Source organism: Haliotis cracherodii, unplaced genomic scaffold, assembly GCF_022045235.1.
Source record: "Haliotis cracherodii isolate W230 unplaced genomic scaffold, xgHalCrac1.p SCAF_4, whole genome shotgun sequence".
In the NCBI taxonomy this organism is placed as follows: domain Eukaryota; kingdom Metazoa; phylum Mollusca; class Gastropoda; order Lepetellida; family Haliotidae; genus Haliotis; species Haliotis cracherodii.
Genome location: NW_027266297.1, coordinates 27,340,020 through 27,412,108, shown reverse-complemented (window position 1 = coordinate 27,412,108; position 72,089 = coordinate 27,340,020). Strand labels below are relative to the sequence as shown.

The 72,089-nt window shown below is 40.2% G+C and overlaps 3 protein-coding genes across 3 annotated transcripts; 1 reads left to right on the top strand and 2 right to left on the bottom strand.

Annotated features, from left to right (window-relative positions):
* Nucleotides 1-14,969: 14,969 nt before the first annotated feature.
* On the bottom strand, nt 14,970-21,520 carry LOC139480386 (U6 snRNA-associated Sm-like protein LSm4). The gene is made up of 5 exons (XM_071263453.1): nt 21,447-21,520; nt 21,157-21,198; nt 18,858-18,956; nt 17,683-17,851; nt 14,970-17,221 (listed from the first exon to the last, which is right to left on the bottom strand). Exons 1-5 carry the CDS (start codon nt 21,447-21,449, stop codon nt 17,127-17,129), a joined length of 408 nt encoding a protein of 135 aa, XP_071119554.1. The 5' UTR covers nt 21,450-21,520; the 3' UTR covers nt 14,970-17,126.
* A 211-nt stretch (nt 21,521-21,731) lies between these two features.
* LOC139478923 (prolyl 3-hydroxylase OGFOD1-like) lies at nt 21,732-42,176 on the top strand. Its single transcript, XM_071261611.1, has 13 exons — nt 21,732-21,994; nt 23,558-23,709; nt 24,415-24,461; nt 26,246-26,346; nt 27,839-27,958; nt 29,263-29,354; nt 29,984-30,112; nt 30,928-31,041; nt 32,881-32,960; nt 33,594-33,784; nt 34,905-35,036; nt 37,441-37,499; nt 38,036-42,176. The coding sequence occupies exons 1-13, from the start codon at nt 21,841-21,843 to the stop codon at nt 38,180-38,182; spliced, it is 1,518 nt and encodes a 505-aa protein (XP_071117712.1). The 5' UTR covers nt 21,732-21,840; the 3' UTR covers nt 38,183-42,176.
* Nucleotides 42,177-43,758: 1,582 nt separating this feature from the next.
* LOC139478877 (transmembrane prolyl 4-hydroxylase-like) lies at nt 43,759-61,239 on the bottom strand. Its single transcript, XM_071261550.1, has 10 exons — nt 61,062-61,239; nt 57,327-57,405; nt 56,007-56,167; nt 54,847-54,908; nt 54,346-54,380; nt 53,357-53,522; nt 51,207-51,261; nt 49,842-49,954; nt 47,352-47,442; nt 43,759-46,407 (listed from the first exon to the last, which is right to left on the bottom strand). The coding sequence occupies exons 1-10, from the start codon at nt 61,218-61,220 to the stop codon at nt 46,144-46,146; spliced, it is 1,185 nt and encodes a 394-aa protein (XP_071117651.1). The 5' UTR covers nt 61,221-61,239; the 3' UTR covers nt 43,759-46,143.
* Between the last annotated feature and the right edge of the window lie 10,850 nt (nt 61,240-72,089).

Here is a 72,089-nt window from a genome sequence, read left to right as displayed (position 1 = left end):
GGTTAAAATGATGGTGACTCGCTTGTATTACTTTTCCCATTTCTATTAGATTGGAGACACGTATTTCAGAATATGATGAGCAAACTTGACTCTTGTCAGGTAATATTATCAATACACCAGGTAGGCACCTTGCACAAACATAACTTGAGAAAGACAGAGACGAGTTCAACAGAAAATACCACAACAAGGTAGTGCACATTAGCTCTGTTGTGAGGAAGATACTGATTTTACAACTAAAGTGGACACTTTCTAGCACATTTTACAAACATACATAACCTGAAGATACCGTATTAATTGTGTTACGACAAAGCATGTGCAGATAGTTGTGGGAACCTTGGTTTGTGTCTCTTACAAACTGATACAAACAGTCTGTATTCATAATAATCAATAAAAATAGCACATTATAATACTAGAGTATAAGATTATTTAAAAATTGAACTGTATAACTTTGTTTGTTTGTTGTTTAATGCTGTACTAAGCAATATTCGTGCTTTGACAGCTGCCTGTAAATAATCAAATCTGGACCTGACAATCCAGTAAATGACATCGTGGGCATCAATCCATGCCAATGGGATACGATGACATGCATCAACATGGTCTCTGAGCCTGACCCCTCAATCACGTTAGTCGCCTCTTATGACAAGGATAGTCGCCTCTTAAAGCAAGCATGGTTTGCTGAAGACCAATTCTGACCCTGATCTTCACTGGTAAATGTGTATAACTAAACATGCTGAAGTAGTGCCCATGATCATGTGGCACTTGCCACCAAGACAATAACAAGAACTACAGTAACAATATTCCCTCTATTTGGGTACAACACAAATTGTCTAAAACACTGAGAAATAGGCACATTTGCTCTTAGTCCTTATTAAAGTGTACTGGTACTGTACAGACAAATCTTATTTTGGAATGTATCAGAAATAACAGGAAAATGACAAGGACAAATGCAGGCCAGTAGACAAAGTGAAATGAAAAATATACAATATATAAAACACTGCCAAACAGATCACTATTTAAAAACAACACTATGTCATTTTTTGTATGTACAATGACATTATAATTGGGGATTCAATTATACTTACTAAAACAGGATGTTGCCAGCAGTGTTCACTACGGTTCATGATATGGTATTCTCAGTTCTGTCCATTGTTCATAAGCAGATGTAGTGTCTGCTACTGTCAACAAAAACATTCCAACATTACACCCTACACTAAATTGTATGAGTTAAATGGAGGTATATTCATCAATAAAATGGTATTTTGCCTTCAGACATTTAGTTATCAGAGGATTACAGTTAGTTAGATGCTGTAGGCCTAGTCATAATCTTAAAATATGACAACACAATTATTCAGGTATAAATGGATAAATTTGAGTTTGTTGACAGAGGTTGCAAAGAAACAATACAGATGTAGACTGACCAGTGTAATTAACTAACAGTTGGGGAATGTTGATCATGACTTGTTATAAAGTCTATCAATCAGCCTCTCTACTATCAACAAAAATTTAGGCCTACAAAACAAACACTTTCATCAGCACTTTGAGAATACCAGGGTCACGTGATGGTGTTTTGGAGCATTTTCAGTTGTTTGGGACTTCAGAGCTTGAATAAATTTCCTGCCTCCGATGCATACTGCTGAATTGTAAACAAAATACGACATATAATAGTATATATATGTAAGTACTAATTACTAGTAATTACTACCAGTTGGACTAGAAGAAACGAGCGATTCTGAAAAGGAACGTGACCCAATCGTCTTTGGATGCAAGTGATTCGCGTCAAAACATGGGCGCTTGATACCAGGCAACAACTCCAATACAATATACGATAGGTGGTACTGTAGGACATACTGTTTCGGTAAAGCACTCTTTCTTTTAGAATAAACGGCATTTATGATGCGTGACCTTGCTTGTGCACGTCGACGTTGTTTCTAGGGACGCAAAGAATGCAAGGCTACCTGTAGAAAACACGCACGACATTACGTTCCCATTTGTGGCAATGGTAGGAATATTGAAGAGTATTTATTGTTATGAAAACACCCACGTTTGTTGTGCTCTATTTAGAGAAAAGACACAATTAACTAGTCTAAACTTGGCCTAGGTTGAGTGGAACAAATGACGTGACCTTACACAAAATGGCGGCGGATGATGATGCATGACGAGGTCATGTGAAAAGCTGGTGATGTAATTGTCAATGGTTACTGTATAATTTTCTTCATGATAATGTAGATTCTATTTGTAATTCCTGGTGACTGGGAACATACTGGAATGGTGGTCGAAAGGTTTGCATGGCGCATTTCACCATTACGAAGCTACTTCTACATCTAGAAAGCTAGCTGGTTACAGGCTGAAGTTGCTCTGCGGTAATCTATTTATTTTTCTGTTGAGACAGAGCCTGGCCTGCATACCGTCGACGTAGACTCGTTGACCAATGAAAATCATTTTAGACATGCTCCTTTGCCGTTAGCTAGTACTGGCAGTAAATGTTAGTCTCCAGAGACGTAGAGACCGTCTTTGTACCTACTAGTAGCAGGTCATAGTTGCTAACAACTCTGTGCTAGTAGTAGGTAATATTTCCTGGATCGGGTGCGATACCAGTGTCACACATATCACCATTGAATAACCATTTCTTGTTTGTTTCATGTTTAACCACCATCAAACATGGGTGTATACACCGTGGAGGAAAAGAAATGGTACACGTCTCATTTGATTTTACCATAGGTTTGATTGCCAATTAAACTTAGAGACATCATATCCAAAAAATGAACAGTACTGGCGCTTTGTCGGCACTCAAAAATGCTTCTACGTGGATTTATTTAAAAGATATAATTTGATTTAGACTTTTCAAAACTAAAAAATATAATTTCTTATTATGCACAACTGCTTTTGGGAATCTGAGACATCTTATGTTTGAAAATCAATAAATTTGCTTTTTTTTTCAATTTACAAAATTTCAAACATGGTAGGAGTCATGTGTACTAATATGTTATTACACATCTGGAATATTCTATATAAGGGCTGTAAGATGAACATTTGTTCCTTCTTGTTCTGCGAAGACCGTCTCCGGGGTCTAGTGGAAGAGCGTCCGCCCGGAGAGCGGAAGGCCCGGGGTTCGATTCCCGACCGCGTCATACCAAAAGACGTTAAAAGATGGCACTTGTTGTTACCCTGTCTGGCGCTCGGCATTAAGGGGCTAAAACAAGGACTGGTCGGTTCGGAGTCAGTATACTGTGTCTGAGTGGGATATTCATGTTAAACTGCGGCATGGTATCTCAGTGAGCTAGCACTATAAATCGGCATCAGTCCGGTCTAGTACAAGCAGCCACACACACACACACACACACGTGCATGCACGTCGCTATATAAGTGCAATGATCTTGGACGCGACGTTAAACCCCATTTCACCTCACCTCTTGTTCTGCGCATGCCAAGTTTGGAAGGCTGCATGCGATCTGTGTTTTAGTTCTGCCGTTTCCATGTTTGCGGCAGCGTGCTCAGATTTATGATACTGTTTCTTAGTTTTCGGTTATGTTCTCATTGTTTTCTGTTGCTGATTCCTTGTGTATTGGAGACATATGGCGGGGATTTTTTTTGGCAGACTGTCAGTTTTCATGGTAGGTCTGATATGGTTGCAAATGCATTTCTTACCCCAGACTTCATTAAACCAATTTTTTTTTACGCAAAATTACCTGCCACAGATTATCTTTTACAAACGGGAATGACTGATGGATAATTAGACATAATAAGATTTAACAACAGTTCTTTCAATTTTCAATTATATACTAAAACACCAAATAGGTATACATTCTTTTGCCCGGCAGTTATGTTTTTAATCACGATACCGAACTATGGATAAATATGCCAAAGACGCCCTACAATACTTTTAACAATAGTTTCCTTCTAAGCGGGGCGGTCGGGTAGCCTAGCGGTTAAAGCGTTCGCTCGTCACGCCGAAGACCCGGGTTCGATTCCCCACTTGGGTACGTGTAAAGCCCCTTTCGGGTGTGATATTACTTGAATTCAACCTGGACGTCTATCACTTTCATATCTTAACTGATTCACTTCACCCATAAACATTTCCTACCACATTGAATAAGGCCCGTTCCCCTCAGCGTCTTTTATTAGTGTTTTGTATAAATCGCTGCCAACTCGGATGATTTAACATTGCTATGATATATCGAAGCGTTATCGCTTCATACAACGAGACTCGGTAGAGCATTGGGAGTATCAATGGGACTCCCAGTTGTTAATAATGTCCCAAGGATGGACTTCAGTGCCTTCACACATTGTAACCGTGCCAATACGAGCTTATGCTTTAACAAACAAACCACATCATTGAACAGAAAGTTTATCCCCCTGAGAGGATATGTAAGACCACATCATTCAAATATTGGGTCGAATGTGGAATAACTATGTGTTTTGAAGGTGTGGGCGAAATAAAATTCTTTTTTTAAATTCTGGAACATTTTAGATCATTTTAAAGGAATCCCAGGCCATGTACCAAGATAACAATTCGAAAGGTGTTTATTATAAGACAGCGATGCCGTCCCTTATATGTGCCAGGATCCGCAGTTGGTGTGTTTGAATCTGAGATGAACCTTGCATGGTTTGTCAGTAGCATACCCCTGCTTATAAGAGTCACCTGGGCACTTGGGTAACCTAGTGTTTAAAGCGTTCACCAGTCACGCTGAAGATCCGGGTTCGATTCATCACATGGGTACAATATACGAAGCCCATTTCTGGTGTCCCACCCCGTGATATTGCCGGAATATTACTAAAAGCGGGGTACAATCATAGTCACACTCATTCACTCAAGTGACCCGCAAGCGCCACTTCGAGCTTTCTAATCACAGGTCGTGGTTCAAGTAAACGCTTCATGTATGAGCATTAGAACAAAGGCCAACAAAAATGACCTTCTCCACACCTGCAAACCTGCGTTGTGTGTCGGCCGAGCGATGTTTGCCGTCAGAAAAAAACAGCTCCAGCAGTCCATGATCACGGAAAGTGGAGAGTCGAAAATATGTTAACTTCTCGAACGGACGCATAGAAAAATATTATTTTTTTTAATAATATTGGCCCATATACCTAGATGCAACCTCTATTATGGATTAATAACACAGTATGCGTGAGTGAATCTTGTTTTAGACCACAAGCAGCAATATTCACTCTTTCACGGCTTGTGTCAGCATTCTTGTCAGGACCATACAAACGAGAGCCTTTAACGCCAAGACAGGGGGCGTTATAGACTAACATTTAGTCTCTGAAATCTTATATCACACAATATCCTTCTTGACTCCATAAATAAAATAAATTCCCTATGCTGTTGAATAGAGCTACCTTGGGCTGGATAGACTTGCTTTTGTATGCATTTCTAGATTATTATTTTTTCCTTAAAAAAAAATATATTCCACGGTCATGGTGCAGGAGTAGGGGCGTTATTGGAAGCAACGTACAAGTACGAAATAACGAGGCCTTTTGTATTCTATCGTATGCGATTCTTATAAAGGAAATACCCAAATGTTTGAGAGGTGCACCCATGTACCTACGTGTCATATAGGCTACCATATCACTACATGTGGTTTCAGTTTGGTGTCGGTCATTACACTGAGTTCAAAGACCTCAGTCGTCCTTGCGTTCTTCCCCACCTTTGTTCTGATCCCGTGTATAGTGTTTGATCAGATAAATATGATACACGTTAAAGTAATTTCGACAATTTATGTACGAAATATAGCTAATCTTGTGATCTGCCACGAGGCTACATTAAATTATCGAGTGGAGAGTTAGATTCTACCCTAAACCTATTTTATCGAGTTTTATCCCAAAGCTCACTTTGGAATGACATTAAGAATGATCTGTCACTTGAATCTAATCAGACGCCATAAACACATTGCCAGTTCTCTAATTCCGTCCATAATCTCACCAACATGCCATCTCGGCATGTTTCTTGAAAGTCGTGATTTAAGCCCCGTTTGAGCATCACTGGATCTATCAGACACACTGCAACGAGATTTTAACGGCTTTCCCTTCGCGCGTGGCTTCGCGCCATTTCAACAGAGGTCAGGGCCTCTTCTCATTACACGGGAAATGACCTCTGTGGTTGGCGCCATATTTGAACCGAAGCCTGTTTTATCAAAAAACATGTTATCGGCCTCAGGTGCCCGATATGGTTAGATAGAGAGGGTACTTACATTAACCGCCCCACGCCCGCAAAAATAAAAATAAAAAGTAAAGAGGGAGTTAATTGAATTTTTAATCTTAACATGAAATAGGTGAAATCTAAGAGCATGAAATTGAGACTTTTAGTGTGTTCTGTGATCTTTATAGTATAAGTACAGTATAGCCTACAGGCTTATAGATCTTACACTATCTATTTGTGTTTATGCAAACATATTTTCTTTACAAGGCATGCTTTTAACCTTTCTGGAGCTTCTTTTCGTATATCAATAAAAGTTAGGAGAGTCAAGGAGCAACCTTTCATCCAACCAATCAAAGCGTCGCTTACCAGATCAGGAAAGTGACAGTCGGAATGTGTTTTCTAATCATGCAACCTCGGAAACGTTAAAAGGGGGTATTCCGAACGACAGTTACGGCCCGCACGACTGATTCCGTCAAAATTATCGTCTATCTCTCTCCTCCGTGGAATCAAAGACGTATATACGTCTTTGGTGGAATAAACATTTGAACGGAGGAGGCGTTGCACAGTACGTGGGAAGCACTGCCATACAATTGCAACCATATATTAGACATTCCGGAATGTTCGTTTGTTCAGTTTTCAAAATGTTAATCGAGAACTGTGTCAACATATCTTTTAAGCATAGTCTGAAATGGAAGTCGCCAGGTTGAAACGAATGCCGTAAAGCTCAAGAAAGCTGCTTTCTCATTGGCTGATATCGACTTCTTGTTATTCAGTGGTCGGTCAAAGTTCGCGACAGGTCGTTCTGACGTGACTCGTAATGGAATGTCCTCAGATCTTTGTTTAGCGGAAGCGAGAACTAAGATCTGATTTTAATGAGATTGGTCAAGGAGGGAACTGGAAAATACCCGTCTACGCGCGTCTACGGGTCGACTTGGCCAGGTTTGTTTTGCAAATGATATTTTTAAGTCTGTAGGAATGATTTGTGTATTATCCGTACGAAACCAAACGAAGCGTAATCAAATTTCCACCTTGACCCTGAGTTGGTTAGATACTAGACTAACGCTTAGTCTCTGAAAATATATAAATATATAATTTTGATAGAAGCAAATAACTACATTTAAGACGAAAAGGAGCCCAGTGACTGGGAGTTTCCATAACCTGTGAAAAATCTACACTTGCTTCGTTTAGGGCAACAGCATTACGGTAAGGGCAGGGCGGAAGGGGAAATAATACGGTTCAGGGACTGTGTAAACCGGTGCGCAGTGGTGTTAAGTGCAGGATGCGGGTAACAGACCACCCAGAGTTAGGCAAGTCTAATCAAAGGGCTGCGATAGCAGATGCAGCCAAACAAAGGCAAGCTTCAATGTGTCTGATAAACTGCATTTTAAACAGTAGTTTTATTTACCCTTCAGTCTCAAATTCAGCATCCCCAGTCATTGAGGAAGTGTTTAATGCGTTACCATACCTTTCCGTACGCGTGAAGACCTCCCTAAGGTATCCCGTCACGTGAATCCTGCGCCAATTGTGAATGAAAGATGCTTGGGTTCTTGGACCAATCAGATGTCAGCTTTCTAAACCGTTTCGGCTTCATTTCGTTCAACCTCGATTCTAAAATGTCGTTCTTAATTACAGTAAGCGCACGGAACAACCCGTTCAGGTTTTTTCTCCAGATACAGAACTCGGATATGCTGCTTCGAATTCTTTACTCGCTCTTACCGAGTATTAAGCATCCCCGGCGCCGACTTGCTGAGTTGAACGTTCTGTCACCCCGTGCAAACCATGTTTGTACCCATGTAAGAGTCGACTTAACGGATCGGGTGGTCAGACTGGGCGGGTTGACTGTGTGTCATCGTACCCCGATCGCAAGGGACGTTGTTCACAATATCAGTCACTGGTTTGTTTGTCCCAGAAAGAGTATAAACAGACCGCGGTCTTAGAGCTGCACTGACTGTTGCTGAGTGCAGCGTTAACTTCCAACAATGCTAGGTCTTCAGCAACCCATGCTTGCCGTAAAAGCCGACTATGCTTGTCCTAAGAGGCGTGTAACGGGATCGGGTGGACAGGCTCGCTGACTTGGTTGAGGCGTGTCAGCATTTCCCAATTGCGTGGATCAATGCTCATGTTGTCAATCACTGGATTGTCTGGTCCAGACTTGATTATTTACAGACCGCATCATATAGCTGGAATATTGCTGAGTGCCGGGTTAAACAACAAACAAACAAAACAAACAAAAATGATGACATGTCCTTTCGTGTCAGACATTCCATAAGCTCAGTACATTGTGTGGAAAGAGAACCTAGCGAGGCCGCGTTGTAACTTCGAGATATCCGGACATTCGTCATAACGAGGTTGTCATTAATTTACGTTTGATTGAAGTTCAAGCTAGTGATAGTCGAGTGAGGTATCGATGTTTACAGCTGATCTTTACAATTGCCATCGACGTGTTCACGTCGACTTATACACTGAGAGGCAAAAGAAACGTCATGTTGATGTATCATATAAATATCTTTATTTTCAAATGCTTATATATGTAAGTAAAGACATCGGAGAAAGTCAGTGTTTGACCCACATGAAATTAACAGTCTGGGGAATGTGTTTGCGAATTGTGAATTTGGGGAGGCACCAGAAGACATCACAGCTGGGGGGGGGGGGGGGGGGGGGGGTGTCAGAATCAGTACCAGGTGTGGCCACCACGGGCGTTGTCTACAGCCACACATCTCCTGTACATGGAGTGGACTAGCCTGTTGATGAAGGCCATTGGGATGTGGGCCCATATCCTTAGGAACGCTACACGCAGTTCTGCTGCAGTTGTCGGCCTTTGGCGTACGTCGTTGATTCGGCGTTGGATCTCACCCCACAAGTGTTCAATGGGATTCAAATCCGGACTGAGGGCAGATTTGGATGTTGTGCTGTTGGAGGGAGTCCCTGGTGACTCTGGCAATGTGGGAACGGGCGTTGTCTTGCTGAAAGGTGTGGTTTTGATGACGGGCAAAAAAAGGCACGATATTGGGTCTGAGGACTTGGTCAATGTAGCGGAGAGCTGTGATGCCATTACCCCTGCCTGGACCAATATTCTGAAAGACCACAGGTCCCACTCTCTGGTTCAGTCCGATTCCACCCCAAACCATGATGCTTGGGCCGCCCCACGGGTCTCGTTCCATAACACAAGCATCAGCATAACGTTCGCCCCTCCTTCGCCAGACCCTGACTCTGCCATCCACCGTTGAAACACAGTAGCGACTTTCATCAGTGAAGATGATTCTTCCCCATTGCTGTTGACGCCAATTTTGATGCTGCCTGGCCCACTGCAGTCGGGCCTGTCGGTGACGATCTCTCAGGATGGGAACACGAGCAGGACGGTGGCACGAGATGTTGTTGGCAGTTAGGCGACGTCGGACTGTACGATCACTGATGGCACGCTGGTGGTTGCCAATGGTTTGTCGAGCTGTTTCACTGGCCATTCGAAATCGGTTCTGCAGATGTTGGCGTATCATGAACCGATCTTGTCTGGGAGTAGTGACTCTAGGACGACCACTACGCGGTCGGTCGTCGGTGGTGTTGGTGGTGTTGTGGCGATGTTGCAAACGATATATCGTTCTGACGTTGACATCGAATGCATTTGAAACGACCTGTGCACTCTGGCCTGCTTGCAGTCTTCCGATCGTTGTTGTCTCTCATTCCCTGATAATCTTGGCATGGCTGATGAATCGAAATAACGAAAGCCAGCTTTACAGTTTTGGGTGTCTTTTATACCCATGCCATCCACGATATGCACGTGCATCATGTTTTTGAAAAGACTTTTCCGCAACTGAGTCCCATTGCACTTTTGTAGGCTGCGTTTGGGCAAAGCACTTCATTTTAAACTCAATTGTTAAATGGACTTTAAGGCAACAAAAAGAAGCAGTAGAACGATAAATGAGTTTACTGACCACAGAACATGTAACTGCCAGTGTCTGTTAAGTTTTATCAGTATTTTCAGAAGTGACGGTTTTTTTTGCCTTTCAGTGTATTAGCAATTCATCAAAACTTCAATCAGTCGTTACACTCTATCCAGAAACGCCCAGTGTTCGCGTGATCAACACGTCCTGTTACAAGAAGTGTTTTTTTTTCGAACAGTACACTTATTGAAAGAAAACTCGGAGGTGGAGGGGGAGGGGGCATGTTTATAAGAAGTCCGGGGTCCTTAATTCTAACAGTCAGAGACCATTCGTGACCAACTCCTGTTATTCCGGGACAAGCCGAATAGCGACTCGTGCCCCTCTCGTGGCCATTTTTGCGACCGGGTTCCGTCTTAGCGCAAACGGGCATACCTAAAACATATGTCAACTCGTTACGTAATGTTTCACATATATGTCCCCATATTTTATATATATTTCAGATGCAATTAAAAGCACATCGGGACATGCGAATTTATACAATATGATTGACCACATTTAACTGTGTCTTGGGTATATTTTTAGATGCAAAACATATGTAAAATCATAAATTGTTTCTGAGGGATTCTCTGACGAAGAACTTGAAATCATACGCGCATTCTGATTGGTTTGTCGTATTTTCGCACATAACATTCATCGATAGGGGGACGAGTCTTCTTGCAGGTTACGGAAAGGGGCGAGTGGTGACGAATGAGTCGGAGACCTGTAGTCAAACGACCACCCTCATCTACTGCCCACTACTTTAATATATGTCTCAAATGTATCTAACCGGTTCAGAGATTGATTACTCTACCCCTAAAAGAAAATGCGATATGTATGATGTTCTCAATGCGGTGGAACTACTTATTATATTATTCAAAGCTGGTGAATGCTAATTTACTGAATGTGTGGGGGAATTTAGAGATTTTACGAGCACCTCAGATGGTAGAGTTTGTTGATTTTTGTTTAACGCTGCACTCAGCAATAGTCCAGCTATATGACGGCGGTCTGTAAATAATCGAGTCTGGACCAGACGATCCAGTGATTGATATCACGAGCATCAATCCACGTAATTGGGATACGATGACATACATCAACCAAGTCGGGGAGTCTGACCACCCGATCCCGTTAGTCGCCTTTTACGACAAGCATAGTCACCTTTTACGGCAAGCATGAGTTGCTGAAAATCTATGATGCAGCAAACATGGGTTGCTGAAGACCTATGATAGGCAGGCGTAGTCTCAATTATATTATAAGATGTAAATAATGTAGTAAATCACCTAAAACAAACGAAGAAACAAAATGCCACAGAATAGAAATTAAATTTGAAACTTAAATAGTACTATATTTCTCTCCAAATATATAATCGATATTTCACTCCAGTGAAATACAACTTTATGTCGTAACTACTTTCTGACTAAGTCGGTTACACTGTGGTTTTCAGAGTAAGATCATGAGAATGATACAAGAAATTACATAATATATAGAACATTTGTCTTTTTTTGACAAATAAGGCGTTTATCTGAGGGACAGGTAATTAATTATAGGGGTGGGTGGGTCAAAGGGAATTAAAGGAGGGTCGCCCAAAAATATGACCGACTCTAGGGGAGGGTCATCATAAATAATACACACAGTTGGGTGGGTAATAAAATTGGACATAAAGTTATTTAGCATTTTGTCTTTTCAGGGAGGGTTATGAAAAAATAGTGAAGGACAAGGGGAGGGTCCACAAAAAATATGACAAGCGTTATGAGAGGGTCATTTTCTGTACATTTGTGCATCAAAACCTCAATATCAACATCAAAATTCCTACACATTTACGCGGATTTAAACTACGACTTGGAACCGGAAATGTACATATTGCAATTACAAGATACATATTTAATATGGGCATTTATAAGGGCGCTCTGTAAATTTAGAATATCTTTGCACAATCTAAAAATAAACCTAAGAGGGTATGTTTTACAGGAGTCTGAACGTGTATGTACAAATTGTGAAAGTGGTGCAATTGAGATGAGTATCATAATTAATATTTTAAATGTCAAAAAAAAAAAATCTCTTGTTGCGAGATAAGTATTTACCAAATAATGCTCGTCCTTATAAATGTAAACAAAACCTTGTAAATATTTTACAGTTTAAGCAGCAAAGTAAACCCACAGATGTTGTTTTGTGTTTAGCATGTAACAGTGCAGTTACCGTATTCGACGTAATAAGCGCCCAGGGCGCTCTCAAAATAAGAAATAGGGGGCTCTTATTAGAATATTATTTTGGTGAAAAAAAAACAGAGTTGAAAGATAAATTTCGTTGTTTATGCTGTCAGCCTGAAATGTTTATGTACGACAGATATATTTTTCAAAATTAAATGCCAATAATTAAGGGTGCATATAGCACACAAGTGCGTATTATACGCGAATAAATAAGTCTTGTGTAGATCAATCGGAAGGGGTGCTAATTGGGATTGTTCACTAGCCAATATTTAGCAAATGTCGCCGTGGGTGCTTATTAGAGCGGGGCGCTTATTACGTCGAATACGGTATGTGGAGTTATGGCCAGTGTAAAAACTTTTAGGTATGCATCATACATTTACCTGTGTTGTTCACAGCTGGAAGCAGAAATTAGTGCATTGTAAGTACTTTTGTCTATTGGGCCTAAATTTGTCTGTCTGTTAAAATAAAAGAAAAAGAGAAAGAAGTCTTATTAGATGACAATGAAATATGCATTTGATGCCAGGCACAAAACATACTTTATATTACTAGGCGTATAGAAGTAATAGTTTGTTTGTTTGTTGTTTAACGCCACACTCATCAATATTCCAGCCATATGATGGCGGGCTGTAAATAATCGAGTCTGGATCAGACAATCCAGAGATAGACATCATGAGCATCGATCCACGCAATTGGGATACGATAACATGCATCAACCAAGTCAGCGAACATGACCACCCGTTCCCGTTAGTCACCTCTTACAACATGCATAGTCGCCTTTTACGACAAGCATGGGTTGCAGAACACCTATTATAACCCCGATCTTCACGGGTCGCTTAATAAGTGGAAGTGGCAGATATATTAATCAGAATTAAATCAGATAAGCACTCGGGCGTTTTGTTACAGAACATTTGATAAAATACACATATATTGTGACATTACTCAGTGATCGCTCAGTGAAGTGCAACCTGTTTCGTCATCAATTTTGGAAGGACTCACTCTGACAATCCACATATGGTTCAATATAATTATATGTGCCATAAACAAAACAAAGCATATGTCCGCGCACATTCTGCGTTACGTTGTTGGTGGTAATAGAGATTGATATCATTACATGACGTCACTTCAACTTTGATGGTTTGTTTGCTTGTTGGTTAACATTATTTGACTTATAAGCCTCTTATATTGTTCATGTGGGGGCATGGGTGGCCCAGTCGCCTAAGGCGCCGCGATTCTCTGTGCAGAGTTGCGTCCCTTGGACACGCCAGAAACCTATGATTGTGGGTTCGAATCCCGGTTCTCCCCGATTACGTGTCTAGGTTTGTCAGCACCATACCGGTGCTCGTGGGTTTCACCGAGGTGGAAAACGTCTGAGACCTGCATCAGTTCGGGCTTGCCTCCCACATTAAGCGGACACCCTGTGATATAACTGGAATACTGTTAAAAGCGGTATTAAACCCAACTCACTCACTCACTATATTGCTCATGTAATTGTGTTCGTATATCATTGTACATATGTCTTACAGATAAGTCTCTCATAATTCCATAAGGTGAGTGAGTGAGTGAGTGAGTGAGTGAGTGAGTATGGTTTTACGCAGCTTTTAGCAATATTCCAGCAATATCACAGGGGGACACCAGAAATGGGCTTCACACATTGTACCCATGTCGTAATCGAACCTGGGTCTTCGGGGTGACGCACGAACACTTTAACCACTAGGCTACCCGACCGCCCCTAATTCCATAAGGAATGTCTTATGCATGACAACATATGTTATATGGACTATAAATACAAACATATGCATAAGGTGAGACTCTGATTAAAGATCTGTCTGTCTGTATTGATTGGAATAAAACGTGTCTGGACCAGACAATCCAGTGATTGACATCATGACCTGCTTAATGCAACTGAGATACAATGATATACAATCAACCAAGTCACAGAGCCTGACCACTGGATCCATTTAGTCTATTCTTACAACAGTGAGTGAGTTGGGTTTAACACTGCCTTTAACAGTATTCCAGTCATATCACTGCGTGGAGGAAAGCCCAAAGTGATGCAGGTCTCCCTCTTGCCCCCTCCTCTTACAACAAGCTTAGGTTGGCAGCGAATGGGTCGAGGGTATTTATCATAATAGAATGGTGAGTGAGGTGAAATGGGGTTTCACGTCGCGTCCAAGATTATTGCACTTGTATAGCGTCGTGCATGCACGTGTGTGTGTGTGTGTGTGTGTGTGTGTGGCTGCTTGTACTAGTCCGGACTGATGCCCATTTATAGTGCTAGCCCACTGAGATACCATGCCGCAGTTTAACATGAATACCCCACTCAGACACAGTATACTGACTCCGAGCCGACCAGTCCTTGTTTTAGCCCCTTAATGCCGAGCGCCAGACAGGGTAACAACAAGTACCATCTTTTAACGTCTTTTGGTATGACGCGGTCAGGAATCAAACCCCGGACCTTCCGCTCTCCGGGCGGACGCTCTACCACTAGACCACAGAGGCAGTCCACTCCAGCAATATACCAGCTACATCAATACAGATACTGGGAACCCATTCTTCCCCTGAAACCAGAGTGTCACTTAAATATTGCAAATTGTGGTTTTGTACATGGGTTTGTCTGTCTGTTCTTAGAACTAAAAAACACCTTAGAGAAATCCTCGGTAAATCTCCAGTAAAACTGAACAGAATACAGAACACTGTAAATGAATGAAGGTCGAAAGTGACATTTATTTGTTAAAGTTACAAACAAATGTAAAGACAGTTATAACACAGTGATGAACAATGCAGCCTTATTCAGTTTGTCACCTGTATCTAACCAGGACAGACAAACAGCCATTCACTGTCATCAATACAATAACCATGAATATCGATGATGAAATGCATCCGTCATACACAATGTTGAAAATATCAAAATGAAATATGTGTTACAAGTATGAAAGACAAACATACATGTAGTAACATCACGATAAAATCAAGCAAGAGTCAAAACAGCCATACTTAGCTTCCTTTAATAAGTATAGGGAGGATCAGTTACAAGGGGAAACACAATAGCATTAGCACAAGTGTTAACCCCAACATATATAAGTTGTGTAACCATGGCAACTACCATGACTCCCCCAATCTGTATCTAACCAGATATCGGGAGGTAGTTAGTCCATCTCTGTTACATTCTTTGTTCTGCCCTAATCGTGGCAATTAAAAAGTTTTCAAAAACAAAGAAATAAAAGAAGGTAGATAGTTCACCGACTTCATCAAAAGTTTTATTTTCACTAGTCTGCAAAGATGATATTCTTCATTTGCCATGTGCCTAACAGTAATTAGTCAAAGTGCATAAGGAAATGTCACTAGTCCTTCCTAAATATGACTACCGGTAGCCTTGGACTAGCCATGCTATCCGACTTATACTAATTTCAAACATTGATAAAAGTGCTCACAAACTGATAAATATCTAGAACTTCTTTCCCAAAACTTCCGATGACCATGACTAAATTCAGATAAGAATGCTTTCAAACTTTGTTTTTTTTAAATTTTACATATGATTTTTATACAAATAGAGAAATTATATCTTTGTCAGTACCTGACACACTTCAATCTGAGTTACCGGTAGTCTTGTATGTGTTTTTAAAATTTTTACATATGATTGTTCTTGTCTTGTTTGTGCCTGTTAATCGGTTGACCAGGAATATGAAACATATATTTTACACCCTCAAAAAGTAAGTAAGCATTAACAATAACTGTCACCTCATCATGGTGACTAGTCTTTCTTAGACGGGGACTACTGTCACTTATGCCACTAGGGTGTGTTGTGTCTACTATTCTGGCAGATAGTTATTCTTCATAATGACCCTGTACATACAACAGACCGAGGTTGGATGATTCCATTCGAACAAGAGGGACCGAGCCTCGGATCACAGTTGCATTTGTGGCCCATGTGATCTAAGTCATGTAGCGTCCATCCTCTCCATCTTCCTGAGGCAAGAGAGTTAACTGACTTTAAAAGTCCAGTTTCCACCCTTGCCGAACTAGGCTAGAATTACTGGGCTCTACCGTAGCACCACCAGTGGCTATTGCGAGTTATGTCCCTTCTAAGCCTCTCCTTTAGACCAATCAGATTCCACCTCTCGTATCGCTTGCATTTGCTTCAAACAAAACAGTGGCGCCCAGTCAAGACGATCTGATCGATAATCAAGGTCTATATTGTGATAAAACGAGTCTTACATCGCGAAATGCATCAAATCACATGAGCACCTTGATTAAAAACATGACAAGATTTGGAAAATATCTGTTAACGAGTTGGCGGTGCACATGCTTTGCAAATCCAGCAAACGACCGAAATCTGCGTGACAGTTTACGAAACGAATTTCGATTTCGTTACGCGATTGTGATTGGATTATGCATAGACTCGTTAGTCCAGCCAAAATGTAACTCCATAATACCAGCCTAGTTTGGAAAGGGTGGAAACTGTACTTTTATAGTCAGTTAACTTTCTTGCCTCGGGAAGATGACCCCTCTCTGGCAATATGGACTTTCGAAGCTCATGCCTCCAGCATTGAAAGTCCATGTCACCTTCAGGAGGGCACGAACCAATACATATTTACAAATGAAACAGAAAAAGTATTATACCTTATACTGGAATAAAGGTTCATACTGACAATCTAAGAAAACAATCTGATCTTTCCAATATTGTCTTTGCCTGTCAGTCTGGCTATATTCTAACTACCCTAGCACTTTTGTTTTCTGTTTAATTCCACACCATATTCAACTTGCTGCTCCAGTTTCAAATCTGAAGCCTTCCAAAGGGAGATAACTGACTGGCAAATAGCCTTTGTTTTGATGACTGAATGGTAGGAAGCCTTCTTTCTGAACATTGGCTTCTCAGTTGCCACGGCCCTTGCCTGGCTTCTGCTGACCTCCACCTCCCCCTCCTCGACCTCCACCACGACCTCCCCGACCTCCAGCCGAGAATGCACCTGCACAAAACATATTCAGTCAGCAAAAGGTCATTGATTGCATGTGGTTCATGTTACAGTTACTGTAGCAGTGAGTGAGTGAGTGAGTGAGTGAGTGAGTGAGTGAGTGGGGTGTAAATTCATGGTACGTCAGCTTCATCATGTTGATGTGGGAACAAAGCACAAAGTGATGCAGGTTTTAGACATTTACCATTTTGGTGAAACCAACAAGCATGGGTATAGTGCTGACTTGCAGTAGTCAATATGATAACGATTTGTACATTCACTTGGACTCAACTGCTAAGATACAATTTGTATCCTGGGATTTTCTTTCAAACGAAAGAGATTCACACAAGAATAGCAGGGTCACCACTGTTATTTTTGTCATTAAATGGGTACTAGGTTCAGATAGTTTGAATTTGACGGGACCTACTCCGACCTGGTTCTCAACAGATGACACAGGCATGGAAGAGACAACCTACCTCTCCCCCTCCCACGCTGACCTCCCCTTCCTCGCATGTCTCCACGACCTTTGTTCTTCTGAATGACCTCTTCCTTCACCATGTCAATGACTTCATCTGGGATTCTAAGATATTTGATTGTGCTTCCTCGGATGTAGCACTCCGGCATCCTCCAGAATCTGTCACCATCCTACAATATGATGCAGAACATGTATGGGTGCTGAAAAACCTAGAAACATATTTGACAAGATAGACACAATTTTTATGGATAACAACTTCTTTAATACTGGGAAAAGCGACATTTCGGAAAAGATCCTTATACCTTTGTCAAGCAAGACTGTCTTGCTTGACAACGGTGTAAGGATCTATACCGAAACATCGCTTTTCCCAGTATCAAAGAAGTTGTTATCCATAAAAAATTGTGTCTATCTTGTCATCCATCAACTTCTAAGTAATGCCTACAAACAATTTAAAGAAACATATTTGCGCCAAATCAACAACCATAAGTTTTTGGCATGCCCAAAGGATGCAATTCTGTATCGCGATTTGTGGCGCTTGTGCCCCTTGTCATGGCCTGCATTTATCACAGTTTATGGTTTGGGGAATCACCGATCTCTTCATCGATACAGAAGTAGGTAAAAGACATTCATGAAATAATGAGGTTTATACTGTTGTTCATTACTGCAAAAATTGGTGCAACAGACACAATACTAACCTTAAACGCAAATCCTAAACAGATTGAAGAAGCTAACAAGATTTGTTTGTTTGTTTGCTTTTTGTTTAATGCTGCACCCAGCAATATTCCAGCTATATGACGGCAGTCTGAAACCAACTGAGTCTGGACCAAAGAATCCAGTGATTGACATCATGATCATTGATCTACACATTTGGGATATGATGACATGTATCAACCAAGTCAGCAAGTCTGACTCCCCAATCCTGTTAGTCACCTCTTATGACAAGTAATAATCGCATTTTACGAAAAGCATATTCGCCTTTTAAGGCAAGCATGGGCTGCTGAAGACCTTCAAGTTAACATGAAATCCAACTTCCCCACAACCAGCATGACTAGATGACTAATTGCAGCAAAACAGTGAGTGAAGGCTTATTGCTGCCACACACTGTAACCTTTCTTCACTAGGCTACCCGACCACCCTACAGGTTTGAGTCCTATGGAAGGATTAACGTGTGTTTACCCGAGACGTGCAGATCACTTCCCTCAAGTTGATGTTCATCCAGTTATCACAGCTGACAAGATGTCCGTTGTATGTCTCGCCATTCTTCAACTCAACCAGCTGAAAATAAGTGAAAATTCCAACTTCATCATTTACATGATTAAGAGTTGGTTGACGTTGTTGATGGGGATGCTGATTAGTCATGTGTTCACTGAACATGCTGCAGTGCACTTATCATGCTTATATGATTATTGGCAATGATTCTCAGAATTGAGTTAATATTTACATGATCAATGTCAAGTGTTGGTAGGTCATACAGGAATGGCTAGGCCGACACTGCCAACCAAATGTCACTGACCATAATTTTGATCATTCACAAACCAGGCAAATACCACATTGTACAAGAGAAACAGCAGAGATTAGTATCACATTTGCCCAATGTAGTGTTGTGTTGTTTACATGGTGCACGTGCACCTTCGTGCACTGCCAATTCGGATGTGACGTCATATGTCGAAGTGACGTCATTGGCGACGTGTGCTTGTCATTGTCATCGTGGTTTCCCAAAGTAAACAGGCATTTACCAAAGAGGCATCTCGTTATCTTTACGCACTAGTTACTGAAGAAATACTTAGGCCAATACACTACACCCAACACCATACTTCAGTGTATCATCAGATCATAGTCGTAAACTCTGAGGATAAGCTATGATTGATATGTTGGTTGATTTGTTGTTTAACGCTGCACTCAGCAATATTCCAGCTATATGACAGCGGTCTGTAAATAATCGAGTCTGGACCAGACAATCCAGTGATCGATATCATGAGCATCGATCCACGCAATTGGGATTGATGACATGCATCAACCAAGTCAGTGTGTCTTTTACGACAAGCATAGTCGCCATTTACGGCAAGCATGGGTTGCTGAAGACCTATTCTACCCTGGATCTTCACAGGTCGATTGATATGTAAAAGCTGAAAACATGATAAAGCTGAAAATAAACCGACTCTGAGCATGCTGAGATATACGTAAAGATATGACATTTGTTTTTTACCGCCTCACTCAGCAATGACAAATCTGGACTATTTTTTCAACCAAAATCTTTCATCTTAATCACTGGTATAAAATGAACTCTCAACTATATGGAAATAGTACAAATAACAGTGTTGATATATAAATTGAGGTAAATTCAAGGCTTGTTTTAAACATTTAAGGCCTTTTCAACACGTTCAAGGCTAAAAGAAAGACACAACTACAAGGTAGTTTTCAAACAGATTCTTTAGGTAATTCTTACCATGCTTAATCTATTTCACTGTCATTATTCATTGAGCCCAAATACACTATTAAAAATTATTACTAATATTACGATAATATTATTTATCGATCAACTGTTATCATAATGATCAGGGTTATCATTGCTTTGCTTCAAACTAAACTTGGATAATCATGCTCATGAGTTTGACTACAATGAAGACAATGATCTAATTAGCAAAAACTTTAACATGGGACCATGGGCACTATCACAAATAATTAGTGTTGTCTTCCAAGTGATCAACACCCAAAGCAGCCATTATTCTTTGCAAAACTTGAATCTTGATAGATATTTTGAGGATTTTCCTCAAATTGCATTGGATTAATCCATTACAAGAAGTGAACTAGTTAACCCATTCCCTAACTCACAACTAACCCTAAGAATTGTAAAGGGGTATCTGACCACTGTGACCCTAAGGATCACAATGGGGTGTTTGATTGGCATGGGGTTAAACCTAATGATCGTAAAGGGTGGTGAGGTGAGGTGAAATGGGGTTTAACATCGCGTCCAAGATTGTTGCACTTATATAGCGACGTGCATGTACGTGTGTGTTTGTGTGGCTGCTTGTACTAGTCTGGACTGATGCCGATTTATAGTGCTAGCTCACTGAGATACCATGCCGCAGTTTAACATGAATACCCCACTCAGACACAGTATACTGACTCCGAGCCGACCAGTCCTTGTTTTAGCGCCTTAGTGCCGAGCGCCAGACAGGGTAACAACAAGTACTATCTTTAAACTTCTTTTGGTATGACGCGGCTGAGGATCGAACTCCAGACCTTCCGCTCTCCGGGCTGACGCTCTACCACTAGACCACGGAGGCGGTCCGATCGTAAAGGGTGCGTGATTGGAAAGGGGATCCAAGCGTTGGAGGAAACCTACCTTAATTTAACACAACCAACCCTAAGGGTTGAAGAGACACTGCCTGCAGACGGACCTAATTCGTGATAAAAGCTGTGCCGGTCAACTGAAGTCTTGCCATTTAAGATACAAAGCTACTGAGATACTCACCATTGGATGGTTGACAGCAGTTCTCAGGAGTGACAAGGGTAACTACAAGTAGAATGAACACTGATTAACAAGATTGCATGTGAAATTCGACGAAATAGATGCTTGGGGTCGCCTAGACTCAAGAAATTACACAAAACGCCAACATCACACAATTAACAAAAACATTTTTTTAGACCTTTTCTTTTATTGATTAAACCATTGTTAACAGGTTTGTGTTTGGCACATATTGCTCATTAATGTGTCACACAAGGAATGGATATAACGCAGTCATCTAAAATGTGTGTTTTTACCATTGTAATGGCATTCGATGCAGATAAACGTTTAAACCAAGATAATTCTTCAAAACATGCTTCTAAACCGGAAACAGATAGAGCTACGATGTTGATAAGTCGTAAACAACTTAAATCTTCCCCGAGGTTTAAAATTTGAAGCGTTGTTTCAACAGGCTAATATTCCCTAGTTATAACACTTAATTCCGATATGAAAGACAAGCATGGTTATATATCTAAGATTTTATCAGGAACGCCGTTCAAGAATATTACGACTATAACGGAAAACGGCACTTCCGTCAACAAATGCACGTGTTTTGGCGGGGATGCACTGACAGGATTGCACGTCGATTTTACAGACCATGTAGATGTTTTCCAGTATTGTACATTGGGTCGCCGTGTACAGTTGCTCACGATGAGTGGTAAAAGACCACAAGTGTCTGATGGGGAAGTTGTCACAAAACGGCACAGACCGCCAAATCTGGAGGATGTAAAAATAAATTCTAAAGTGACAAATCTGAAAACAACATTTAAAAACGCCTTTAGCCAAAAGCAGTGTGTGACGGACGGTGAGAAAATATTATCAAAGACATTGTGTTGTTTACACTGCAGAATGATTGATAGGAGACGAGACATTAAGCTAGTCAGGTGGATTGCAGACAGCTGCGCCCAATAATTTCACTCTTGCCAAATGCACTATATGGGACGATGGCATTGATCACCTGTGTTCTATATTATTAGTGCATATATTGCCCTTTAAATACACCACTACCGTACGTGATGTGATAAGTGTACATTTCATGCATGCCTCCCATAACCTATTCTTAAAATCAAAGTTTTGAATGTCCCAAAAATATTTCATTTTTAAAAACTATTACCAGCTGATTATGTGCAGTATGAAACACAGATATGGGAATAGGCAAAATGTAAAGACCTACCAGGCCACAACTTAAAGCAATGCAGGTACTTTTTTAGTCTTTTTGTCTAACCAGAGCCTGCAGAGGAAAAAAAAACAGCAGTAATTTAAACCCTGCATTACCTTGAGAATATGGAACAAGTGAAATTATGAAAAGTGACTACCTTATTTGGCGTAATAAGCACCCAGGGCATTCTCAAAATTAGAAATAGGGGGCGCTTATTAGAATCTAATTTTTGTGGAAAAGATGTATATGTCTCTTACAAATTATACTTCATGCATGCTTGCACGTATTGACTTACATATCTACGTATTTGTGATAACACAACTCCACATTAACAATGAGTAAAAATCATTGTCGACGCCCATTGTTCCAAACGGGAAGTACCGATAATCAGCAGGTAAAGTTGAAAATATCAGCAATTAGAGCAGGGTGCTTATTACGTCAAATACGGTATATGTTATTGCATTATCACTTTTGCAGAGGAAATACAAAATGTTTGAAAAATGTTCCCAAAAGAGAGCATGTTACTCAAGAATATTATGATTTCTGTCATAATCTTATGCATACTGTTTGATAACCAAATAAGAAATAACTTGATCTGTGCCATTGATGTTGAGAACCTTGTCTACCATCAATATAAGAGTATTAATTTGTGATGTTTAATTTTTTAAACATCAACAACAAAGTGCACAATGCTGTCTCAATTTCTATATGACACAGGTCATATAAAGTTGTTTATACTCATATGTTGTATAAATACATTTGAATCAATCTAAACCATGACTATGATTAGACATGTTAGATGACATGATTAATTCTCTACATGTGTCTCGAATGCAAATATTTTATTTAAGAATTGACTTTCACTTTGTGCGAGTTCATTGGAGTATGAATCTTCATAGAGTGAGGGCCAAACTGTATGAACGTCGGAGCTTGCGACATTTCTTAATGTATACTGAAAAGCTTAGACCAAGAATAAAGGTTCTAAATGATCAGAAAGAACACTTATGTATGTTTTCGTGCTAGGGGATTCCCAGGGTTTTCCCCAGGAATGTGGAAGTAGTCCGTCAGTGTTTACGTCATTTCAAGAACACGGTTTCTTGAAAAACGTATGAACGTCAAATTGTGTTGTTCATACACTTATTAATGTCAATTTCGCGGTCATGTGACCGACCTCTCGTCCAATGGAAAAGCTGTATATGATATTTGCAGATGACAGCGGGTGTTGTGTGAACCAGCTGCCCTTCACGCACAGTTTACTGCCAGACTTCATACAAGATTGCAGCTTCCTGGACGATCTGACAGCTGAACTTCACGCAGTGCCTTTTGCAGAGAAAAACAATGACTTATATAAGTTCAAACAGGTTAGTAACCATGGAAACAGACATATTTCTTTACCTGTACCCTCAAATGCTGCATTACCTGTAACCATGGTGTGGATTAGGTTTGAAGTAATATGATTCACAGTACAGTACATGAAAACTCAGCACTTGTCAAGTCAAAGACATCTTGACATGGATATTTTGAGAATCAGTTTTGTGTATCATGCAAAGATATCCCTATCAAAAGGGGATTAGTGTCTATATCATGTTTATAGCAATTTCTTAATGTGTTCTCTTATGTCATATATCTGTCTACACATATGCCATTTTATATTGACTCTTCACAATGTGACTATTTTATGTTGTATCATGGCGCAAAGTGTTATGAAGCCCATTTCTGGTGTCCCCGCCGTGATATTGCTGGAATATTGCTAAAATCGGCGTAAAACTTCACACTCACTCACTCACTCCCCTCCCTCCCTCCCTCCCTCTCGTACCCTCTCGTACGTTCGGAGTGAACATTGACTACCGGTACCATGATTCATGAACTTTATTTGTATGGATCTGTATGCCTGAATAATGTGGAGACAAATAAGCTTTATACCTGCTTATAATATTTAGTGCCACATTGAAATAAGACCTTAAAACGTGGAATACTGTACTTTTGTTATCATGATTACTGTTGTGTTAAATGTTTGTGTTGGCCATTCTTGTGTCTAAACTTTTAAGATGGTTATTATTTCGCAGAGTTCAGATCTGAAGAAGACAGCTTCCCCATGCATAGCACATCTCAAGTGAGTGATTGAATATTGTTTTATGAATGTATCCTGCGATAAAAGTTGTCACAAGAAGCAGACGACAGTTATTTTGTTGATAGGCTCTGGTTTTAAGTGCAGACTGGTTTAATGCTTAAATGAGTAAACGGGATGCGAGAAGGACAAATAAATGTGAAAAAAAAACCAATTTCTTGTGTCAACTGCTGGCAAAGAAATAAGATGCAGAGCTCCAGATAAGCTGCGTATTTGCGTGAAATACCCATCAGAAATGCAGAAATATGCAGTAAAATAAAATACAAGCTTATCAAATACGCAACGAACATTACAGATTTGCTACAAAATTAGCAAAATATTGTGAAGTAACCCTGCGTATTCGAATAGCAAATCAGCAACTTATTTTGAAATTATAAACGGGCATTCCGTCAACATTGCCAAACTCCACGATGACAGTTACATCATGATCATTTGCCATCACACTTTCTTGTGGAAGTATCGTGGTATTTTTGAGTCCTATCAAAGCTCTCGAACCCACACGACACCAGTTTGCAGGGACTAGATGAATAGTGTTTTTAAATATTTAACTTAAATACCCACATGAGTAAAAACTAGTGGGTAACAGAAATTTGAATACCCAGATAGAATTACTAATACCCAATGATTTTAAAATGCATGGGTAAAATACCCACAACACCAAAAGCTTATCTGGAGCTTTGAAGAGGTAAATTCATGTATGGCATTTAATACTTGATTACACAGTTTAGGGTGTTGTTTGTTTGTTGTTTAATGACACACTCAGCAATATTTGAGCAATATGACGGCAGTGTGTAAATAATCGAGTCTGGACCAGACAGTCCAGTGATTTACATCATGAGTATTGATCTACGTAATTGGAATATGATGACATGTATCAACCAAGTCAGCGAGCCTGACTACCCGATCCTGTTAGTTGTCTCTTATGACAAGCATAGTCGCCTCTTATGGCAAGCATGGGTTGCTGAAGATCTATTCTCTACCCGGATCTTCCTGAGTTTAGGTATACATATCATGCATATTAGAACACTTATCATGATAAGGGGTATTCACTCAACTACCTATACCTATACTTTCAGGGATTTATCTAGGATTCCAAACTAAGTATTCTTTGCAGGCAAATTGTGAAAACTTGTGATAATGTGCAAATATGGATTTATTTTTATTATTCTTAGTTTGGTAAATTCAAAACATTTAAAACGGGAACGTTTACTGTCATCTGCTGCAGACTTGGGGACGAATATCAGCCTCTGAGCGGGTCAAGATAAATCCCTGACTTTATTTCAGTTTGTGAACATGGTAAATGTAAAGAATAATGTGTGTCAACCCTGCTAATGCTAATAGAGCTGCCATGGTATATCTCATGATATCATGTATATATGGTGATGAGAAGAAATGACTAAAAAGCTATACCTTTGTAAATCATATTTCATATTAATTGTGGTGCTGAAATGAACTTGGGAAAATTACTTTTGAAATGGCTTAGAAAGCTGGACTATAGCTGTGTGGAAATTCATAAGTGGCTGTTAAATCAATTTTTCAATCAGAGGCAAGGTTTTGTTGTTGGAAGCCTCCAAATAAGTATTTTCTTCAAGGCTGATTAATGTAGAGACTATGTGAAACAAAATTCATTCATTCAATATGTAACTAACTGCTGTTCAGTATTCTCAAAAAGGGATATTTAAGATCTCAGGATATATTGCTGCTGAATAAGGTATGAAGTCGTTATGGTCACATGTGTTTTGTTTCATGTTTCTGCCTACGCTTTTCAGAAAACTGTTGAATGAAGATTTTCATGGATGGCTTGAGGAGGTCACGGATATTCCGTTAACGTCAAATGTGGACATATTCTGCTCTCAGTATAAATACACAGGTAAGGGACAGTCAGCATGGTAGTAATAGGGACCAGACATGGCCGACAATGTTCTAACAAACATCAGGAATCTTTGGTTGTTACCGTTAAGATGTATAGCATCTCTGAACCAGAAATTACGCTATAATTGATCCTACCCAAAATTACAGTTTTTGTCATTTTCCCAAATGAATTATTGAAATGCCAAGAATATCAAGTAGAGCAATTTGTGAATGCATGGTTGACATGAAACTTTTGACAGCAAACTATATTGGCCAATGAGAGCAGTGCTTTCAATTCACATAATGCACATAATATTCTTACTCTCTGATACAAGATGTCTGATAGGGTGTTATGTTAAAACACACTCAAGTCATTTTATCAGTGGGGGCACGGGTGGCCCAGTCGTCTAAGGCGCCGCGATTCGCTGTGCCGAGTTGCGTCCCTTAGGCACGCCAGAAACCTATGATTTTGGGTTCGAATCCCGGTTTCTAGGTTTGTCAGCACCATACCGGTGCTCGTGGGTTTCACCGAAGTGGTAAACATCGAAGACCTGCGTCACTTCGGGCATTCCTCCCACATTAAGCTGACACGCCGTGATATAATTGGAATACTGTTAAAAGCGGCGTTAAACACAACTCACTCACTCACTCATTTTATCAGTTGATTGCAGGTTCAGACAGGGAACTTCTGGTACTGTTAGCATTATTCTTTTTCAATCCACTGATTACTCCAAAGTCTAAGGCGCTGCAATTGACTGGGCAGAGTTGCATCCCTTGAGCATGCCAGAGACCTGTGCTTGTTGGTTTCAACAAAGTGGTCAACATCAAAGACCTGCATGTCTTCAGGCTCTCCGCCCCAAATCAAGCTGACATACCTTGATATACCGTATACGACGTAATAAGCGCCCAGGGCACTCTAAAAATTAAGAATAGGGGGTTCTTATTAGAATATTATTTTGGTGGAAAAAAACAGAGTTGAAAGATAAATTTTGTGGTTTAAGCTGACAACCTGAAATGTTTATGTACGACAGATATATTTTGCCAGAATTTAATTGCCCATAATTAAGGCTGCATATACAAATGATATAGCACACGAGTGCGAATTATACGCGAAAAAATAAGTCTTGTGTACATTGATCAGTTGGAAGGGGTGCTAATTGGGATTGTTCACTTGCCAATATATTAACAAATATCGCCGTGGACACTTATTTGAGCGTGGCGCTTATTACGTCGAATACGGTAACTGGAATACTGTTCAAAGCAGTGCTAAACCCACCTCACTCTCACTGATGCTGGGGATAATTGCTCATGCTTTCAATCATTAGTGCAGCTGGTCAGATTAATTTTTCACAATCTTCCATGATGGAGCTTGACTATTCCTAATTTGACATGGCCATTGATTCTCTTACATGGCCAGATTAGCAATGATTAGGAAGTCAGTTTTTCTAAAAACAAGTCATGATGTCGCTCTGTAGTTGTCTCCCCTTACCCCTTATCTTGCGTGAACACAGATGTGCTCCTGTGTCACGATGACGAGCTGGAGGGTCGGAGGATCGCCTTCATCTTCTACCTGGTTCCTGACAGCTGGGGGGAGGCTGATGGCGGCATGCTTGACCTCTTCGACATGGACGGTAAGATGACAGACCTGTCCCTTTGTTGTAGGGTACACAAAACCAAATGGTTTCCCATAGTCTTCTACAGTGACATATATTTTTTTTAAAACCGTAAGCATTCAACAGCTCTTACCTGTGTGCACCGTCTGGCCTTAAAGCAACAATGAAAACAATAAAAATGGCTAGGTTAGCAAGTTAGTTTTCCAAGCACAGGAAGCTAATCCCGCCTTACCCAGTTCTACACCAAATGTCACTTGCTTGAAAATAGTTGTGGTCACATTCAGTGTAAGTCATCATGTTGAAAAAGACAGCACCAAATATTGAAAAACATGGTCAGTGTTAATAACAGGATAGATGTACATTATAAGAAACATAAAAGCCCTACACAAAATCATGGAATCACAGCTGCCAGATGTCTGAATAAGCACTGAATGGTCTCGACGACTGGGAACAACTCATTTTGATTTGGTGGAGTTGAACCTGTAGGAGTGGCAGGGTAGCCTAGTGGTTAAAGTGTTTGCTCATCATGCTGAAGGCCCAGGTTCAATTCCCCTCATGGGTACAATGTATGAAGCTCATTTTTTCTGCTGTTCCCTGTTCCTGGACGTTGCTAAAAGCAGCATTAAACCATACCCACTTACTTGCATTGTTGTCATATAGTTGAAAAGGAAACTTTGTACTTTTTTAAACTTTCATGTCATTGGTCATGTTGGTTACTCATGTTGAACTCTCTGGAACCAGAAAAAAGGTTTGACCATTCTGAGAATTGACATAAATGTTCATCATAGTTCAGTTAATAAACCATGAACCAACTTTATATTCCTTTTGATTATGAGACTCTGTTGTGAGTTAAATAGTATCTGTAGAATTTAAGTATTATCACGGCAACTTTACACATGTGGTCAATGTCTGGAACCTCAAAGTTAGACAGGGACATGTTACGTTTATTTGAACACTTTTAAGAAAAAATGTTGATATATTAATGTGCCATTGCAAGGGAGACCTGCAAGAATTTGACACAATGGTGCTCGACATTATGTGGACTTTTTAGACTTATGACATGGTGGTTCCATGCCATCTTCCTGAGGCAAGGGAGTTTACTATAAAAGTCCAGTTTCCACCCTTGCCGAACTAGGCTGGAATTTAGTGGCTCGTTTGTAGCACCAAGAGTAGCGAGTTATGTCCCGTCTATGTCCTTCCTTCAGACCGCTGGAAAATTACCGAATCCAGCGTTAAACAACAAACAAACAAACTTGTGGAACTACAGAAGGAAGACTTCTCATACAGCAGCTGTCAGTCATTCGCATTGTTCTATGTTTTAGAGCATGGACAGCCAAACAAGGTTGTCAAGTCGGTTTGCCCCCAGAGGAACTGTCTGCTGTTCTTTGAAGTGACAGAGGCGTCATTTCATCAGGTGAGTGACTCGAACGAGGAGCAACGACCCATGCCATGTTGTCAAGTGTGCCACGAGGCACTCAAACAGATGTTTGGAAGTGCCCTTTGGAATCATAGTGTGCAAACTAGAAGACTACTGTTTATCCATCATCGAACTTTGTGACTTTCATTTTATGCTACTTATTCAACCTAGAGATGTACTTAAACACTTGGGCGGTCGGGTAGCCTAGTGGTTAAAGCGTTCGCTCATCACGCTGAAGACCCGGGTTCGATTCCCGACATGGGTACTATGTGTGAAGCCCATTTCTGTTGTCCACCGCCGTGATATTGCTGGAATATTGCTAAAACCAAACTCACTCACTCACTCACTTAAACATTTGTTTTGGCTTGTACCTTTCTAAATTAATTTGAGCTGTATGCCAAATGTATATAATTGGATGTAGACATCCTGTTTTAGTTGTAGGCCTACCCAAGAATATTTTTTGGCCATATACCTTTATACTTTGGAGATACAGGGTTTGTTTCAAGCACCTGTTGTAGGGCATGTCTGGCATTGACATAATCATATGCAGCACACTGGATCAGGATTACATTCAATGCATGTTGCATGCATGCCAATTCTATATGTATCTAACTCATTCGCTACAGGTGGCTGAGATTCTGTCAGAGAGCAAGTGTCGACTGTCTGTAAGCGGCTGGTACCATGGTCCCGCTGTACCCAGATCTAAACCCTTCGTGGAGTCCCTGCCTCCCCTCATCTCGCCCAACACGATAGATGTAAGTAAACATGTTGTCATTGTTTAGAGGATTTGCCACTAGGCCGTGATAAATAAGCATTCAATTTTAGTCTCCACCTGTCTCACTATTGAACACGACACATAAGTACCCAATTACATGATGAAGGAAGTCGCTTAATGTGGACCCCTCTTTCTATACTTGATGAAGTATATCATATACACCATTTTATACAGTCCCAGCAAACGTTCATGTGAATCGTGTCCACACATACCTTGAACAAGTTGAATCATGTGAATTGTGTACACACATGCCTTGAAAAAGTTGAATCATGTGAATCGTGCCCACACATGCCTTGAACAAGTTGAATCATGTGAATCATGTCCACACATGCCTTGAACAAGTTGAATCATGTGAATCGTGTTAACACATGCCTTGAACATGTTGAACAGTTTAAAATATATGTTTAAGAGATTAAATACCTCTGACTATGCCCACCTTACATATTCAGCTCGCCTCATCATGCTGACTGTTCTTAAGAAGGTTTCTTGCCTATGGTGCCATACACAGTCATGTCAGTCTTGTAGTTGGATGTATAGCATGCAGATTTTTATTGTCAACATTTCAGTTTGCAATCGTGGGATTTATTTTATTCATTTTTCCTGTTTTCATTATTTTACACAGGTCAGATCTGAAACAAGTTATAAAAAACTAATTAACTGAATTAAAATATCTGATTTTATAACACAAGTTTTCAGCCAGACATGAATCATGAGAATTTTCAAAAAAGTGTCTGTTTTTATTACTATTTCTGCAAAATAGTATATCACTTATTCACCCAGTTGCCATGGTTACAGGAGGATGATCTGTACAGCTGGATCAACCCGATCTACCTCAACCCCGAGATTCAGGCTGATATTAAGGAGAAGTTCGAGAATGATTCAGAGATTGAATTGAAGGATTTTCTTCAGGTATGACCATGAGGGTGTAGGTGTTTACTGTAGAAACAAGTTTGTAGACAGGAAACAGAAGGAACCTTTAGACGATGTAACTTCAGTATTATGTTGAGCTGAAGGAACTGACTTTAAACAAGTGGGTTATGTCCTGGTTGATGCTTCTAAGACATTACAACTGGTAAAACAGTTCTGTCCAAAAATTGGCAGATGATCTCAAATTATGGTCTTCAGTCTATGAAAGAAGCACACATTTGCTTGTGAGTTGCAACAAGGTTGTAAATATCTCTGTCTTATATGCTAGGAGCATGCATTCAAAGGTGAATATGGTGCACTACAAATGTTGTTGTTGTATATGTTCAGATGTAGTAAAGGATATGCTGAGATACAGTTAACTACATCGGTCGATCTAGAGGGGAGGGGGGTGTCCAGGGGGTCTCGATCTCCCCCTCTTGATAACCAAATGTAGCATGTTGTAGACAATAGTATATAGGATATGTTGCAGAAGAGAATAGGTTGTAGTAGTGGATATGTTGCAGAAGAGAATAGGTTGCAGAAGAGAATATGTTGCCGTAAAGAATATGCTGCAGAAGAGAATAGGTTGTAGTAGAGGATATGTTGCATTAAAGAATATGTTGCAGTAAAGGATATGTTGCAGAAGAGAATAGGTTGTAGTAGTGGATATATTGCAGTGTAGAATATGTTGCAGTAAAAGATATGTTGCAGAAGAGAAAAGGTTGTAGTAGTGGATATATTGCAGTATAGAATAGGTTGCAGTAAAAGATATGTTGCAGAAGAGAATAGGTTGTAGTAGTGGATATATTGCAGTATAGAATAGGTTGCAGTAAAAGATATGTTGCAGAAGAGAATAGGTTGTAGTAGTGGATATATTGCATTAAAGAATATGTTGCAGTAAAGGATATGTTGCAGAAGAGAATAGGTTGTAGTAGTGGATATATTGCAGTATAGAATAGGTTGTAGTAGTGGATATATTGCAGAAGAGAATAGGTTGTAGTAGTGGATATATTGCATTAAAGAATATGTTGCAGTAAAGGATATGTTGCAGAAGAGAATAGGTTGTAGTAGTGGATATATTGCAGTATAGAATAGGTTGTAGTAGTGGATATATTGCAGAAGAGAAAAGGTTGTAGTAGTGGATATATTGCAGTATAGAGTAGGTTGTAGTAGTGGATATATTGCATTAAAGAATATGTTGCAGTAAAAGATATGTTGCAGAAGAGAATAGGTTGTAGTAGTGGATATATTGCAGTATAGAGTAGGTTGTAGTAGTGGATATATTGCAGTAAAGAATATGTTGCAGTAAAAGATATGTTGCAGAAGAGAATAGGTTGTAGTAGTGGATATATTGCAGTATAGAGTAGGTTGTTGTAGTGGATATATTGCATTAAAGAATATGTTGCAGTAAAGGATATGTTGCAGAAGAGAATAGGTTGTAGTAGTGGATATATTGCAGTATAGAATAGGTTGTAGTAGTGGATATATTGCATTAAAGAATAGGTTGCAGTAAAAGATATGTTGCAGAAGAGAATAGGTTGTAGTAGTGGATATATTGCAGTATAGAATAGGTTGTAGTAGTGGATATATTGCAGTATAGAGTAGGTTGTAGTAGTGGATATATTGCAGTATAGAATAGGTTGCAGTAAACGATATGTTGCAGAAGAGAATAGGTTGTAGTAGTGGATATATTGCAGTATAGAATAGGTTGTAGTAGTGGATATATTGCAGTATAGAATAGGTTGCAGTAAAGGATATGTTGCAGTAAAGGATATGTTCAGATGCAGTGAAGTACATGTATACGCATTAAAAGATATGTACTGAAGGATTGTGTGTTTACAGGATGAGAAGTACAAGACGGTTCTGCAGGCAATGAGTGATGTGGGTGTGTCCTGGTCCCCACAGGGCCCTGCAAACAAAAGGTGGGCAAGCAGCATGTACCATCATCTGTGTCGGAAAGCCTCCAGACAACACACCCAGTACACCCAGTTTTCTGTTTGTTACAGGAGCCCTTGACATGGGTGGTGGCTGGTCCAACTCTGTCATTTCCATACTAAGTGCCCCTTGCAAACAAAATTGAAACAAATGTAACATATTTTTGTAAATTCTGGGGAAATAAGAAATTTGTTATTCAAATTTGGAATTTTTTCTGTCATTTGCTGCCGAATTTGGAGCCGAATATCAGCCTCTGAGCGGGTCAAGATAAATTTCTGGGTCCCTAGCAACCTATACTTGACTAGATGGATTAGGTGGTCAGGTTCAGTGACTTGGTTTGTGGGTCATAATGCCTCGATCGAGTGGATCACTGGATTATTTAGAGGCTTTAATATTGCTGAATGTGGTATTAAACAACAAACAATCAATCGTCAGTGAATTATGGTACATCAGGCTTGCATCCTCAAAAACTGTAGCAGTGTCATGAAATCATTCCTACCGGTAGAGCAGGATATATTTACACTTTTCCCCAAAAAATTTATTTCGCTGGATAATCGAGACTTGTTATTCTCTGGCGTTGACGTATTATATTTTCCATGTTTTGTGTACTTTTTTTTCAGAAACTATGATGCATGCATCGATGGGGATAGGCCAGAGGTCCTGACCAAGTGTGTCAACTTCCTCCAGTCCGATGCCATGTTCCTTATTCTCTCCAACCTGACAGGACTCAAACTGCATGAGTTGGCGCCGTCGTCTGATGATGAGGAAGAGGCAGCAGACACTTCTAATGGAACAGCCAATCAGAGTAAAGGTATCCTGTTGAGCCAGTCTGTTTGTTGAATATCGCACTAATGAAAAATTGTGTTCACGGCTCTGGTTCTTCACTAGGACTGTTTTAACTTATGTACATAGAAATACTTTAAGATAGTTTTAGTGCTAAGATTATTTTGCAGTATACTTGTCAGGAGCATATTCATGCATATCATTGAGACCCGTGAAGATCCGGGGTGGAATAGGTCTTCAGCAACCCATGCTTGCCGTTAAAGGCGACTATGCTTGTTGTAAGAGGCGAATAAGGGGATCGGGTGGTCGGGCTCCCTGACTTGGTTGATGCATGTCATCGTACCCCAATTGTGTGCGTTGGGTAAAACCCTGGTGATATAACTGGAACATAGTTTAACGTAGCGTTAAGGACGACTCACTCACTTGTGGTGAGTGAGTGAGTTATGGTTTTACGCCGCTTTTAGCAATATTCCAGCAATATCATGGCGGGGGACACCAGAAATCGGCTTCACATATTATACCCGTGTCAAGAATCGAACCCAAGTCTTTGGATTGATGAGCGAACGCCTTAACCACTAGGCCACCCGACTGCCCCCGCTCACTTGTGGCCTGATAGACTCTGTAGAGATTACATCAGCAGAATTGAATGAAGTATACTTGCAAAGGGGTATGGACCCAAGCGCCTTTCATAACATATATTCTTTACCATTGACTTATAATAGTAGTGGGGCGGTTGGGTAGTCTAGTGGTTAAAGCGTTCGCTCATCACGCCCGGGTTCGATTCCCGACATGGAAACAATGTGAGAAGCCCATTTCTGGTGTCCCCTGCCATGATATTACTTGAATATTGCTAAAAGCGGCGTAAAACCATACTCACCTATGATAGTAGTACTTGTGCTACTGAGTTAGCGTTGTGGAACGGGACCAGGCTTTATTCCATTCAGAACAGACTTTGTTCCATTTCTATTATGTCAACAAATATTATTTTGCTTTAGCATGCTTTGTACTTTGTAGTTCTATTGTCTCCTTGTCATGCCTATGTTTAGGTATTGTCATAGAGCAGGATGGTTCTACCTGGCAGTTCAGATTCCCGAAAGCAGTTGTTGAAGATGATATGCTATTACAGATGGTGTTATTTAACTCCTCAGAGTTGGGAAGCAATCCTCAGTGCCGGAGTGTGGTACGGCAGTGGCAGCACGGCAGCTACACTCTCATCCATGACACCGACAGCGAGGGCTCCGAGTACGCTCTAGACGCCTTCATGTACTTCGGATGTCCAGGTAGGGAATCAAAGCAATCTCTCACCCCTGGCAGGAATGGGATGTTTTGTCACAATTTCAGATTCATTCACAAAGTTTGAGCCATGTCTTTCCATAATCCAGTGTGTGTTAACCACTGACACAAGTTCTAGGAGTGTCTTGTGTCAGTCCACTTGGCATGGCTGAAGATTACTGTGTCATGAGGATCAATGAGGTCAGTTTGGCCATAGTCTAAGCCAATGTGCCTGTCAAGGGCACTTGGTTTGGAATCCTAGATAGAATTCCCTGGTCTTTCTTGCTATCAAACAGCCCCCTCTTTATATGCTATACATACAGTAAACTATTCATCTCAGCAGGGACAGCATATATATACATGTCATTTCAATAAAATTGTGGTATATGGTATTCAAGAAGTGTAAAGCTATTCATACATATAAATTCTTGCCTGTAAAGTCAACGTACTGTATTAGTGTGTATTACTGATTGGTTGTTAAACAAAGTGTGGAACGAAGTCCAGAAACTAAAAAAGTTTGCATAGTTACAATTTGAAAATGACATTACCTTTGTAGCATTTTAATAACTTATGTCCCATTAATTTTACTTTGTTATACATTGTTATAACCATAGTTCATTAGAAGTACATATACAGCATATATGCAACAGATGGCAGGGATCAAAATAACAGTTTGTCAGTTCATTATAAGCATATTCGTGTTAAACGTAGTTTACTGTATTGTTAACTCTCCCAAAAAAGTAGGGGATATTTGAAAATAACACATCATTACAGAAATACAAAGAGGTGTCGAGTGATGTAAGTGGATGGATATGAAAAAGGTAAAATGTCAATAAGCAGAACCAGTTGGCGGTGTATTGTAGGGGTGCAAACATCCAAGAAGATGACAAGATGGTGTAGTAAAAAGTAAATGTTGACTTGATCATACCCCCAGGACGATTGGTCAAACATTCGTTTATAGGGCATGGTATGGTCAAAATCAATGGTCCAATGACAATTTGAGGAAGTCTTGTCCACTCCTCTTGCAGCACGTGGCTAACTTAGCGGGTGTTCTTTGACGCCAGGGTACACATCTCCGCATGTCATGCTCTGTTAGTAAAGGACTCATATCTGGCCATTACATCCTTGTGATTGTTTTCTGCTGGAGGTAGTCAATTATGATATGTCCACGGAGGGCAAGAGCGTTGCCTTCTTGAAAAGTTGACCAGTATCACATCATAGATATGGGTGCAGTAGTCTCGGTAGTACTGTCCAGTGACCTTTCTGTGTACAATATATGCAGTGGCGTTCTGGCAGTCATGGTGATTCAGCCCCACATTACAGACCCTCCCCCAAATCTGTCATGTTGCCTTGCATCGATGTTTACACGATACTCATAAGGTCGCCTCCAGACACATCCATGCTTCTCCAGAAAGTCCAGAGGGAATCGTTACAAATATGAAAACATTACACATGACCATTGACTCTAAACACGATTGGCTTATGGCTAGAATATGTTGATTTGTTAACGGTGGTACAACTCAAGGGAGGCAACTGTGTGGTCAACGAACATGCAGATTAGTTGTAGTTACTCGATAACTTGAACTCTGGCGGCCTGGTGCAAATGAACACCAGTTTGTTTTCTTTAAGCCTGGTTTCTGATAAATTGATCCTGGACATGTGTTGTTGACCAAGGCGCCCTTTGTGGATCCGATCATTAACATTTTGTGTCAGCAAATATTGACTTCTGGCCAAGTTCTAGCCATTTTTGAAACATGCCAATATCCCTTGAGCATTCGTCACAGTGTTGGCGACACAGTCTCAATCGGATCACAAATGCTATATTAAAGCAAGAGTAGAGAGCTTACATGTTATTGTGGAAAATGAAAATAAAAAATATTAATGGCTCAGAGGCATTTGCGACCTTTCACTATTTTTTCAAAACCAAGAACGAACTCCTGCCCACGTGCATAGAGGGATAGCATGGTCCAGGCCCAATGTCTTGGGTGTGTTGGGATGTTAGGGTTCGGCTCCAAAACCATTCTATCTCTGGCAGTCATGTTTGAAAGCTGTATTTATTCAAACAACCAGTCATAACATTTATATTTCATAATCCCCTTTTTTTCGGGAGAGTGTATATAAACCAAGTGCATGACAGTGATATAAATCTTTTTACATGATACATAACTTCTAGGTGCTGCTATTAAGGTTTAAAAAAATAAAAGAATTGGTTCTCAGGAATTGACTTTTGAAAAAAATAGTGCGGGCAGGCAGTGTTGTTTTGTTTTTTTGAAAATCGAAATAAAAACGAAACATGCAGCAAACTTTATGATGATGCGGATGGTGTCTGAGAACCAAGACTACTATTTTTTTTAGCCTAATGCTATGAAATATAAAATCATCAATGGTTGAGAATGAAGTTCATTGTTCCAGACTGGGATTCTGACAACGGTGGCTACACAACTTACATAGCTAAGGGAGAAGACGAAGAGGTAGGATTTGATACAGTCATTGCACAATACTTACCTGCAGTAAAATCTGCACTCTATTTGAAATCATCACTGTTTATGTTACAATAATTTTTAGCCCAAACATGAACAAGACTCCTGAACATGCTGAATGGGCCCAGGTGGCACAGTAGTGTAACAGCTGTGAGGCTGTGGGTTTGAATCCCAGATTTACCCTGGTCGTGATCCTTTGTCTATCTGCACTAGTAACTCTGTAGTGAACATCTACACCCTTAGCTTTACGCCTACCTTATGCTTACACTACAATAACAAAACTGCTCCAAGCAATGTAAAAATAATATGGACGAAAGCAGTTTAATTGAAGACACATTATTGAGAATTCTGACTTTGGGATTGCCTTCAAAATCATTTATTATTTTTGCTCTTGTGTCTTGATCCGCATCATTGTTACATTGTTGATAACTAGAGTAGAAATCAAGAAATCAGATGTGGTATACTGCATATTTATGCATGTTGAATATTCATGTATTTGTGAAACTGTCTGATATCTTGTGTTCCAGCTGCTGACCGTGTGTCCGTCAGACAACTCGTTGGCACTGGTCTACAGGGACAAGGAAACACTCCGATTTGTGAAACACGTGAACCACACGATCACCCGAACAACTGACACCAAGTTCTTTGACATTGCTACTGTGTACTACGAGTGAGATGAAGAGGGACGGACTATGTTAAAGACACTGTCGCATGGGGAACCCACATAAATACAAAAATGACCAGTTGACATGTAGAGAAATTGAATTGTGGAGTTAAATATGATTATTTTAAATTTTTTGTGGAAAATATCCTTCAGAAACATGTACACTTGTTCTGTGCCTGTCCTGTTCTTGTTATAGGAGAGAGATGTCATCTCAGTTGTCGTTTAATCTTGTGGCTAATGGATCCATCAACTCGCCACCAGGACATAAATGAATACATTACATCAGCAGAGCTCCAGATAAGCTGCGTATCTGCGTGAAATACGCAACGAACATTACAGATACGCTACAAAAATAAAACTTGCGCGTATCATCAAAATATTGTGAAGTAACCCTGCGTATTCAATTAGCAAATCAGCAACTTATTTTGAAATTATAAACGGGCATTCCGTCAACCTTGCCAAACTCCACGATGACAGTTACACCATAATCAATTGCCATCACACTTTCTTGTGGAAGTGGTATTTTTTAGTCCTATAAAGCTCTCGAACCCACACGACACCAGTTTGCAGGGACTAGATGAATAGTGTTTTTAAATATTTAACTTGTGTAACATGTGTAAAAACTAGTGGGTAACAGAAATTTGAATACACAGATAGAATTACTGATACCCAATGATTTTAAAATGCATGGGTAAAATACCCACAACACCAAAAGCTTATCTGGAGCTCTGCATCAGTCTTTGATTTTTGCTTGCTTTTTGATAAATTATATAAATTGTATTAATTTTGATAAACATATAACATAGTTGTACACTGTCACTATAATAGCATGTGCAGGCCTGATGACCATTAACTACACGAAATTTGGTTAGATAAAATATGTACCGTATTCGACGTAATAAGCGCCCAGGGCGCTCTCAAAATTAGAAAAAAACATAGTTGAAAGATAAATTTCGTGGATTATGCTGACAGCCTGAACTGTTTATATACGACAGATATATTTTCCAGAATTTAATTGCCCATAATTAAGGGTGCATAAAACGCGAATGAATAAGTCTTGTGTACATTGGTCAATCGGAAGGGGTGCTAATGGGGATTGTTCACTTGCCAATATGTTAGCAAATATCGCCGTGGGCGCTTATTAGAGCGGGGCGCTTATTACGTCGAATACGGTATATGGTTTATATACTCACCAACAAAAGAAACGCAAATACCATACATATTGGTTAATACATGAAAAATTACTCATATTCAAGAGATCTGAGATTGGTTTGACGCAGAAACGATTACACTGATGTGGGAATCGACGCTCAAGAACACATCACATGTAGCGTCATAGATCCATGACTCGAGATGTACCATTGGTCTCATGCAGGATTAGCTTGTAAAGTTTGGAAATCATATGCACTTGACTGATTGTTAATTTTGTCATTAAGTGGTACACATTGGAAACATCTCTTCTTAACATACTTACTTCTCGATATGTTTCTTTGGTTTGCGTTTCTTTTGCCGGTGAGTATATTATGTGTTAAATCTTTTTCAAACCTTGGTAGGGTGATGCAGGGGCATTGGAAGCCTACTTATAAATGACCATATGCATGATATGTACATGAGCTCACACTCGTACACACACTCATACACACACACGATAAACAGACACACCCACAGAGTGATCAGCCATCTTCCCGAGGCAAGAGAGTTAACTGACTATAAAAGTCCAGTTTCCACCCTTGCCGAACTAGGCAGGAATTACTGGGCTCGATCGTAGCGCCACCAGTGGCTATTACCAGTTATGTCCCTTCTAAGTTTCTCCTATGGACCAATCAGCTTCCACCTCTCGTATCACTTGCGTTTGTTTCACAAAAAATGGTGGCATCCAGTCAGGATGATGTGATCGATAATCAGATCTATATTGTGATAAAACGGGTCTTATGCATCAAATGCATCAAATCACGTGAGCACCTTGTTTAAAAACATGAAAAGATTTGGAAAATATCTGCTGACAACGAGTTGGCGGTGCACATGCTTTGCAAATCCTGCAATCGACAGAAATTTACGAACCGGATTTCGATTTTGGTGCGTGATTTTTATTGGACTATGCATAGACTCGTTAGTCCAGCCAAAATGTAACTCCATAATGCCAGCCTAGTTCGGCAAGGGTGTAAACTGGACTTTTATAGTCAGTTACCTCCCTTGCCACGGGAAAGATGTGATCAGCATGATCAGTTTGTTCCGACCTAATCATACTAATTATGTCCCATGTGTTGTAAGGTTGTTATGTATATTATCTCTGATCATGTATTTTAACAGTATTTGTTGTCCTCTGTTATTTACTTGTGTTTAGTTCTACTACGCTTTGAAATAAAGGAATGTTGATCAGGCATAAGGGCGTTACTTTAAATTATGCGCATTATTTTTATGGCCAATAAGAGAATAGAGAAGAGAATTTATGGATGTCAACTTCTTTGTTTTGAGGAACACAATATTTCAAAGTTGAACTTACTCCTTCATCAGGTGAGTAGTATAAATATTCACCTGATGAGTGAGTGATTGTGGTTTTACGCCGCTTTTAGCCATATTCCAGCAATATCACGGCGTGGAACACCAGAAATGGGCTTCACACATTCTGCCCATGTAGGGAATCGAAACCTGGTCTTCAGTGTGACGAGCGAACACTTTAACCACTAGGCTACCCCACCGCCCCTTCACCTGATGAGGGAGTAAGTATGTACTACTAAACATGCTAAACGTTGTGTTCCTCATAATAAAGAAGTTGACATCCTTAAGTTCTTTTCCTTTTGTGTATCACTTCTAAATGCCTTTGGGGCGGTCGGGTAGCCTAGTGGTTAAAGCATTCGCTCGTCACGCTGAAGACCCGGGTTCGATTCCCGACATGGGTACAATATGTGAAGCCCATTTCTGGTGTCCCCCGCCGTGATATTGCTGGTATATTGCTAAAAGCGGCGTAAAACCATACTCACTCACTCACTCACTCTAAATGCCTTTCAAAGATTTAATAAGAGAATATTTTCAAATTTCCCATGTCATCTGACATGTATAAATCTGACATTGTGATCTGTAATGTTGCATAAAAGGCTGAGTTTGATGTGTGACAAGTTCGTACAGAGTAGGACCCGGGTACCCACAGGACTACCCGGACCCGTGGTTAGTCATGTCATATATTGTAAGGACAAAAATTATCTAAAACTCTATGGTTACACTACAAGTCACTTACGTTCCTTTTCTTTCTGACAATGCACCCGTTCCTTCTGACTTTTATATGTTTGAATAAAGATAAAACTTCAGTCAATTTCAGTATATGCATGACGGGATCATTTTATAGGTGTTTCTAAATACATTTTGCAAGTGCTTTTCCCAATTAGAAGTTTGTACCTACCTCTTAAGACCTATAACGGGTACCCGGGTAGCGTCAGGTAATAGTGGGATGGGTAACCGGTTAGTAAATTTGGAATTGTCCCAGCCCTTTTTAGTTGTGTTTGTGGGTAAAAAGATGAAAGGTTCCCCTCTCATCACTGTTGTTTTCTTTCCTTCCTCCTCAATGTTGAGTTAAATGTGCCTGAGAAACATTCTTTTTCTACTTCATCAGTACCAGAAACATCTTTGTGAGAAGTGTCATTCTATAAACCTATACCAGTAGTGTTATGCAGTACGCTACGCTTTTCATATTGGATTCTACAAGCTTGACTTTGTATTGGTCTCTACAAGTTTGGTTAAATAGTCACTGGATGTTACGTTCCATATGCTACTGTAACTAACAGTATAACAACACTAGTTCAAACTCATTGGGAAATATATTTTCATCAAAACATGATAAACCCAAATTGCCAAAAATCGCAAAATTCTCACTGTCTTTACCAGTAAGCTGTATCCACGTTCGACATCCAGGATATGAACTTGTGGCCGTGATAGTTTAATGACTAATTTATTCTGGCCTTACTATTGAGTGTTTATCTATATGTATGTATAGTCTGTCCTATAAGACTCTTATTCAAGATTTGTTGTAATGTTACATGCAATGAAATGTAGTACATTTTATGATCATGAATTAAAAAAGTTCAAATTTTCTCATCTCTGCTTCTTGTATGATTTACTTTATATTGTAGTTTCATACCCAAAGACGTTAAAAGATGGTACTTGTTGTTACCCTGTCTGGCACTCGGCATTAAGGAGATAAAACAAGGACTGGTCGGCTCGGAGTCAGTATACTGTTTGGGAGTGGGGTATTCATGTTAAACTGCGGCATGATATCTCAGTGTGCTAGTACTATAAATCGGCATCAGTCCAGACTAGTACAAGCAGCCAAACACACATACTCACGTGCTTGCACATCGCTATATAAGTGCAATAATCTTTGACGCTATGTTAAACCCCATTTCACCTCACCTCACCTCATAGCCAAGGATTAACTAAGTTTTTCCCTTTGAGTTAACTGATTTTTGAAAAACACAGGACCGCTGTGTCAATTGATTATCAGAAGATGTGATATAGTACCTTGCCATAACTGAAGAAATATGTATCATTTTGTTGTTATTTTTATGCCACGTGTTCGGATAAGCTTCTTAATAATTGTTGTTTTAGTCAAAGACTGCCTCCTCTTATTTACTAAAAAGATTTTTTACACTTGCGATAAACTATAAAATGAAAACAGCAGACTTTTACATGAAACGACGCCTGAGCAGACTTGCTGATTCGTAGAAATAAATATGTATTGACTACTGTTTTCATTGGCATTTTGCTAGAAGGCAGGCAGCTATTTCGAATAGATAGGGCAGTCGGGTAGCCTAGTGGTTAAAGCGTTCGCTTGTCATGCCGAAGACCCCGGTTCGATTTCAGACACACAATGTGTGAAGCCTTTTTCTTGTGTCCCCCGTGTTCTTGTTCGTGGTGTCCCCTGCTGTGATATTGCTGGAATATTGCTAAAAGTGGTGTAAAACCTCACTCACTATTTCAATCACAAATTACATCAAGAGAAGTCTCATTGACTGCTGATAACATTTGTGAACTCAATTTCTGCTGTCTATCTTTGGCTGTGTAATACCTCTTCATACAGTGCATCTTCCATTTGTTGGTATTGTTTTCATTATTGTCTGGTGGCTTCGAACTGAGTGTGACGTTCAACAACGAACACAAACTACACAGCTAGAATACTGTAAACAGTTCACCTCTAGTGAAATTGTAATGCTGGTATACCATCACATGGCTGGCATAGTTGTGTAAGGTGCAATTTGCTCTGCAGAGTTGCGTCCCTTGAGCAAGCCAGAAACCTATGATCTTGGGTTCGAATCCCGGTTTGCTTCCAAGTTTGTCTGCACCATACCTGTGCTTGTGGGTTTCAGGAAAGTGGTAAATGTCTAAGACTTGTATCACCTGCGGTTTTCCTCCCACATCAAGCCGACATACTGTGATATAAATTTATTACTGTTAAAAGCGGCATTAAACCCAAATCACTCATGCATACAGAGAAAACAGGGATCAAAAGCAGTAGTTTGAGTTTTATTGTTGGATCACTGTGTTATTACAAAATAAAAAGTTAAAAAAACATCAACAAATGTAAACATTACCCTCCGACAAATGACTACAATAAAATATGTATCAACAAAACTTTGGGTGGCCTTTTTTAATTCTTTGTTTATAGATATAGATATTTTGGTTGAAGAAAAATCCTGATCAATAGGTAGGTAAAATAGTTTCATCAGATTTTGTCATCCTTGTCATGGCTAATGTTTAGTGTAAGTTCAGTGGTGGCAGACTGTTGTAAATATATTTATAGTGACAGTCCGTGGCAGCAAATGACTGAGCTGCTGGTAAAAAGTGCTGATGTGGCCAGGTTTGAACAGCAGTTAGTAAATGCTAGTGGTTTCACCCCCCCTAAACATCTATCAACTAGGCGACTCCAAAAACGTTGTCCACAGTCAATAATTTTGTTCTAATCTCAATTTCCGGGGTAGAATAGGTCTTCTGCAACCCATGCTTGCCGTAAAAGGAGACTAACGGGATCGGGTGATCAGGCTCGCTGACTTGGTTGATGCATGTCATCAATCCCAATTGTGTGGATGGATGCTCATGATATTAATCACTGGATTGTCTGGTCCAGACTCGATTATTTACAGACCGCCGTCATATAGCTGTAACATTGCTGAGTGCAGCGATAAACAACAAACCAACCAACCAACCAATCTAATCTCAATTTTCTTTGTAGTTCAACTTTGTTAATCAAATATGAAATAAAAGGCCTCACCTTTGAGGGGTCTAACACTTTAAACAATACTGCTGTAAACCAACTATAATAAACATAAGGCCTTAGTTGTGAGGGAGTCTAACACTCATGACTGCTGGAGGGCCTTGTTTGACTGGTGAGCCGCCAAGTTCAACTAAGACTAGTTTAGATTACATACATGTATGTCGAAAGGCGGGAACAGTGAAATCCCCAGCAGTACTGCTTGTTGTACAAGGTGACTAAATTGGTTTGTGCTGTAAGGCTAGGTGACTTGATTAGGGTGCTCATAATGTCGATCACTGGTTTGTCTGGCCCAGGTCACCTAGACAACCAAAACCCCAAAGAAACCTGAGAGCAACAAGGCGGGAACAGTGAAATCCCCAGCAGTACTGCTTGTTGTACAAGGTGACTAAATTGGTTCATGCTGTAAGGCTAGGTGACTTGATTACGGTGCTCATAATGTCGATCACTGGTTTGTCTGGCCTAGGTCACCTAGACAACCAAAACCCCAAAGAAACCTGAGAGCAACAAGGTCTCAAACATCCAGCTGGTAATCAGATACAATTTGTAAGGTTAATGAGTATATAGAATAAAGGTGTACAGAAAACCCAGACCCTAACTGAGGCACATAGGAATATTTGGGATTAGTAATATCCCCCCAAAATGGTAAATAACTGTTATGATTGACTAGTATGATTTTGATAAAAATAAATCATTTGCATTGCATTTTAATACCTTATCTGCTCAAAATCTTCCCATCACCACTAACTGGTTATTAAACAATTATAATGATGCCATGCTTGTGTTGTTGCAGTTGACTCTGAAGCAGGAATTCACAGGCCACTCTGAACATGCAACAGTAAAACTGACACAACTATTGGTCATTATGCAAAATTATATCAACCATAACATGGTTTAAGTCCGAGAAATCTCAAATCTGTTGATGCTACTCCCGAAACAAATAGATTCTCACAATTTCTCCATTACTTAATTTATTGTATATGTGAAAATGCATGGAACTATGTCCAAAACAAATCTTTATTCCTGGATTTTTTTTTTTTTTTCAAAACTATCAGAATATTTCGCTTAATCGTAAAGGCAGAATATGGTTAAAATATTAAGAGATTCTGCACAAATCATAATGGCTGGCATCTCTTGAACCATAGTGTTCTGCTACTTGAATTAACTTGTATTTAACATCAAAGGTCGTTCTGGTTAGTGTTTCTATCTAAGCGTGTACTTGTGTTATGACTTCCTTGCAAGTAAGCCATTAACGTCAAGGTAAGATAAAGGCCCTTTTTGTAGTCCGTGAGTATTGCTTAGAACGGGACCCATGAAGATCCGGGATAGAATAGGTCTTCACCAACCCATGCTTGACATAAAAGGCGACTATGCTTGTCATAAGAAGCGATTAACGGGATCAGGTGGTCAGGCTTGCGGACTTGGTTGATGCATGACATCGTATCTCAATTGCGTGGATCGATGCTCATGATATCAACCACTGGATTGTCTGGTCCAGACTTTAATATTTACTGACCGCCATCATATTTCTGGAATATTGCTGAGTGCGGGGTTAAACAACAAACAAACCAAAGCTTACCACAGCTTCAACAATCTTGCAGCTATTTGCATCAAGGGCCCCTTTTGCAAAACTACAAATGTCAGTATTGTTTGAAGAACAATGCAATTATTTTCAAAAAGTCATCTTTTAAAAAAATATTTCTTTTATACATTTAATACTTGAGTTTCAACATTCTTTTCATATCCTCTTCCTTATCATCTGTTACTTTTATCCAGAAGTTGCCGATCCACTTTTCCCCAGACACGACCGCGCAGCCGCCATGTATACCAAAGTCATCCTGTTCCCCTAACCACTGGTTCTCCTCCTTCACAAAATGGTTGTACCACATGACGGCCTTGCCCTTGCCAGGTTTGACAGTCAGACGTGCATCTGCACAACGACGGTAGAGGTTCACCTGATTGCTCTCCCTCATTACCTGTGAGACATGAAGAAAATTGTCACCTTTTTCACACATTTTTACACGTTAAAACAAAACTGTCTATATGTACTCATTTGACTTTCAGTCCAATTGTTTGGAGTCGCGTGTGTGTGTATTTAAATAGGTCATCAAGTTTTCCATCTGAGAAAATCAACTTTTCAGTAGATTAACCGTTCAAGTAAAAACATATATTGTTTTTATTGTCCTATTTAAGTAGCCCCATGTAAATTAGGTTGCATCAAGGTTTTGCTTGAATTTGATTGTCGACACATTTTGTTTTTGGAGATCTCAGGGATATCATATGTAGATGTCCGTAATAGCACTAGGAATTGTACTGGACACATTGATATGTGATGTCAAGGGTCAAGGTCATCCTCTTGGTCATATCATAACAAATAAGTTTGTTTTCTGGAGAAGGATTTACTGTTGACGGTAGGTCAAAGAAACTTTGTACATTTCATCCTTAGGGATTGACCCAGATCAGGTTCGAGTGAACACCAAATATTATGTGAACACCAAATATAATGTGAACACCAAATATCACATGAGAACCAAATATAATGTGGATACCAAGTATTATGTGAACACCAAATATAATGTGAACACCAAATATCACATGAGAACCAAATAAAATGTGGATACCAAGTATTATGTGAACACCAAGTATTATGTGAACACCAAATATCACATGTGAACCAAATATAACGTAAACACCAAATATCACATGAGAACCAAATATAATGTGAATACCAAATACAATTTAAATAAAATGAATGTGACGACATCTATAGATATTTGAATAAAGACAATCTCATTAACTAAAATTCAAAAATGAATAACTTTTTTTAGTAAAATGTGATAATATTGTCTATTGTCTTTGTAGTGCTTGTTTTCTGCATTCTGTAGAAGTCTGACATATCAATGAAGCTTTAATGACTCACATTATCATGAACAGTTTCATTGTCAGCAACAAGGAAGGCTGTTTCTCCTCCCTCCTCCACATCATTGAGATAAAACAGAACTGTCATGTATCTGAAACAACACAGTTGTAATAGATCGTACCAGATTGATACAAATCACTCTTAGCATGTCGTCATACCCCAATCCCAATGGCTTGGATCATTGCTAACAATGTCAATCACTGTATTGTCTGGCCCATATCACTGTATTGTCTGGCCCATATTTAGAGACTGTCGACATGTAGCTGGAAAATTGCTAAGTACAAACACACTCCCGTCAGCGTATGCAGCAACACAAGGTGTAACAGGACAGATGGCCGTAGCTCTCAAGAGTACTGCCCAGTAGAGTAAGAAATCAGATTTGTACTTCCTTTCACAAATGAACCTACGATCTTGCCTCACAATTCATTCATTACATGATATTAGCGTCAGCGTATGCAGCAACACAAGGGGTAACAAGACAGATGGCCGTAGCTCTCAAGAGTACTGCCCCGTAGAGTAAGAAATCAGATTTGTACTTCCTTTCACAAATGAACCTACGATCTTGCCTCACAATTCATTCATTACATGATATTAGCGTCAGCGTATGCAGCAACACAAGGGGTAACAAGACAGATGGCCGTAGCTCTCAAGAGTACTGCCCCGTAGAGTAAGAAATCAGATTTGTACTTCCAAGACAATTTTATTCAGTATAGAGGCCAGTGGCCCAAAATACAGACATATAAAGGTTTCATTGCATCCACACACACACACACACACACACACACACACACACACACACACACACACACACGACACACACACACACACATGACACACACACACACACACACACATCGTATGCAGCATTCTTGGAAAATAGGTATATTAAGTGGTATTGAACATATTTCTTATTTTTTGCAGAATGAATAGGTATAAACAGAGATCACTTATTGTTTGTGTATTTTGAGTCTTCATAATATTTATGAATATGTTTACTGCACTGTCATTTCTGATGTATTCACTAATATACTTTTTTCTAATAGAGGTATATGCATCACATACAAGTAAACCATGAATCTCGTCCTTTCACAAATGCACCTGTGACCTTGCCTCACTGTTCATTCATTACATGATATTAGCGTCAGCGTATGCAGTAACACAAGGGGTAACTGGTCAGCAATGGGTCATATCAGATACATACAAATCACTCTTACAGACCGTATTGCCAGTGTGACGTTAAAATTTAACTCACTCACTCTTCCAGAGTTCATTTATGGGTTGGGGGGGATGGGACCTGGTTTTTTTTTTTTAAGAGATGAAGATGATTTTGGTCACTGCTTTATGATCTACATCTTATTTCTCTGAAGGGGGAAGTCAAACACGTTTTTTTCAGCGTACCCAGTATGTTTGGCAATTATTTTTTCTAAATATCTTTTCCAGTATTTTCAGGAACAAATTCTTTTAAAAAACAATGGAAACTGTTATGAATAGTAAAAGTTAGTGAGTTGGGATTATGCCACTCTGAACAGTATTCCAGTTATATCACGACGTGTCAGCTTGATGTGGGAGAAAAGACTGAAGTGCAGGTCTGAGACGTTTACCACTTAGGTATGGTGCTGATAAAGCCAGAAACATAGTCAGGTTATATTAAAAGAAATCAGTTGTTTTATGGAATAATAGGAGTATCCCTGTGAAACATTGAGTGGTATATATGACATAGTTGGTTGGTTTGTTGTTTAACGCTGCACTAAGCAATATTCCAGCTATATGACGGCGGTCTGTAAATAATCGAGTCTGGACCAGACAATCCAGTGATAAATATCATGTGCATCGATCAACGCAACGGGGATCTATGACATGCATCAACCAAGTCAGCGAGCCTGACCACTCGATCCCGTTAGTCGCCTTTTACGACAAGCATAGTCACCTTTTACAGCAAACATGGGTTGCTGAAGACCTATTCAACCCCGGAATCTTCACGGGTCTATATATGAGATAACATGGGACTCACTCATATATATATGAGATAACATGGGACTCACTCATATATATATGAGATAACAGGGGACTCACTCATATATATATGAGATAACATGTGACTCACTCATATATATATGAGATAACATGTGACTCACTCATATATATATGAGATAACATGTGACTCACTCATATATAGGGGCGGTCGGGTAGCCTAGTGGTTAAAGCGTTCGCTCGTCACGCCGAAGACCCGGGTTCGATTCCCGACATGGGTACAATGTGTGAAGCCCATTTGTGGTGTCCCCCGCCGTGATATTGCTGGAATATTGCTAAAAGCGGCGTAAAACCATACTCACTCACTCACTCACTCATATATATATATGAGATAACATGGGACTCACTCATATATATATATGAGATAACATGGGACTCACTCATATATATATGAGATAACATGGGACTCACTCATATATATATGAGATAACATGGGACTATACTAATTATTTGTCTAACCTGCATATCCGGCACTTCCTCCGATCAAACCGCTTACAGCACGGCACAGTGGAGCTCAGTCTCGAGGAGTCATAGTGTGCATTGTAGTGACCTTTGACATCATACTGAACAACCTGAAACGTTAACCAATTAACCAATGGTTAATAGCATCACAGATGTAGAATTTCATTATATGCTACTCAAAAGAAGTTAGAGAACATCAAATTCTTTCATATTACTATAGTAAATCTGTCATGCCATGATATAACAATATGACCAGTGAAGATCCGGGGTAAAATAGGTCTTCAGCAACCCAAGCTTGCCGTAAAAGGAGATTATCCTTGTCGTAAGGGGCGACTAACGGGATCGGATGGTCAGATAGTCGTAGCTCTCAAGAGTACTGTTCTGTAGAATAGGAAATCACTAGTTGGTTCACAGATTTGTACGTCCTTTCACAAATGACATGGTTGATTCATGTCATCGTATCCCAATTGCGTGGATCAATGCTCAGGATATCAATCACTGGATTGTCTGGTCCAGACTCTATAATATACAGACCGCCGTCATATAGCTGGAATATTGCTAAGCGCGGCATTAAACAAAAAAAAGAAAAGTTATCACTCCATATCACCATGCCTTGACATATTTACTACAGTAACGTGAAAGATTATCGAATATGACTGACAACTGATAATCAAATGAAATCTTGTTAAAGGTTTAAATTCTTTTACAGTCATTGTATTCATTCACAAACAGTTTCAAAATAAAGACGAAAACAGCGCTATCACTATCCCCCGTCATGAGGCACATTAGAAGATTGTTTGTTCATAAAGTAGTGAATATAAACTATTAAAAAGAGCCCCATAAAGCCTTGAGAAGAGATAGGCTCTAGGGTCGCTTAAAAAATTATTAAATGTGAAATTGATACACACAAAAGGACCTTTCTCTTGAAAAAAAATAGTATCTCTAAGCTTATCTATAAGCTAACTTCAGTAGCTTCTGAGAAGGCTTGTTCCCCTTGCACATAGTATGCACCAAGTAAAATAACATGGATTAAGGTCTGTACCTCTGTAAACAAATAATTTACGGAACCAATTTTCAAACTCAGTATTGACATGTATCTCTTAGACAAGCATGCAAACTTCCATTCATTCAACTTCAGTAGTTACTGACAAAACTTGACCCCATTGCACACAGTATGCACTAAGTTGAAAAAAAGACAGAGCAAGGGCCAAAACTCTGTAAAAAAGTTTACAAAACCAATTTTCGTCATTAGATATGACCAATAAAATCAGTGTATAAAATTTCGTTTGGTTAGCCTCATCCTTATCGTTTACCCCACTGCTCAAGGACAAATGGCACATGGGTTGTCTCCCTTCGACTTACCTGAAAGTCACTCATACGGACCAGCTCTACAGGAAGTTCTGTCACCGTGGAGACTCTGTTATAATAAGTTTCATGAAAATAGAAGTGAGTGAGTTTGGTATAACACAATCTCATTAAGACTGACATCTTAGTTCTCGCAACAGAACAGAACAGCACTCTATTTCTCTCTGACCATGCCATACCTCTATGTTTAGCAGAAACGAGAATTAATAAGATCTGATTTAAATGAGATTGTGAAGGCGGCCATCCGATCAAAAAATACAAAGTTCAAATAAAGGACAAACGTACGCAGTAATAATCAAATGTCAATGCTCAATACTGTCTGAGACTTTGTAATGCTTAAAAACAGCAAATTTCGACACACCGATAAAAGTACTGTGCCACAATTTGTCCCTTTGTTATTTCAAATATCTGAACGACATAAATATCTGTTAAGCATTATGAGTGTTTATTGAAGGTTGTTTACTGAATACATGTAATATAGACAGATGTTGTATTTCACAGAGTATACTACTCATCGAAATGTTCCGTTTTTCTGGTGACGATGACTGAACGTTTGATACAAAAACACAAGTATAGATAGAATATATACACATATATACACGTATGTATATATGACGTCACAGCTGAGTGTACGAAGAATGAAACAATACATTTAGGACTTCAGCATGCATTTATCATATACACGGAGGAACAAGCCGATTAAACTCGGAATCGTAACACATATGGCGCTGACAACCAAGAAACATAATTAGGGAAACCGTCAAATGTTTCTGGCCTGCCCCAGGGAATAGCATCTTTCCGAGGCAAGTGAGTTAACTGACTATAAAAGTCCAGTTTCCACCCTTGCCGAACTAGGCTGGTTTTATGGAGTTAGAATTTGGCTGGACTAAACAGTCTATGCATAGTCCAATCAAAATCGCGTAACGAAATCGAAATCCGGGTTCGTAAACTGTCTCGCAGATTTCAGTCGATTGCAGGATTTGCAAAGCATGTGCACCGCCAACTTGTTGTCAACGGATATTTTCCAAACATTTTCATGTTTTTGATAGAGGTGCCCCCGTGATTTGATGCACTTCGCGATTTAAGACCCATTTTATCACAACATAGTTCTTGATTATCGATCAGATCGTCTTAACTGGGCGCCACAGTTTTGTTTGAAACAAATGCAAGTGATGGAATCTGATTGGTCCATAGGAGAGGCTTAGAACGGACATAAGGGTAGTAACCACTGGTGGCGCTACAATCGAGCCCAGTAATTCCAGCCAAGTTCAGCAAGGGTGGAAACTGGACTTTTAAAGTCAGTTAACACTCTTGCCTAGGGAAGATGGGGAATAGAGACCTAAATACAGGCTATGCAATACCAAGAACTGATTGTTAACATGTCTAGTGAGCCCCATCAACATTCCTTCCAGCAGAGTTTTCCATTATGTTCATCTTCTAGACTTTATTAATTCTCTTCTTCCTTGCTTTTGTATTTGCAAATTAATTTATTGAATTTATAGAATTTGATGAACATACATGCTTCAGGTCATTTTAGGGGAACTTGAATTACAAGACTAGATAATAAAGACCATATAATGTATAAATAATTGCTTCTTCCCCAGACAAGGGAGTTAACTGACAATGAAAGTAAGTTTCCACCCTTGCCGAACTATATATATAGGATGCAATTATGGAGTTATATTTTGGCTGGATAAATGAATCTAAGCATAGTCCAATCAAAATCGTGTAACAAAATCAACATCTGGTTTGTAAACTGCTGTGGAGATGTCATCGGATTGCAGAATTTGCAAAGCATGTGTACTGACAACTTAGCATAAACAGATATTTTCCAAATCTTTACATGTTTTTAATCAAGGTGCTCACGTGATCTGATACACTTCGAGATCTTGATTATCGATCAGATCGTCTACCCTGGGAGACACCATTTTATTTGAAACAAATGCAAGTGATATGGGAGGTGGAATCTGATTGGTCAATAGGAGCGACATAGAAGGGACGTAACTCGTAATAGCCACTGGTGGCGCTACAATCAAGCCTGGAATTGCAAGCATAGTTCGGCAAGGGTGGAAACTGGACTTTTACAGTCAGTTAACTCGGGAAGAAGAAATGATTGAAGCTCCAAAACACTGAAACCTCAGACATACCTCTTCTGTACTGTTCTGAACACTGCGTCTGAGGATTTATCTGGGTACAGCCAGACCTGGTTGCTGAAGCGAGAGTGTTTTTCAGGTTGTTTCTTGACGAAATCTGACAAATATTTCTGCATCCCATCAGGGGTCAAAGTCTCCATCTCATCTGGTGTGATCACACCTGCAACACAGTGACTGAGTGATTTGATGCTGCTCATAGCAGTATTCCAGTTATATCACGGCATGTAACCTAGATGTGGGAGGAAAGCCTGGAGTGATGCAGGTCTGAGATATTTACCACTTTGCAGAAACCAACAAGCACAGGCATAATGCTGACAAACCTAGAAAAATCAGCGTGAATAGGAATTCAAACCCATGATCATAGATTTATAGTATACCTAAGTGAGGGAACTCTGCACAGCAAATTGAGGCCTGTGCCAAACGCTTGTTTAAACTTTTTTGACCATTATTGAAAGAATATTATATAAAGATTATTTACAAACTTGTCAATGGGGCAATGGGGTAGCCTAGTGGTTTAAGCGTTTGCTCGTCACGCAGAAGACCCAGGTTCGATTCCCCACATGGGTACTATGTGTGAAACCGATTTCTGGTGTCCCCTGCTGTGATATTGGTGAAATATTGCTTAAAGCGGCGTAAAACCATACTCACTCAACCTTATCAAGAAGTTTGTCAGGGAACACGTAACTGAGAGGGGTCCATTCCACAAAGTAATCATAGCGCTACAATTGTCATAAGTCTATGTTAAAGTATGGGAGTTACGATAGTCTTAGCGCTAATATCGCTCAATGTAGAATGTGTCCCAGGCCCTTAATATAGCAATGACGGTATGTGTCTAATGCTAGTACACCTGATCACTGTCTCAATTATGAATGCATAAATATTGAGGATGCTTTAAAATTGTACACCCCTGAATCCCCTTCCGCATCTGTGTATGCCTCAGACCCCCCAAAATAACAATTAAGGGTCACAGCTCCCAAACTTACCATCACCATTGCCATCCAGTCGGGTATCGGCGTAACTGAGGATTTAAACAGAAACGAAAAAATGGTCAACACCGAATAAAAACAAATATTGATACACAGTCAACACAACTAATTATCAAATAGACCTAGGACAGTAATATGTTACATTGTCAGTCAATAGAGTTGAAGAACATGTTTTAATCAAGGTGCTCATGTGATCTGATGCACTTCGCGAAATAAGACCTGTTTTATTACAATAGAGATCTTGATTATCGATCAGATGTCTTCACTGGGTGCCGCCATTTTGTTTGAAGCTTATGCAAGTGATATCAGAGGTTGAATCTGATTGGTCAATAGGAGGGACATAGAAGTCGTAACAGCCACTTGTGGCGCTATGATCGAGCCCAGAAATCAGGCCTAGTGGTGGGCTGTTACAGTCAATTAACTCCCTTGCCTCGGGAAGATGTGTACTTGTCTGCCTTAATGCTCGCAGATGGAGATACAGAGGACTGACTGACTTACAACTGAAGTACATCTTCATTGTCAGGATATATGTCAAAACCATTCTCAATTGTTAACCGCATCTGAAATAAATGTGACAGTGCAATTATACCACTCATCTTTACAAACACTAACTTAATGTACCATATTCGCTGTATTAAGCGCCCCATTCCAATAAGCACCACTGATCAACTTCAAGACCAATCTGTAAGTAATCGTCATAAATTCTCCATTCCAAGACCCAAGACAAGTGTTTAGCTTCTTGTTACAGACTTTGTTTTACAGAAAACGCATCAGTGTAGAGAAGGGAAATATAATTGCCTGGTGACTATTATGAATTTTTTTTAGTTTCATCAACATTTTTGTTTACTATTTACTGCTTCATCTCTGACAACATTTTTACCTCTTTGTGGCTGGTTTAATCTAGATTAAATTTGTTGGTTACACAATATGCACAATATTCGGCATACAACACATTCAAATTACAGTTTTTTACCATTGACTTACTCTGCATCTAATTTCATTGTACCAGTTTATTGTGTAGCCTCTTGGTAGTGACAAGAACATTGTGCACGTATATAAACACTTATTTGAGAAAACAGATAAGAAAACACACACATCATCACATATTTCAACTTCCAAGTATGTCTCCCGATTCTGATCCCATTTCATTGGAAATTAAATGAAAACTAGAATTTAGGTTTAAGCAGGGAGCATTACCAAATTCAAATAATTTGTGTGAACTTGTTTGCTGGTTGTTTGAAGCCACACTCAGTAATATTCCAACTATATGACCTTGGCCTGGAAATACTGGAGTCTGGACCAGACAATACAGTGATTGCTATTACGAGCATCAATCCACATTGTCCTGTTATGATGTTGTTGTTTGTTTGTTGTTTAACGCCGCACTCAGCAATATTCCAGCTATATGACAGCGGTCTGAAAATAATCAAGTCTGGACCAGACAATCCAGTGATTAATATCATGAGCATTGATCCACACAATTGGGAGTCCTGTTACGATGACATGCATCAACCAAGCCACCGAGTCTGACCCTCGAATTGACTTGGTTGTCTATTAAGGACTATTCTAACCCAGGAGGTTTAGTTATTATTAATTTACATATCATAAATATCAATAATTTCAGATAAGAGTTCCCCAGTTTGAAACACTGTAGTTACTTCATCAACTGTTAATTTTTTGTCCCCATTGCTGTCAAGGATCTGGAAGCGAGGGGGTGCCGCCCCACCCCCAGTGGTGGTCTGACTGTTCTCCAGCCCCTCAGACTTTGCCAGAGACACGAAATGGTCACATTCCTCCGCCGTCAAGAAGTCAGGGATTTCTGGTAAAACAATACTATATGTACTAAAGAGACTGTTGCTGCAAAGTTAATGCATCTCATGAAACATTTTCTTTTGTATTTTAGGCCCTAAAAAAACCATTCAATTTTTTTATTTGTAATGACCAATCGAGTAATCCTGACTGACCTACATTTTGAGAAATCTGATGCAAAATTGTTTTCACTTGTTGAAAAAAGTCTATTGCAGATAGAAATGTACACCAAACTAACTGTAATGCTAATGATATAAACATATTGGCTCACCATGCTTAAAGCAGTCAGAATGAAATGCAAAAAATCATTAACTCAGAATGTGTTTAATTAACTGACATGTATGGTACTCAAAAGAATTTAAGAACACCCAATTCTTTCATAATACAATAGTTAATCTGTCATGGCATGACAGACTAAGTATAGTAATATGAAATAATCTGAACTTCTTCTGCGTGGTATATGCAAACTTTCATTGTTTTCAGATGCAAATACATTATTATTATTTTCAAAACAATATAATTTTCTAATATGTGATCGTTATTTTAAAAGAAATTCAGTGAAAGCTGTTTTTGGATGGTACTAAGTGCTCTCATTTACAGCAGAAATCTATCAATGGGTCTCAATGCCACATAATTCAACAGTGTTGCTGGGCAGCCCTTTACAAGTGATTAAAGGACTGAAACCGCTCGGCCATACTGACCATTTAATCTCCATTTCATCTGCCTAAGGGCTGGTGTGATATATTTGTGACATATTAAGTTTTATGTTTAGAAAACAGCTGCTAAACAATAAAACTGTCACAAAAATATACCGTATTCGACGTAATAAGTGCCCGGCTCTAATAAGTGCCCACGGCGATATTTGCTAATATATTGGCTAGTGAACAATCCCAATTGGCACCCCTTCCGATTGATCAATGTACACAAGACTTATTTTTTCGCGTATACTACGCACTTGTGTGCTTTATGCACCCTTAATTATGGGCAATTAAATTCTTGGTAAATATATCTGTCAGCATAAACCACGAAATTTATCTTTCAACTGTTTTTTTGCCACCAAAGTAATATTCTAATAAGAGCCCCCTATTTCTAATTTTGAGAGCGCCCTGAGCATTTAACACATCTTTAAGTCTTTTTCAACAATATTATTTTTTTAATAGGTTCCTCACCAAATAACAATGGTTTCAAACTGAGAGTCTTCAAGGTCACCGTCCTGCCATCTAGTGTCACCTCCTTGATGTCCCCCACCTGTAGACATCACAAAGAAAGAAATGTATCAGGCCTTTAATTAATTTTTTTACCATTGTGTATTTCACATTATCATTCACACTGGGTACTGACTGTTTTCTTGGAGTATTCAATATATTTTGTACATGTGAATAAATACTCATATATTGTTTTTCTCATGATCAAAAAATATCTGGAGTCCTGAATTAGGAATTTTAGTAACAAAAGCCATATCCATAACCTCAAACGCAGCATGATAACATTACTTATGGTGAACGTATATTATACAGGAATTAAATGATCAGCATTAACCATGTTAACACACTATGTCAACCTTCTTTGACAAGACATTTCTCTGCAAAGGGAAGTAACTCTAGTATACTCTCTCTGAATACAGCTTTCAAGAGAACACTCTCATCAAATTGGTTCAGTTGTTTGTATACTTGTACAAGATAATCCTTGCCAATAGATCGGTCTGTGGTCATATTTCAAAACTAAGACCAACAGTGAGATAATTGATTGCCTCTTCACAGTGAGACCTTGCCTTTCAAAGTGTGAGTTTTGGGGGAAATATTCAACGTTGATGAAAATCCTGACATGCTCTTGCAAAGACAAGGGGCGGTCGGGTGGGCTAGTGGTTAAAGCGTTCGCTCGTCATGCTGAAAACCCGGGTTCGATTCTCGACATGGGTACAATGTGCGAAGCCCATTTCTGGTGTCCCCCCCCCCCCCCCGTGATATTGCTGGAATATTGCTAAAAGCGGCGTAAAACCATACTCACTCACTCATTCACTTGCAAAGACAACAAAGATGACTCTACAAAGCCTGTTGTCTAAAGTACCGGTACTGGTTCCAAATGACAAACATACCAAATGAATATCATCCTTGTTTTTACAATTTATTATGATAAATACTTGGGCCAATCGTTACCACAGCTTCCTGATTTAAATGGCAGCACACTAAAATCAGCCAGCCACTCTAGGGCTCGATTTAAGGAGTGTGTGAGTTGGGTTTAACGCTGCTTTTAACAGTATTCCAGTTATATCATGGCGTGTCAGCTTAATGTGGGAGGAAAGCCCGAAATCATGCAGGTCTAAGACGTTTACCACTTTGGTGAAACCCACGAGCACAGGTATGGTGCTGACAAACCTAGAAACATAATCGGGGAGAACCGGGATTCGAACCCACAATCATGTTTCTGGCGTGCCCAAGGGACAGAACTCTGCACAGTGAATCGCAGCGCCTTAGACTACTGGGCTACCCGTGCCCCTCGATTTAAGGAATTTGATTTAACTTGCACCAGGTGCATGTTGACATGAAAACCAAGTTGCACCAGACTAAGCCAAGTTGCACCAGACTAAACCAAGTTGCACCAGACTAAAACAAGTTGCACCAGACTAAACCAAGTAGCACAGGACAAAACCAAGTTGCTGCCTGGTCCCATCAATTTATGAAAGTTTAAACAGAGATACACTGGTCCAAATATGTAAAATCTTAGATCTATGAAGACTGTGTCATGTGTCATGAATTACACATAACACAATGATTTCTTGCATGGTATGGTAAAAAAAGCTTTTAGGTACAGAAGGTGTTAAAAAGACGATGTTGTGTGGACAAGTAAGTTATGGAAGAGAATTTATGGAAGTCAACTTCTTTATAATGAGGAACAGAACATACATACTTACTCCTTCATCGGGTGAATAAATGCTATGAGGCAGAGAACATATATATGTACCTGTAAGAACAGCAAAAGTTAAAAGATAACAAAGGTGGAAACTAACAAGGGAAGCTAACATATAATTGGTGCTGGTAGGTGATATAGCATTTATTCACCTGATGAAGGAGTAAGGCGATGGTGATGTCACTTCCTAAAGAAAGATGTAAAGATGAAGTCTCCCAGATATTTATGGTAACAGGATGGAGAAATGTGGAGGAATGAATATCTACAATATACATCAGTATTTAGGGAAGAAATTAGAAAGAGGTAAGTCTTGGCCTTTTTAAACCTTGACACAAATACTAGGATCTCACTTACCAAATACTCAGTTATTTTTGGATTCGACAAAAATAAACTTTTACTTAATCATATTATAATATCCAGTAAAAGATATATATATATATATATATCAAGTATTAAGGGTGAGAAACCAATTTTTTTTAATTTTAGGAAAATACTAAAAGAGTCAGCGATGATTGAAAAATTCATTGCCACAAAAAACAATGGTCTATTACAATTTGAACGAAAATGGGGAAAAATCCTACACAAATTAAAATAATAATCATACCCTGTACAATAAGGCTATAGATCAGTTACGCCTCAAATAGCAATACTATCATAATTGTTTTAGTTATATCTGACTTTCAATACAACTTTTCATGCTCTTCTTGAGGCATATCATGTGTGTGTGTGTGTGTGTGTGTGTGTGTGTGTTTCAGTTATGCATGCTATATTTATATCACAAGAAATGTACATCCATGTAACGTATTTTCACTTCAATTGACTAAACCTACTGTGTAACCTCTGAACCTGGTGTACAACCCTTTGAAAAGAATAAAAAATGTCAAAAAAAAAAGAAAAAAAGTCTTGGCTGTAAACAAGACATATGCAAATGCAACTTTAGGCTAATGTCTAGTTTCTCAAATGAAAACATATTAAAGAAAAAAAACCAGTTGTTAAATTATCTTAATAAAATATATTAAAAATGTGCCCAGATACTCTTCATTTTCAGAAACTGTAACTGCAGTAACTTTAGATCTGCCAACTACCATAGACTTGCATGGGCTGTATTGCATATATTTGTTCCAGGGTCTGTATGACTATTGCAACACAGGCAAGCAAACTTAATGTTTAAATATGGTTAAATCAAACTTTTTAAAAATCTTATTCCTAAAGCTAAATTCTACCTGTTCTTGGATGCTTAGGTGGATTCGTGGATATTTAATAACAAATCAAAATATTAGACTCAATATGTATCGGGCACTGATCTGCTTTAAGCCACTTAACACTGGTGAATAGGAGCAATGTTGGCGCATTGTAATATTAAGTGAAGTGACATAAAATAGTCAGCTGTGCATGGCGAGACAAGAGCATTTCCTGACAAAGGACTGTATTCAGACTCTGGATATATAGACAATTCAAACAATATCTGAAGTCACCCCTTGCATGACAAACCGTGTGATTATTATATTCTGAAGGAGACTTACAAGAATACTACCTATACATAGCGATTCTGTGAGATGACCCATTATAATTCGGTTTAAAACTCTGAAATTCAACGAAATTCTACGTTTCCGGCGTTATCCATGACACAAATACTTCCCACATTTGATAAAATACTAATCTGTGGTCTTGACACGATGTAACATTATTATGATTCAATATTACGTCAGTAACTCGTTATATAGCGGACTTTCAAATGACCCTGATTATTTAGTACTTATCAGCTGCTTATTATTGGATCAAACTGTATTGGTAAATACATGTCTTTAATTGCATATCACAACCAGTATCACTGAATATAAATCGTGTATCGGTTGTCAGATACGCCGCTTCCTGTATGTCCACAATGCATGGCAATACATACACAGAAGAGAGCTTTGTTACATCCAGTCACGTTTAGACATCCAACGCAATATGGAAACGCTGTCGATGAAACGTAAACAACAAGCGCCGCTCACCTTGCCTCCGTCCAGACGGGTGAGTCGGTACCTCTCCTCACTATCACACTTCACCCCCTCGTCGGTCTGCCTGCACGCGCCCTCATACCCCCAGCAATTGCCCGGGAGGGTCAAAATGACCGCAACAACCACATGCAACTGATGCTCGAGTCGCGCCATGGCTATTAGCCGAGTTCCGGGTGTGTTATCCACTATCACACGTGGCGAGCTCTCGCGCTGAGAAAAACAAGAAGTCGTTGTTCCTATCGCTATTATCGGTTTACGTTTGATTAAACTGTTTTATAAATAGTTTACTCAATTCGAGAGTTTCGGTAACGTTGGTAAGCTGTCCATGTTTATCGTTGCTTGGCAATATAATCGTAAACAAAATAAATCAATAGCTTATATTTATTCTATCATGTACGAGCACGTTATTTAAAGCTGTGTTGTGGAACTGCCAAAGTTTGCTTTAAGAGATATTGTCTTGGAAGTTGGCACGCAACGTTTTAAACATAGGATCAGATCCAATTACAATCACGTTGTATATGTGGGAGAGTGGTTTTAACATGATATCTTTACGGCATTTGTGATTTTGCATGCGTGATGGATCAATGGTGTGGTATTGGCTATGGGGGATTGTATCTATAATTGTAACACAATCGATAGTAGGTGTGGCTATATGATTGTTGAAAAACGCACGAAAAAAGGATTAGAAGCCTGTATGTCAAGGCTATTCACGATGTAGACGTGTTAATAATTTAAACACTAGTCTTACCATTTGGAAGATTCGCCATGGCAATATAAAATATTTATTTGATTAAAAACTGCAAAAGAAATTACATATACTTTAGTTGATTTATTTCGATTCCGTTGTCAAGGATGAACGTCAATTATTCCATAGTGATGTCACTTCTTTCTTACACATTCTGAGTAGATGTAGAAAAAGACCATCGTGGCCAATTAAGATAAAATTCTTTTTGCAACGGCGATACATATCCTGAACACACGAGCACAGTCTAATGACGCCATACGTCAAATGACGTCAAGAGAACAATGCAAAGCCGCAACGTTGTACTTTTCCGATAGCAGTATACATAGATTATTATACGAGCATGTGTGTCATACAGATTTTACGAAACGAGTATCAGAATTTTTGTATTTCCCGACCGAGAGCGAGGGTAATACATGAATTCTTACACGAGTATGACACACATGAGAGTGTAATAATTTCTTTATTACCCATTATTTCTTAATCCTTTAGAGATCCCCTTTAGAAGATCATGACTGACTAAGAAAACCACAATTTAAGCTATGACGTCGTTTTTAGTGCGACGTCATTTCGACCTTACGTCACAATGAGGTTCGAATGACGTCAACAATGCCGTCCACGTGACTTAAACAATACATCAGTGCGCGTGAAGTGATATTTGCACGGTGTTTATGAACGATATGGTAAAGATAATTATTGTCCCTGTAGTCTATAACGCTGGATTATTTCAGTGACAGGTGACTATGCTTGTAGTAAGAGGCGACAAACGGGATCAGGTGGTCAGGCTTGCTGACTTGGTTGATGCATGTCATCGTATCCCAATTGCGTAGATCGATGCTTATGATGTCAATCACTGGATTTTCTGGTCCAGACTCGATTATTTAGAGACTGTCGTCATATAGCTGGAATATTGCTGAATGCGGCGTTAAACAACAATGAAAGCCCAAAACAATTTCAGTGTCAGCGAACACGACATGGAGGGGCATCGATAACGTACAATTCATATGTCTAAGTAGAGGTTGCAGAAGAACGGTATTCACTCCCGTCTTACACTGGAGTGAGCGGGTTTTGTTTTGTGCCGTTTGTATCAATATTTATACCATATCACAGCTAGGAATTGACTTCAGACAGATTGTCCGTGAACAGGGAATCGAACCCGGATCCTCGGGGTGCCAAAGCAATGCTTTATCCACAAGGCTACCAATTTTAGTGCGTCCACACAGATGGCATATATATAATACATCATGTTAATAATAATAAACGTAGAAAGATCTCCGTTTCAAAATTCAATAGAATGTCAAGAATTGCGACAGTTGGTACCCAAATAGGATTTGCACCACCCTGTTGTTGCTGGCGATTTTCACCAAGCTCATCCAAAAATTAACACAAACAGTTATTCTATGGTTAAAATGCTTGTAGCGTTTGTCCTCATTTAATTAGGAGGAAATTGTATTTAAATACAATCTTTCCTTCCGGTATTTGAGCGTCAACCTCCTTCTGTTTCTAAATGATATATTTATGCGCGTAACCAGTCATTCTTAAGTCGTATTTGATATTTTCAAGAACATTTAATATTTTTAGCACGATTAAAATTGACTTTTATCTAAGTATTTCCAAAACTCTAAGTGGTCGTTTACTCCAACATCTCTTGTTTTTTCTCTTGTTACATGCATGGGCCTTTTAATATATTTATACTCCTCCACGTTAAAAACTCACTACCGTATTTATATGAAAACTTACCATGAGCCTATTTCGATAAAAGCAGAAATGTAATCCACCGATGAAAAAGGTTTTGATTAATCGAAACTCATTTGATACTGTACATGCATACTAAAGTTCACGTATACGGTCATTATCTTCTGTCTGTCTCACGTGATTGTTTGTTAACGTCAGGAGGTGCTGAGTGTATGACTCACGAGCACAGTCTAATGATGTCATACGTCAAATGACGTCAAGAGAATAATGCAAAGCCGCAACGTTGTACTTTTGTAATAGCGCTATACATAGATTATTATACGACCATGTCTGTCCTAATACTGATTTTACGAAACGAGTGTCAGACGTTTTGTATTTCCCGACCAAGAGCGAGGGAACTCATGAATTCGAAAATACCACGATTCGAAATCAAGATTCGCTCCGATTATGACCTGTGGTTTTTGAACATCATACCCGAGCCCTCTCTCTCCCTCACTCACTCAATCACACACTCACTCACTAACTCGGTTGTCTATTGTCAAGACTCGAGTATTTACAGAACGTCATATTGCTGAGTGGGGTGTGAAACCAATAAATTAACCATCCGTATAAACACATTTAACAATTGACGAATCTGATATGTGCGCACATGTATGTGAAATGGGGTTAAACGTCGCGTACAAGATTATTGCACTCATATAGCGACGTGCCTCCCCCTTAATGCCAAGCGTCAGCCAAGTGTCGAACCACCGACCTTTCCATCTCCCCGCAGACGCTCTATCCACTGTATAAGGAGGCTATCTCCGGGTAGGCGCTCTACCACTGCACCACGGAGGCGGTCTCCGGGCAGGCGCTCTACCACTACACCACGGAGGCGGTCTCCGGGTAGGCGCTCTATCCACTACACCACGGAGGCGCTCTCCCGGCAGGCGCTCTACCACTACACCACGGAGGCAATCTCCGGGCAGGCGCTCTACCACTACACCACGGAAGCGGTCTCCGGGCAGGCGCTCTACCACTACACCACGTTGGCGGTCTCCGGGTAGGCGCTCTATCCACTACACCACGGAGGCGCTCTCCCGGCAGGCGGTCTACCACTACACCACGGAGGCAATCTCCGGACAGGCGCTCTACCACTACACCACGGAGGCGGTCTCCGGGTAGGCGCTCTATCCACTACACCACGGAGGCGCTCTCCCGGCAGGCGCTCTACCACTACACCACGGAGGCAATCTCCGGGCAGGCGCTCTACCACTACACCACGGAGGCGGTCTCCGGGCAGGCGCTCTACCACTACACCACGTTGGCGGTCTCCGGGTAGGCGCTCTATCCACTACACCACGGAGGCGCTCTCCCGGCAGGCGCTCTACCACTACACCACGTTGGCGGTCTCCGGGTAGGCGCTCTATCCACTACACCACGGAGGCGCTCTCCCGGCAGGCGGTCTACCACTACACCACGGAGGCAATCTCCGGACAGGCGCTCTACCACTACACCACGGAGGCGGTCTCCGGGTAGGCGCTCTATCCACTACACCACGGAGGCGGTCTCCGGGCAGGCGCTCTACCACTACACCACGGAGGCAATCTCCGGACAGGCGCTCTATCCACTACACCACGGAGGCGGTCTCCGGGCAGGCGCTCTACCACTACACCACGGAGGCGGTCTCCGGGCAGGCGCTCTACCACTACACCACGGAGGCAATCTCCGGACAGGCGCTCTACCACTACACCACAGAGGCGGTCTCCGGGTAGGCGCTCTACCACTACACCACGGAGGCGGTCTCCGGGTAGGCGCTCTATCCACTACACCACGGAGGCGGTCTCCGGGTAGGCGCTCTACCACTACACCACGGAGGCGGTCTCCGGGTAGGCGCTCTATCCACTACACCACAGAGGCGGTCTCCGGGCAGGCGCTCTACCACTACACCACGGAGGCGGTCTCCGGGTAGGCGCTCTACCACTACATCACGGAGGCAATCTCCGGACAGGCGCTCTACCACTACACCACAGAGGCGGTCTCCGGGTAGGCGCTCTATCCACTACACCACGGAGGCGGTCTCCGGGCAGGCGCTCTACCACTACACCACGGAGGCGGTCTCCGGGTAGGCGCTCTACCACTACACCACGGAGGCGGTCTCCGGGTAGGCGCTCTATCCACTACACCACGGAGGCAATCTCCGGGTAGGCGCTCTACCACTACTCCACGGAGGCGGTCTCCGGGTAGGCGCTCTACCACTACATCACGGAGGCAATCTCCGGGTAGGCGCTCTACCACTACATCACGGAGGCAATCTCCGGGTAGGCGCTCTACCACTACTCCACGGAGGCGGTCTCCGGGTAGGCGCTCTACCACTACACCACGGAGGCGGTCTCCGGGTAGGCGCTCTATCCACTACACCACGGAGGCGGTCTCCGGACAGGCGCTCTACCACTACACCACGGAGGCGGTCTCCGGGTAGGCGCTCTATCCACTACACCACGGAGGCGGTGCATACATTACTGGGTAAACATCAGACGCATTCTCAATGATCATTCAGGGGCACGGGTGGCCCAGTCGTCTAAAGCGCGGCGATTCGCTGTGCAGAGTTGCGTCCATTGGACACGCCAGAAACCTATGATTGTGGGTTCGAATCCCGGTTCGCCCCGATTATGTTTCTAGGTTTGTCAGCACCATACCCGTGCTCGTGGGTTTCACCAAAGTGGTAAACGTCTTAGACCTGCATCACTTCGGGCTTTCCTCCCACATTAAGCTGACACGCTGTGATATAACTGTAATACTGTTAAAAGGCCGCTACATATACAACAATTATGCTCTAGGATCTGTAAGCTTGACCAATACATCAGAGTAACTACAGTCCGTTTGACTCCAAATGAGAACGATGAATTGCAAAATAACTCGAAATCCAGAAAAGTGTATGAAACATCAATACGGTACTTGACCATGAACACCCTGTACCCAACAAAATCTGAACTTTGTTTAATTTAAGACCCATGACGGATGAAGTTCTTTAAGAAACTATCATGTAATTTAGTATAGAAATGTGTACATGACACGTAGGGGTACAAACCGTGGAAGGCACAGCACAAGCACGCATGCACTCCACGTTTTGTGGTAGGGTAAATGACAGAGCGTTAGAGGGGCCGTCTCATGATAATTTCAGAGCTCAGAAATTCCAGTCTAGTTCGGCAAGGGTGGAAACTGGACTTTTATAGTCAGTTAACTCGGGAAGATGAAATAATTGAAGCTCCAAAACATCGCTATATAAGTATGATAGTCGCGACGTTAAACCCCATTTTCACCTATTAATACTAGTGTCGTGTGCAGAAAGGTAATTCCACTGTGTAGCGTAAGCGCATCCTACCCAGGGAACAAGGCCGTTCCATTGTAACGTATTTCGACCACGTGGTAATTTAGGCCTTCCAGCCTTTGGGTATCGTTCGATGGCTTCCTTTAATAAAACTGATCTGATCAGATATTTCTTGGCGTAGTTGTGTAGAGATCATGAAAAATCAATCTGACGAAGTGGATATTCATAAACACAACTATCTTCCAAGGCAAGTGAGTTAACTGACTTTAAAAGTCCAGTTGCCGAACTAGGCTGGTATTATGTAGTTATATTTTGGACTAACGAGTCTATGCATAGTCCAATCAAAATCGCGTTACGAAATCGAAATCCGGTTTGAAAACTGTCGTGCAGAAGTCGGTCGATTGCAGTATTTGTAAATGATGTGCACCGCCAAATCGGCGTCAGCAGATATTTTCCAAATCTTTTCACGTTTTAAATCAAGGTGCTCACGTGATTTGATGCACTTTGCGATGTAAGACCCGTCTTGACAGGGCGCCGCCATTTGGTTTGAAGCTAATGCAAGTGACACAAGAGGTCAAAAAGAGCAACATAAAAGGGACACAACTCGTAATAACCACTGGTGGCGCTACGATCGAGCTCAGAAATTCCAGTCTAGTTCGGCAAGGGTGGAAACTGGACTTTTATAGTCAGTTAACTCCCTTGTCTCGGCAGGATGATACCCATCGACTATGTATGAACTCTCGTGCATACTTTGTAAAGCCTGACTTAGTGGTTCTTTGGTTCTGGAAAATTATTTCCCAACATTTCGTTTTATTGAAAACCAACACTATAGATACAAGGCCTCTTCAAATAGACTTATTTGCATCGTGGTGAGTGTATGAAACACTGCTCATGTCATGCAGAATATTTGTTCACAAAAGACTGGATTTTATGCGCTTAAATTAAATTGAATTTTAATTGTTACTAATCGAATGGCCTGTAGTCACGCTCCATACCTTGTGTAGCGAATGCTGCGCCAGTTTTAATATTTTGAGGACGTCCTTGACAAGGACCTAAAGAAACACCTTTTCACAAAACTTAAGGTTAAAAGCTTTTTTAAATAGAACCACCTTGAAAAACAGGAAGTTCATCTTCCCGAGGCAAGGGAGTTAACTGACTATATATACAGGACGTTTACAGTCAGTTATTTCCCTTGCTTCGGGAATGCAGGAAGGGAAGGTATTGCCACACTCGATTATCCAGTGTATGATATCTCCATTCTATTTTGACAAATACCCTATACCCATTCGTTACCATAGTGTAGTTTTGAGCTATGAACGACATGAAGCTAAAAATAGCCGTCCAAGAGCGAGAGGAATACTGTGCTGGAGGTAGGAGCTTTGGGGATAGTGACGTCACTTGCGTAGCGCCGCTACATGGGTCCATGGTGTTTATCATAATAAAATGGGGACATAGTACACTGGATAATCGAGGGCAGGGTATTTATCATAATAGAATGGGGACATAGTACACTGGATAATCGAGGGCAGGGTATTTATCATAATAGAATGGGGACATAGTACACTGGATAATCGAGGGCAGGGTATTTGACGCACAATAAAATACGGATTACGTCACTACAAGTGGGATGCACTTCGTGAAATGGTCATTTTACTCATGTTGAAGTAAGGTGAAGGTCAGTATTAGTGTTGAACTTACACGACCTTAAATTAAGTTAGACGTGGTTTGTTTCTTTGATGTTTAACGCCGCACTCAGCAATATTCCAGTTATATTATTCATAGACTGCCGTCATATAGCTGGAATATTGCTGAGTGCGGCGTTAAACAACAAACAAACCAGCCCATGCTTGCCGTAAAAGGCGACTGTGCTTGTCATAAGAGGCGACTAGCGGGATCGGGTGGTCAGGCTCGCTGAGTTTGAAATTGTTACAGCACAGCGATTGCAAAAAAACATTTAACTCCACGTTACTTACTTGCAATCACTTGGTTGATGCATGTCATCGTATCCCAAGTGTGTAGATCGATGCTCATGACGTCAATCACTGGATTGTCTGGTCCAGACTCGATTATTTACAAACCACCGTCATATAGCTGCGTTATATGCGGCGTTAAACAACAAACAATAGTAAAAGCAAAGTTTATGACTATTCTGTCAGAATTGTGTGTACCAGGTTCACAATCCAATAGAGCTACATGCATCTATCTTTAGTGTAGGTATAGTTGATGAAATCCTCCAGTGTGATGGAGTTCCAGTAGTGGATACCAACTTTTTTTAAAAATTAAATGGAGTCTCAGGAAAGATTTGAAGGCTGTGGGCGGACACGTCTGTCTGGGGTGAACGGCCTCGAGTCAGGGGATATCTTACTAATGAGATCTGTAGATGATAATATGGCTGAATCGTTACGGGCTTGCTCGGTTTCTTTATTTCCGTTACCGGAAGTCGTCTGATAACAACAAACACCGACTGGCGCGTTCCTGGAAGGATTTGATGGAGCTTTTGCAGCATTGGTAAACTTGACAACATCCTTGACACTTATGGTGTAATAGCAAATTATTAAGTGGCTGGAAATGAAATGAGAAATCATTATCTTATATTTATATCTCTGCTTCTTTTCTCTTCTGTTTATAAAACATATAGTTGAAAATGGGAGAAGCACTTGGAAAATCACTACTGCCTGTTTACTGTATATTCTGAGTGAGTGAGTATGGTTTAACGCCGTTTTTTTGCAATATTCCAGCAATATCACGGCTGGGGACACCAAACATGGGCTTCACACATTGTATCCATGTCGGGAATCGAACCCGGGTCTTCGGCGTTACGATCCAGCGCTTTAACCAATAGGCTACCCGACCGCCCCCTGTATATTCTGATTATTGTTTTAGTTAAACCTCTTCACATCTTAAAAATATTAGAAACAAAACGATCTTGTGTATATATTTACATTTTTGTTACGATAGCAATATCGGTCGATGAATACAATACATATACAGAGGATGTAGCATGCTGGTGCTGATGTAATGACCATCAAACTACACACGAAACAGCAGCCTGTGAAGTCACAACTCCTCTTGTTCAGGAAATGAGCCTCATCCCGCGAGACAGATGGTGTAATTATTGTCGTGACAACTGTGATCCCTAACACGTAACACCTTTAGCTGTTCCAGATGGATGTATAAGATTAGCGATGAGAGATTACGCAACCTCCACACCGAAGCTCGTCTGCAAGCTTTTACTGTCTGGCATTTAAAGGGCGGGTCCCGTGAAGTTCCGTGTTACAAATACTTTCCAGTCACCTTGTCCTTGGATCGGGTGGTCCGGCTTCATAACTTGACTGATTGCGAGGATCGTTTTTCATGCCGCTTAATCACAGGTTTGTCTGGTCCAATCTCTATTGTTTAAACGTAATCGTTATGTAGCAGGTGTAACGATGGCTATTGTTAAACAACAAACATAAAAGTTGGATAGTTAAACAAAGCAGGGAGTAACTGCGATATCGAAAGCAAACTACGTCCAAATATTTCTCTTCACATCCAGACTCGCTGACGTGGTTGAAGCATGTCATCAATCCCCATTGCGTGGGTCGATGCCCATGATATCAATCACTGGATTGTCTGGTCCAGACTCGATTATTCACAGACCGCCGTCATGTTGCTGGAATATTGCTGAGTGCGGCGTAAAACAACCAACCAACCAACCTTGCCTCTTATAGTCAGTTAACGCCCTTGCCTCGGGGGGATGGCGGATGCTGAATATGTGTAAAGTGTACATCTAGAAGTATTGCTGACGCACGGATGTTAACATTGTTACAGCACAGCGATTGCAAAAAACCCATTTAACTCCACGTTACTTAGTTGCGATCACTTGGTTGATACATGCCACAGTATCTCAATTGCATGGATCGATGCTCATGATGTCAATCACTGGATTGTCCGGTCCAGACTCGATTATTTACATACCGCCGTCATATAGCTGGAATACTGATGAGTGCGGTGTTAAACAACAAACAACAGTTGCGATCACATAGCATTATGGATGGGCAATCCTCAAACATAATGCAATTCCTAATTGTCTTGTCACAATGATGGATGTCATCATGTAATTTATGAAACAACAATACCGAAATTGTTCAAGTAATCAGCCCCCAGCTGCTTAATTCTACAATTGTTTCAAACGCGTGCGAAAGTTCAAACAAGAAGTATTTTTAGTATCAATTAAGTACAATTATCCTCTCTCTCTTTGTTTTGGTTACAAATTTGTGCACACCCCTATCCACATTATAGGTTTTTAATATATGCTTTCCCACATGCGTGTTGACACGATATATTACTTTAATCGGTGTTTTAGCCAGTCATAAATGTCATAAACGGACTATGGTAAATATATCCTTTTCAGAGCCACGTCAAATAACAGTCTCGCAAGTTTCAGTAGCTCACACACAATACCCAATAAAACACACTTATGGGATGGTTATTTACAAATGCCGTAGACTGAAATTTGGTCCCCAAAATAAAGTTATCTTATTTAAGGATATATATCTTCAAAATATAAAGAATAAAATCCAAATGGAGCCCAGAGCAATCCTTACTTTTAGGCTAGAACTGAGGCAATCTAGACTTGCCAAATCATTCTAGACTTGAGTTGGACTTTTTAATTGTCTCTCTAGGGTCTGGGAGACTATAATGCCTGTGCTAGACCAACTTCCAGTCTCTGAAATGAACATATCGTACAGAAAAAATAAAAATAATAGTTGTTGAAAATTATCTTGATAAAAGTTTAATAAAAAGGAGCCCAGAGACTCTCTTCATTTTCAGATTCCTGATACTGCAGAAATCTAGACTTGCCAAACAATATAGACTTGCATAGGATAAGTTTGATATATTGGTATCAGGGTCTGTAAGACAGACTATGCCTGTACAAACTCACGTTGCTGTGTTCACGCCTCAACACACGGGCCTGGAGCGTCGTCCATGGCCCTTCGCTGACCTCTCTCCCAGTCCCAGAGAAACATAGATTCATACATACGTACGTCAAAACAAACTCTAGGATCTTGTTACTTTCTATCATATATTCATGTTAAGTTTAATCTCTACATTTCAAAATGTAAAGTGAACTGGATTTTAGGTGGGTCCCATAGGTTTTCAATTTTGACTTTAAATTTTAAACTGTAATTCTCCCTACTTTTTTGTATTCTCTATGGTGAATGCCAAGTTGTTGCCCTTCCCATTTATAGCAGTGTGAAAGGGAGATATAATATAAGGCCGCTTTCTCTATGAG

What these genes read in the sequence shown, in the direction of transcription:
- LOC139480386 (XM_071263453.1), bottom strand. An exon ending in CTGCTGTCAACCATCCAATG is followed by an intron (nt 18,957 to 21,156) that starts GTGAGTATCTCA and finishes ACTTATTTTCAG; the next exon opens with CTGGTTGAGTTGAAGAATGG. An exon ending in TCAGCGTGGGAGGGGGAGAG is followed by an intron (nt 17,222 to 17,682) that starts GTAGGTTGTCTC and finishes TGTTTTGTGCAG; the next exon opens with GTGCATTCTCGGCTGGAGGT.
- LOC139478923 (XM_071261611.1), top strand. Translation starts at nt 21,841, where the DNA reads ATGAGTGGTAAAAGACCACAAGTGTCTGATGGGGAAGTTGTCACAAAA. An exon ending in TGACCTCTTCGACATGGACG is followed by an intron (nt 27,959 to 29,262) that starts GTAAGATGACAG and finishes TCTATGTTTTAG; the next exon opens with AGCATGGACAGCCAAACAAG. An exon ending in CATGTACTTCGGATGTCCAG is followed by an intron (nt 35,037 to 37,440) that starts GTAGGGAATCAA and finishes TCATTGTTCCAG; the next exon opens with ACTGGGATTCTGACAACGGT.
- LOC139478877 (XM_071261550.1), bottom strand. Translation starts at nt 61,220, where the DNA reads ATGGCGCGACTCGAGCATCAGTTGCATGTGGTTGTTGCGGTCATTTTG. An exon ending in TTTGAAACCATTGTTATTTG is followed by an intron (nt 56,168 to 57,326) that starts GTGAGGAACCTA and finishes TTGTTTTACCAG; the next exon opens with AAATCCCTGACTTCTTGACG. An exon ending in TTCAGAACAGTACAGAAGAG is followed by an intron (nt 51,262 to 53,356) that starts GTATGTCTGAGG and finishes TTATTATAACAG; the next exon opens with AGTCTCCACGGTGACAGAAC.